General features: G+C 30.9%; 2 protein-coding genes across 6 annotated transcripts in view; one reads left to right on the forward strand and one right to left on the reverse strand.

Annotated features, from left to right (window-relative positions):
* Positions 1-13,577: 13,577 nt before the first annotated feature.
* On the reverse strand, positions 13,578-55,054 carry LOC125076154. Of its 2 annotated transcripts, XM_047688141.1 has the most exons (7): positions 54,815-54,918; positions 54,225-54,263; positions 52,271-52,420; positions 50,707-51,987; positions 49,605-49,770; positions 40,433-40,631; positions 13,578-15,583 (listed from the first exon to the last, which is right to left on the reverse strand). In XM_047688141.1, exons 3-7 carry the CDS (start codon positions 52,352-52,354, stop codon positions 15,466-15,468), a joined length of 1,848 nt encoding a protein of 615 aa, XP_047544097.1. In that variant the 5' UTR covers positions 52,355-52,420; positions 54,225-54,263; positions 54,815-54,918; the 3' UTR covers positions 13,578-15,465. The 2 variants fall into 2 exon arrangements, with proteins under 2 accessions (XP_047544097.1, XP_047544095.1); XM_047688139.1 differs by lacking the exon at positions 54,225-54,263 and having other exon boundaries at positions 54,815-55,054.
* Positions 55,055-56,185: 1,131 nt separating this feature from the next.
* Positions 56,186-72,089, forward strand: part of LOC125075943 (mediator of RNA polymerase II transcription subunit 23) — a 16,100-nt gene continuing 196 nt past the window's right edge. The window contains exons 1-18 of one of the 4 annotated variants that reach the window (XM_047687813.1): positions 56,186-56,241; positions 56,316-56,382; positions 56,454-56,698; positions 57,359-57,491; positions 57,718-57,900; positions 58,096-58,868; positions 59,046-59,446; positions 60,021-60,195; positions 60,561-60,730; positions 62,014-62,132; positions 62,419-62,606; positions 63,934-64,114; positions 64,669-64,814; positions 66,398-66,621; positions 67,689-67,928; positions 68,246-68,726; positions 69,248-69,454; positions 69,673-72,089. The exon at positions 69,673-72,089 is cut by the window's right edge and continues 196 nt beyond it. In XM_047687813.1, coding sequence (XP_047543769.1) covers positions 56,237-56,241; positions 56,316-56,382; positions 56,454-56,698; positions 57,359-57,491; positions 57,718-57,900; positions 58,096-58,868; positions 59,046-59,446; positions 60,021-60,195; positions 60,561-60,730; positions 62,014-62,132; positions 62,419-62,606; positions 63,934-64,114; positions 64,669-64,814; positions 66,398-66,621; positions 67,689-67,928; positions 68,246-68,726; positions 69,248-69,454; positions 69,673-69,811 — 4,077 coding nt within the window. In that variant the 5' untranslated portion in view covers positions 56,186-56,236 and the 3' untranslated portion in view covers positions 69,812-72,089. Of the gene's footprint in view, positions 56,242-56,297; positions 56,383-56,453; positions 56,699-57,358; positions 57,492-57,717; positions 57,901-58,095; positions 58,869-59,045; positions 59,447-60,020; positions 60,196-60,560; positions 60,731-62,013; positions 62,133-62,418; positions 62,607-63,933; positions 64,115-64,668; positions 64,815-66,397; positions 66,622-67,688; positions 67,929-68,245; positions 68,727-69,247; positions 69,455-69,672 lie in introns of those variants that run through there. The other 3 variants (XM_047687817.1, XM_047687814.1, XM_047687816.1) reach the window with 3 other exon arrangements.

Below are 72,089 nucleotides of genomic sequence, written 5' to 3' on the forward strand. Positions count from 1 at the left end.
AAGAATTAATAGAACAATAATAATATTAATGATGACCTCGTGGATAATAATTTGGATTATAGGTGTAATACAGCATAAAATAAAACAACAAAAGGGTTTAAATTGCATCATAGGTCACATTCAAAATTACTAACGTTTGGGTTACTTCGAATTCGAGTTGAATAATACTTGAAAATCTATATCTTTAAATCTATTTCAATTTTCCAAAATTATAACTAATTACTGTCCCATAAATTTGAAACTTGCACTAGAATAATTTTATAGTAAAGTACAATTTTAGAACAAATTATATAGTATTAAATTTACGTTATAAAATAAACGTACTTCAGATGTTTGAGAGCGTAATTCGTGTACAACTACGCCTAATTTTATATTTATTGATATGAATTGAAGTGCTATATTAATGAAACATTACATACGGTTGATAGAGCGATAAAGTTTTGGTTATAGAATCTTAATTGTGTTATAAAAGTCTGTAGCTCAATTATTATTTATATCGCAAAGGTATCTGGTCTTTCCACGAATGTTGTTAACGGTAGGTATACTATCCAACTAATTGTTAAAAATCAACAACATTACTATATCTCAATAATAAATTAATGTTGATATGACATTAATTATTATATATGTCTATGCATTTCATACATAATTATACATCTCTGATGTGGCAAAATTTAACAAAAAAATGAATTTCATAATTCGGAATCAATTTAAATTGAGAATAGATAGGGATGATTTAGGTAGACCGGACCTTCGACTAAGACTATTTCATGGAACATTCTGTATACCCGAAAGTTATAATATATTTTTATCTATAGATATTGATTGTTATGCATTTACTTATAAGTCGTTAGGTGAAGCATTTATATAAACGAGCTGATACAATTGCAACAAAGATTTAACATAGACATAAGTAAACTATGTACTCTTATAAATAAATGGTAAGTATTTTGGCTGCTATATTACAAAACAAAGTTAAAATTACTATAAATGTTTTGGGCCAAATGGTAATCAGAATCACACTCGTATAAGAAATTTCATAGAAAGGAAGCATGAATTTAGTTGAACACTTCATTATTATCTTTAATTCCAATTTTAAAAACTTCAGCTTATTTTCTCGTAATGATAGTAGTAAAAATATTTGATCATATTTATGTAATAGAATGTTATCAATATTGTTTAACATTTATCTTCATTTAGCTTTTATTATATACACATATAATAAAATTTTAGTGTCTGCTTGTAATATATAAATAGCCCCTTACTTAATACATTTTTTACAATTTTTGTCTGTCTGTTTATTCCGGCTAATCTCTGGAACGGCTTGACCGATTTTGACGGGACTTTTATACTATAAGATAACTGATGTAATAAGGAGTAACTAAGGCAACAGCAATAACTTTTTTATTAAATCCAAACGCGCACGAAGTCGCGGGCACAGCTAGTTGGCAACACGTCTAAGTTTAATATCTCCTCTCTCTAGGATAGGTTACGAATAAGAAATTTCGCTATTTAGTCTAATTGGATTTTCTGAACTATCGACGTGACATGTTAGACCACTAAGGATTATCATGGTAAATGTAGAACTTGGTCAAATTAATAAAATTCAAAATAAGATATGTACGAAAATAAAATATTGTAGACAGTGCGATTATACATTATTCATTATCATTACACGCCTTAACGCAGCGCGCGATATAAGTAGTAATTAATTATCGCCACAATATTTTAATTACTTAAAATATCTAATTGCCTACTTATTTAAATATATAGCTATATTAATATATACCTACATATAAAATAGGTATCATGTCTGATGTGTTATCTTCGTACCTAAGCAGATATTGGGTGTAAAATTTATACATAAGAACCCTTTTGTAAAGAAGACACCAACTGCAAAGTGATTTTCGGTTATTTTAAGAATAGACATAAAAAAATTTATAGAGATTGCTTTAGTGGGAAATCTGTATTTGAGCATGCGAATTTTCGTATCTAGTAAATTGATTCAGTAAATAAAATTCGAGTTTAAGCGATTGGAAGCTGGAAGTTGGTTTATTAAATCCTAAAGTGAGTATAATGTCTTTTACACTGACGACGATGGCAAGAAACTGATTACCAACATCGTTTAAAACAAGATGAATTGTATTAACTATGTAGTTGATTATAACATAAACATTAATATTTTGTAACTTAACAAGCACTAACCTAAGCCTTCCTTCTATTAAAAAAAATAACAGTTTATTACGTAGCATTTAAAAATAATTAATATTTTTCAATTATCTAGCGCACTGTCGGATTATTAGTTAGTAATTACATTATCAAAAAAAATATTTAATTTGAAAACAAATATAAATTATTTTTATACAATAATATTTTTTTGTGTATAATAATACATTCATCTTTATAAATACATTCATCTATCATTAAAAAAAAAAGTATAAATAGCGAACATACAATTGTAAAAAGGTACTCACGTAAGTTATTCCTGACCACGTAAGCCACGAGTGGCTTGATCCAAAGCTGGCATGGGCGGTGAAACGAGTTGAAACCCTCAAAAGGCGGGGCGACAATTCTCCCCTACTTTAAGACCTTCTATTGGGCGACCGCGACTGGGCGTTACGTGCTACCACAGACCGCATCATTAGCTATTCTCGATAACAATGGTTTGCCTCTTTGTCTATGTCACAGAACGTACATGTTAGTTAAGTTAAGTTTGACCAATCTGTTGACTATTTCAACAACGGCAGACAGCGATCGTCGGTATAATATTCTAGGTGAAGTTAAATATACGAACATTATGTAACGTTCTACAATAAATGAAATTTATAGTGTAAAAAAGAAATTATAAAGTTACTAGTAAATACTTTTTTTTATGTGTTTTTTTTTGCTCACACATTCCATAAAAAATGTAACGAAATCGAAATTAAATACGTTAAGAAATATTTTAAATGCCCCGTCAGTATCTGACATTTATAGGGGCATATATAGATAAAAATACTCATAACCATTACGTCAAAATCACCAAGCAATTTAATAAAGAAGCCGCAAGACTGACAGTGAGGCAACTTATCAGGTATCTAGTCTCGTTCTATGTGTAGCGTAAAAAATGTTTCAACGAAATTTATTTTTCAGCAACCAGGTTACTTGTACAACTTGTACAACCAGGTTACTTGTACAACTTGTACAAGTAACCTGGTAGGTGTTTAGACAGTGATTCTCCGTACAATTGATGATTTTCATCAGTCAGTCAGTCAGTCCACGATGATTGCTATTTAGTCAGAAATATCCCGATTGAGTGCGCTTTTGATATCCTATTTATAGTTGATAGTTTAATCCTATTTCGAGTTACGGTTTTAAATAGCAGTGTTTATAATGAATCTATTACCTCAAAACTTATTGAAGTTCGTCCATGAAATAAACACAATGAAAGAACATATCGTTGTTATAAATTTAAATATCGTCTTTATTATATTGTTATAATAATCCAAGGGTTTACAATTAAATATGTATTTAAAATTAAGCATGTTTATATCCAAGAAGTGTGTGTTATGCGTAATTCATTTTCTAATGATCTTTTTCAAAATTGTAATAAGATATTTTCATTTCATATATTTCTTTTCAAATTTGAATCAACTATTATAACTTACAGATTGTGGGTACTTTTTGATGTTATCATATTTAGGTGTCATCGGTTTCTTCGGTGGAAATGCAAATATACATCATCTTAAATTGTAAGTACCGTTAGATTGTAATCTATCTCGCGAGATTGCAATCTGCCGAAATATTGTGAAGGGTGATATAACTCAAAATAAAACATAAAAAATTTCGATAGTTTATGATATTTCGGTTAGGTTAGGTTAGTGTTTATAATTTAACTGAAATACGGCACTTCGATAGATTATAATCTATCGATAAATAATTAGTTAAATTGTAAGCAGTATGTTACGGTTCACAATCCTTGGACAGTTCACAATCTCGAGAGATAGATTATAATCTAACGTTATTTACAAATTTACGGGGACATAATACTTATATTATAACTCTTTTAGACATTTCTTGATTTTAAATTGTTTTTGGTTTCCAAGTCGAAAAGTTTTATGCTTAGTTGTTGGTCTTTGCAAAGCACTGTCTACTTGTATAAACTAGGTACGTCTTATTCATTATATAATTCCTCAATTTGTTTTTTAAATCGGAAGGACCTTTTGGAAATAATTAGATATTGACATTTTCAGGCAATAACAAAAAATCACCCGAGACATCAATGGATATCGTATTTTCTAAATTATTCGTATCTTATTAATGACTTTCAACGTAACTTAAGGATGCGAGTTCAAGTCCCGACACCCTCTGCTAAGCATTCACTTATCTACTTATATTGTAATTATAGCTCATTTTGTGCTTCGCAGTGAAGGAAAATACCGTGAGGAAACCTGCACGAAATTTTTGTCATGGTAGTCCAAAAACAAACAAAACAAGGCTGCGTTAGCTCCAAGCCTCCAGCGCACCTAAAGCCATAATTCTGAGTTTCACCCGCGTGTCCCTTACTCGCCCCTCTCGTTTCGTAATATCATTTCTATGTTATTTTAAGGTTAAGGTTTAAGAGTTTATTCTCAAAAAGACAGATTCACTTACATTTTTTATTTACAACGACCGAAATTAAATTATATTTAATAATTAATACAAAGCAATGTATTTTTTTCGTGGTCTTGTCGTCTGAATAGCTTCACAGCAATTGAGTTAGGAAACTATAAACTAGAAATATATATATATATATATATATATATATATATATATATATATATATGTGTATAAAGTACGGCGAAAAAAATGTATAATTATTACAATAAAACCTTAAAAGTAGATTATTTGTAAACATAACTCAATAACTTACAGAATTACAAATATAATATATCAAGATTTGTGAAAGTGATTTGTACTATCGATTATTTTTTTAATCTTTCATGTTTTTAATCATACGCAAAGGTGTAGATTTATATAAAGCATTATTTCTCTTATGTAGTTACATTATATTATCTAGGGTTGTGTATGATTTACATAGAATATTTTAATTTAACAAGCTTTTATCTAGTTTCACTGTTAAATTTGACCCAGTTCCACTGTACCTACGGATCTGAAATTTGCATTAAGGTTTAATTGCGATGACAACTCATTTTAATGGTAAGCATTGGCTTCAGACCAAGGCACTTGACGGTCACAAGAATGACCATGTAATTTTTTATATAAGTAACTTATATTATGATAAAACCATTCAAATGTTGGAAATTATATAATGCTGGGCTTGCAAAGTATGCGGGATACTATCGTCCGTATATTTTATATATAAGCTTGTCACGAGATTTTCTTGTCTAGTATTTTTTTTTTAAATAATAATTTCCACTTAGAATTAATGTTGCTAGAAGATGTAACACGTAATCTCGCGACAAGCTTTTGAAGGACCTGGGTCGAGATACAAAAAAGTTTATCATTTTGAACTGAATTTTGTTAGAAAGTTTTTTTTTTAATAATCACTAATATTTTTTTATGTTAGTTATTTGTATCGTAGCAATAGTCGTAAGCCAGGACTTCAATTTATTTTCTATAAAGCGTATCGAGGCAAATAATAAAACAACATTTTTCGGAACGTCTTTATTTCTGATTCCAATTTTTATAAAACAGAATGACTAACTTACTTATTAAGTATTACGAAAGTGCATTACATGCGTTACGATGTAACTGTTATATATAATTTAGTAACAAATTGGTAGTTTAACGTTAGTAAATAAATAAATATTAAACTACTGACTTAACATTTTACAAACTAATTTGTGTTCTCAAATAACACTGTACAAAATCAACAGGGGAAAGACAAATCGATAACCCACAATACACAATAATAAGCGAACTTAGGTTTAATTGAATGTTATAAAACGATAATCAAACAAAGTTTTATTTGTGTCTCGTCACGTTACTTTGACGTGACTTTATGCGGTGGTAGGCGTTCAATCCTTAGCGTATGTACTTTACACTAGTATTATTATATGTAAATGAGAAAATATAATCATTCATATTTTTTTAAAGCGTCTTCAGTATATTGATATCATTTATATTAGTAAATAAATGACGTACTTAGGCCCGGTTACTATATAAATTAAAAAAAAAACGGATAGTAGAACTGTCTAGTTGACTAGTATTTGACATCGTAATACATTTACCCTACTGGCAGTTATTCGTAGTATTTTGGGCCAAAGGTTTTTAAATACGCTCGTAGAAAGTTTTACTAACCGTAAGAATAACAAATCGTTTCTTAAATGTAGTAACCGGGAATCGATTAATTTAGCGGAATGAAAATTCTTAATATTGGTGTTATGATATAAAAGACTAGCTCCTCTAATCTCTTTCGTGTGTTTAATTATTTTAGGAAATTATCGTGTTAACTTACTTATAGTTTCCATACAAAATCAATGTTGAAAATTCTCGATGTTTCAGCGATTTGCAATATATAAGTTCACAGCTGATAACGAACATCCAGTTAGTTCATCTATCGCATCCAATAGTTGCAATACGAGTATGTATAACAGTATTTTTATTCATTACGTCTTCAATTGATGTTAGACTTGGATAATGAGTGAGGGCAAGTAAGGTGCTCATTTGCTTGAAGTTTATATCAATATTTACAATTACTTGCTTACTAATATCCATGAGAGTGGTTAGGACGTCCTTACTACTGGATGCGATAGTCTGAAGCATCATAGACTGCATCATGATCTTCCAATAGACTTAAATGTATTACGACCGCGTTACAACATTCATATAAACAAATAACGCTAGTCACTAATTAGTATAATAGTTACAAATTGTTAATATTCTTGTACTTTTATTTATTCCTTATTATTAATTGAAAATTCATCTAAACCATAATAATTTGCACAACACACATAACATCAGTACAATGAATGAGTTATAGAAGATAATTACGCGAGTATTATACTAAAGCACGGCGTTACGAGGATCACATCCGCCTTGCGGATATTTTCGTTATAATCAATTATTGAACGACTTCTACGAATCACGACCACATGTTTATGGGGATTTACGAATAAGTATTCCAAGACAACTTTATCTGCTTTATTAATTTACTCCAGACCATACTTTTATCATTACTTATGATGAAAAAGTTGTCAAAAAAACCTAATCAAAATCAGCTTCGAATATCCCTTGAGACAAATGTAATGTCCAATTGGCAATAGTGTGATTGTACCTATTTTTCTAAAGAAAGGGTTTCCTTTACAGGATAGACTATTTAAAACAATGAACTAAACAGTCGTGCGTTTTCTAAATCTACATACGAAACATCGATACGATATATCTGATAGCTTTACATTTTATTAAATAGATATACAACATGTCGATTCGAAAGCTTTTACGAGCCTACTCGAATAAATATTATTTTAATTTCGATATTAATTTTAACTGCTTAGATTAATTTTTAGACTAACTGTTTAGAATACGTTCGTATTATACAAGAGTTAGGCTATATTGTCTACGATTTGCTGTCCTTTAGGAGACCCTAAATGAGGTATCTATATTAAGCATTAGAGTCAGAGGCCACATAGAGATGTAATTCGTTTTAAACTATTAAAGGCATTCTTCATAAGATGCTTCTACTGAGACTTAAGTATTGATTTAGAATATTTGTGATCACGATTCTATACTACCATCATCGTTACGTAAAGTGTAATAACATTTTAAGTATCTGTCATCGGTTCAACAGACGCGCCTCGAGAAGTAAACGGTCAACTGTAAAATATACGTTTAAGGCATGCTTTTTATAGAAACATTATTGATTTAATTTAAGTTTTAAATAAAAATTTAACATTTAAACCAAAATAAATATATAAACTCATAGTTTTTATTAACGTATTGTAATACAAAATCGGTATAAAATATAAAGCAATAATCCTTTACATTTGACTCGGCACCCTTCGAGAAGGTTGGTATTAAAACTGTTAACTCGATTTAAGCGTGAATTTCTTATAAAAACCTACAAAATGTAATGTGTTGTAGTTACTTATATGGCAAATCCGTGCAATGTCTAGTAGCCAACTAATATTTATATTTGCTATGTAAAAATACGCATCTCGAATAATATATCACCATCGACTACGTTTATTTAACAATTTTAAAAAAGCGCTCCCTAATTTTAAACATTAAATTCTAAGTATTAAGTAAAGTTATTATTGGTGTTGTAGCTATTTATAATCCTATCGAGTTATATATTACTTTAGAATAGAAAATATAAATTTAAACGATTTATTACATTACTACGTAACTACTTTAAATATATATTTTTTTCATTTTAATATTACTGATTGAATACTAATTACGACTTATTAAAATACAAACACATTTTCTTGGTGTTATCGGTTTTTATAGTTAAGAATTAAATTTAATATCGTTCGGAATATTAAAAAATAATTTTGTTCTATAAACATACGTTTGAAGATTCGTTGTAAACGTTTGTTAAATCGATAAGACATTTTCTTTCACACTAAATAATACTTTATTAACAATTCATTGATGTACAACTGTGAAGTCCGACGGGAGGCGACGTGACGCATTACTTTGTATCGTCGACCGACTTCGACGTAGTCAATGAGAGTAATGATTTGACCCTGTTTGTACGTATTGTTGCTTGAAACCATACGCCTCAACTGATTTTAAAACATATACATCGTAAGCGGTACGTTTATACGGACAATTTGGGTTAGTAAATTCTTCTTAATTTTAATCATTTTTGTTATAATTTTGTCCACATTGTATTTCGTTGTGCAATTATTTTCGCAAAACAATAGTTTGTATTCGGAGCCATAAAATGGGCTGCAAAATCCGGCTGAGTATTTTAAGGCTCGCCTGCATCCGGCGAAGCTGAATCATTTGACCTAACATCTATTATGAATTCTAAAACAAAAATCGTAAGTTGATTTTCAACCTAAGACAGATTGAAACGACGTCACTAAAAATAGATTATTGTAAAATCAGTCGAGGCGTTTATTTTTGTATTTATGAAGTACACAAAGTCAGTTTTTTTTTTTTTAATTTTTAATTCCGAAATAGTCAATTTGATAGGATGGTTTTGTTGATACCACGAACGATTCACTATTTAGACTAATGGCTAAAATATCTACGTCTAATATTAGAGTGCTAAATAATTGTACATTCGAAAAGGCTTTATTTGACTTATAAGCGTAGACTATTTACAGAATATATAAATAAAATTTAACGCTCGTGGAAAGTTAATTGAAACTGAGACTTACAGACAAAATTACATTATTATTGTAAAATGCATTAGTCTCGGGGATTATTGTACATTACGTACATATCAAGGCGTACTTAGAGATTTATTAACAATTTGTTTTTAAAGTCATTGATACAATCATAATATTCATCGAAAGATTTCGATATTTAAATACAAATATTTAATTATTTAAATTATGAACGGTATTCAAGACAATGAACCAATACAATTTGACAAAACTCGTTCGGATGGAAGATCTTTTTATATTCTTCCCCTTCCAAATCGAGAAACTCTCGTATGCCAAATTAAAAACATTCCGGATATTCTACGTGACATAAAAAAGATTAAATGTTTTATAAAGGATCTTAAGTATTATTGCTATGTGATATTTCCTCTAAAAGAGCGTTTAGGAAGAATATTTTCAAAAAAATTATACTTAAGAAATATTTCGATTCATTGAATATTCTAGCCACTACTAAACAGTTTTATAAAACTTTAGAATATATGTCATTGTAACACAATGTGTCTAAATCGTCTACAATATTGATTCGTATCGAATAAATCTAATTAAGCGTGTCAGTCTAAAACGATGCTTGTTTTAGAACGTTCCTAGTCTACATCTAATTCGGGTAAACGATATTATTTCAATAGGTACAATCACGTAGTTTTAATTTGATATTCATTTATCTCATACGTCAACATATTCATAGATATGGTCAAGTACTCCTACATGCCACTCAGGTGTAAAGCTGTATGTCTAATGATATTATAAATGTCTTCCAATCTGCAATAGTATAGGATACAGATAAATTAAAATAACTATAATACTATAAACAATAAAATAATTTTAATATTTTGATGTGTTCTTTTTTTAAAAATAACGTAAAATGTCTAACCTCATTCTTTGTTCTGTACAACAAATCATGTCAACTTATCTTAGTTATATCATAGACTATTGCAGACTCAAGCGGTTCGAATCTTATGAATATCTTAAAATTAATTCACAGTCACCATTTATGCACATATATTTAAGTGCAACGGACCTACGAAAATACGCGGGGTCCTGCCGTTTGATAAAAGCAAATGACAAATTTTCATTGTACAAAATACATTTTCGCAAAATTACGAATTACATTTTTATCCTTATGGAAACTATTGATTTTAAGAATCATCAATTGACAAATAATTACATTTGACAAACAATTGATAATAATTATGCATATTGGTTAAGTTGGAACATAAAATAAGTTTAAAATTAATAACATTGGTTTGTATATCACAACATTTTCGATTGTGTTTTAAGAATAATGTTTATCATGTTTTCTTGTAAAATGATCATTTGTCACAGATTTTTCTCGAACATTCGTGAACCTAACTACACACATACACAAACGGAAGTCAATTGAACGTCTACATTATACACTGCATTACGCTAATTTGGCAAGAATCCTATTTGTACTCATGTGCGTGAGATGTGAAACGAAATCAATTCCTTTTTTTATATTTCGATCGCAAACCTAACATTAAGATAATATTACGACTATTCTTTATGAGGATTATTTTAAATTAAAATTGGCGCGTTTCCATCGGGATCTGTCATACGGCGGCGCTTATTATACAAATCAAGTATCGAGAAACTTTCATTAAAAAAAAAAGTAACAATAAGTTGTAATTAGATAAATATTCCAAGGGTGATTTTTATATTTTCGAAACTAAATATTATGTATAATAAATTCCATTGTAAAATGTCCAAAAGTTATTTACGTATTTCTTATAAAAATAACAATCTTCCTTGTCAAGTACTTCGAACATATATCGGGATAGAATAAAATTGGTAGTTCGTATTCAGACCGCCAGATGACTCTGTATGTCAGATTCCAGTAACGATGTATATTTGTGCAAACTCTATGGTATAGGATACGCGCTTACGACACCGACACGTTCGAATACTAAATTATTTTGTACAGGCAATATTTAGAATCGATGCGCACATCATTAAATGTTCGCGACTAAAGGTAAGAGCACATTGTCATTATATTAATATTACGTATTCATTACCGTTACAGACGACTACAATGCTTCATACAGATATACTCACAATCGATTATTCTTTAAAATAAAAACCACAATGTCAAATAATATTACATTAGAACATAAGCTTTATATCAACTTCGATAAAAATGTATCGTACAATTGTAGTGCATTTGATATATTTTGAACGTTGAATTTATTTATAAGAATCAATTACAATTTTAAATTTAGAACGAAAATAGGTTACATATTGTATTCTTTTAATCAAGTAAAGCAATAATATTCAAATGCACGGAAGCGAAGCAATTTGACCAGCATTTAATTTCAAATAAAGACTTAATGTTTGCGTAAGTGTGTCCTATTTCGCGGGCAAGCAACATATGATAAAACTTAATAAGCACTTCATTCAATAACGGTTATTTCATAATAAACATTACAATACACCGATTATATTATCAATTATATTTTTTTTATATATTAATAAGTTATTTCACTTACAATAAATGTGATATGTATTTTATTATTAATACGATACTCGAAAACAGCCGACCACGAGTTATTAACAAATACTCCTAAACATTCTAGATTTCAACAATTAAAAATAGCGATACGCCAATGAGATCTCGAAGATAAGATTTTAAATAAAAAAAAAATATATATATAAAAATCGTTTTACGAAAACTTCTCGTTTTCATATAACATACTTTTCGAATCGAATTCATAAAATTAAGTTCAAACTATTTTTATTGGTTAAAACTAATAGCTGGCGCGCATTGGTGATTAAAATATGAATTGAAAAAAAAAACGTAAATAATGAAAAAAACTGCAATATACAAAACTTCTAACGCCGTTTACAGATTACAATTAACTTTAATAAAATATCTTCGAAAAGGAAAACCTATATATGTTGAGTAATAATACATAATCGCATCTCATATAACTAAACTCAGTAGTAACCTGAAAATGTTTAAATGCCTGAACATTCCAATTAATTAATTTACGTTCATATTCGTAAACTATTTTAGTGGTCTAAAATTCATATCATGTTTGTGCTATGATCGGATTGTATATAAACGCTGGGGAAATGATCGATTTGTAATAAAATGGCTCACAATAATTTTACAAATGTCAATAATTAAAATAGTTCCTATACAGAATCATTTATGACGGTGCAAATGTCAGATGCGCCGTTATCTAAACATTACGTAATGTTCGTTATACATTTTCTCTTCACATTTAAAATTATATTTTGGCATCGAGCTATCGAGTCAAGCGATACCATCAAACCAATATAACTACTTTATAAATAATTATACAATACCTTTACAATACAATAAATTATTTTAATTTATATAATGTTATCTTTGGTGTGATCGAAATAAATGGAGCATGCGGTTTTACATTTAAATAAAGACTTACTTATAATAAACCACACGCCTAATTTCATTAAACATTTTGCACCTTCAGACTGAACTGACATTATTGGAAACAATAATAATAACAATCTTCTAGATAAATTCCTGATGACTTCACCAGCGCGTCCGTACCCATATCTTGCCTTTCAAGATTAGCCAACTACAGAGGACATATTTTATAAAATACACATATATTAAAGTCCCAAATGCCAATGTAACGGCAAATCCGATACCAACGGATTGAGTTCAAGCGCGAGCCCAGCGTGCTCTTCGTGCTTTCCGAGGCACGAGTTTATAAACTCCGCCCATTTCTAGACTCCCGGCTGATACTGACGAATTCTCGACAGAAAATCCAAGTACTTTTTCAAAGGCCCGACCTGGTTTGTAAACGTTTGTAATGCGTAAAAGAAGTTTCATTTCAAACACGTTCCTGTCATACTTAAAGGTGCAAATTGTTCTATACAAAATCTAAATCAAAATACAGTTCATTTCAATTATATTTTTATATAATATAAAAAAAAATACCGTAAATGTTGCAAATGCACAAGTTGTTGATTAGTTTATATACTCATATATATTTATATATATATATTACAAATCTAATTGAAATAAACGGTATAAACATTTTAAATATATCATACAAATTATACGTCCATCAATAAACTTTTAACATTACAAAAGTATATAGAACTATATACAAGCACATGAACAAGTCACGATTCAATACAAAATATAATAATTGTCTAATATATCAAAAAAATATATTGCGTTTCATTGATAAAAATTATAAATTAATTAATACAATATAATATAATTTAAATTAATTAATACGACAATACAATACACTAGTTGTAGTATATTGAGGATATACATATGTTACATTACACGTAAAAGAAATGTTTAGTTACAAATAGACGTATGATAATTGTATCATGTCATTTATTAGAAACTTGCGTTCTTACCAAAATATTCAATAGTTATTACTAACGAGTACCCAAATTTTAATAATAATAATAATGTTTTATTGCAAAACAAGTCATCAGTCCATCATCAATCCGCCAACAGCCCAGTCATAAAAGGCCCTTTGTGTCCCACACTTCGTCTTAGCCCTTGTTTTCACCTTGAGAAGGTTTCCAACTTATTTCTACTCGCTGGCTCATAGCGGGTTGATAGATAACCACGTGGTTATTTCATCCAACACACACAGATTTTTCCATCACCGAGTACGAAATAAAGAACAGATTATAGTAAGCCATTGATGCTCGAAAAATTTGAACCCGATAACTTGGCTCAGAAATCACGTTTCCATTCTCAAGTGACTAGATAAAAGCAACGACAGGGGTCTACAACTAGTGTTACACGTCCAAATTTGAATCAATGATTTGGACGCAGAGCTTCGTCAAATTAAATTATATGAGTAAAATCCACGATAAATAATAGCAAATTATAAAATTTAATACAATTTAATGGGCAAAGGTTTGTCTAAAGAATTATTATATATCTTTAGAAATAATTTTATTCAAGCAAACATTCCTAATGTTACTTATATTCATTAACTATCATTACGAAAATATGTGTTTCTATTAAAAATATCATACGTCTTTGTATCTTAAACAGTTACTAACTATAAATATAATACAATTACATTAAAATAAAAACAATAATTAAGGCCCAATCTAAACGACCGATATTTCGTCAGATAAATTATTTTAATCTATTAGAAAACACTATTAAACGTATTTATTAATATCAATCATTTTAAATTAGGCCTACATAATTCAATGAAATAATATTGCAAGTATCAAGATAGTTCGATTTGATTACAATATAATACTGCTTAGTTCCACAGCCTGGTTGTAATGTAAGAAAACCAAAGAAGGTAGACTATGTAGGTACAGACGGAATACGCAACATCCACATAAACATATCATTCTACTAGTAATATTACTATATAGTCCGTTACCCTTTATTAGCCATTTTTGATATTTCTCCTAAGCTCATTCATATGAATAAACTGAGGGTTAATATATAAAAAACGCCTTCAAAAAAAATCCACTAGTATGGTATTCCGCCTGTTTGTAATTAATTAAATAATTTTAACATTATATTGAGGTCACTATCTTATACCACTCAGTAATATACAACTTAAATAAATTATCATAATAAAGGCCAGTTCCTATATTAATATAAATTAAATCAACCGAATACCGCCAACCACAGAACGTAGTGTTCCATGATGATTTAATGATGACAAATAATATAAATTATAAGCAATTATAGGCAAAAAATATTCGCTGATTAATGTAGGAACCGGGCATAAGCCATCGATAGAGAATATATATTGGACGTATCGTGAATGCAGATCTACAACGAAGACCATGGACATAGCATTTGATAGAGTTGCTAGGAGCGGGGACAGATTTTGATCAGTCGCTCGACCAAACATAATCATAGTTCGATGAGTTCGATTGACCTCAAAACCCAATTTGCGCAGGATGATTTAAACAGATTATACAAAATTGTTTTATTGTTAGTCCTTAGAAATGTCAAGATAGATATCCTTGCGCTTACAATGTAACAAGTAATGTGTACTTTATAATAGATGTATCTTGTTTTAAATGAACGAATTTAGGGGTGAGTCGGACCCACCTGTCATCCCCACTTTGAAATGCCTATGACAAAGGCTCCTTTAATTTACATACGGGTCACCGGTCAAGGTTTTACTTAAATCTCAGCTAGAAGCTCCGAGTAGTAGTGGGTGGCGCTCAGGTAATCTAAGAGACGTCTGGGGAGCGGCAGGCTGCTAATCAGATCACGCCGCACGTACTTTAGAATAACAAACCTGAAACAATTTAAGTGTCACATTTTAATATGTTCAAACATACCTAGGTAAGCTAGAGAATTATTTTTAAATAAAAAATTGTGTCACAAAATTTTATAGCAAAAATTAATTGTGTCTATGGTTAAGAAAACTTTTTAGTTCAAACAAAACATATCCTGGAAATTGACGATGTATTTTTATAATTATTTCTTAACAAAATAAAAATGTCAAGTCGCTTGATTATAATAAAAATGAAGTAATAATGTTTTATAAAACTTTAACAAGATTTTTCTACCGACATGTAATAAATTGTTCGTTTTTAATTCTTGTTTTTGCTCAAACTTAGTTAAAAATTTCCAGGGCCGTAGTCTTGTTTATTTTGTGTTGAAGAGTGATTTTTGACCGATGAAATAATTCTCTGGAGTTGAGGTCGTCATTTATTGTAAGCAGGATATAAAACCTTCAGAGGGTAAAATGATCCTTACATTCTTCGATAAAGGTAATAACAAAATCTTTTGATTATTTGGTATATTATTGAACCTGTATATTTTGTACTGCAGGTTTTTATACCGTATAGACTAGAAATTTAAATTTATAATCTTCAGGTCGCAGGGCTGCAGTTTGCTATCTGACTGGACCCAGAATCCAGCTGGTGCTTTGCCGAGGATGCCGTGTTTGTTCCCTTAATTATAAGATCTATTCAAGTATAACTGGAAATTTACTGATGTACCCTCTTTTTGTTTTATAAAACCCGAAGTGCAAATTTATATAGAGACATTATAGAGTCATAACACGCGCTTAAATATTCAATTTTAATAATATAAATTATAATTAATTAACATACAATAATATTTCAAACTTTCTTTTATCCCAAGTGACCCACGCTGAGTTTAGCTGGCATTATTTGTATAACATATACTTTTTTCCTTTCGTAAAAAATTGCAACAAGTTATCGAACAAAATGACACATATATTTTAAATAATTATTAATTGAAATAAACAAGGCTAAAAATATTTTGGATTGGCATATAAAATACGAAAATACTTTTTCTCAGCCCTATATATAATAAAATATAATATTAATATCGTGTAATTAAAATACATTAAGTTATTTATCCCATAAGCACTAGTATGCATCTCCTGAGGAGGTAAAGTATCTAGGTATAGTTTGTTCCCAAATAGGAGGCAACATAAATCGATATAGTCATGGTCTCCTGCTGATCGTCGTCATTTCTATGGCTTAACGGTTGTATGATTACTTAATGTGAGAGACGTAATTTGAATATGGACATGGCCTTATACAGAGTTTGTGTGATAATTCAAGAGTAAGAAAAACAGTAACTATATGGCATAAAATGACGACTATACATATATATATATATATATATATATATATATATATATATATATATATTACTTAATATCGTGGGTAGACTTACACTTGACCAAAATTACACTTGATCATAAGTTAGTATTCACTATCATCTTAGACTGAATACTGATTCATGGCTCATCTAGAAGACTGTATGCCGAATAAAGTTAATAGCGAAAAAGTCGACATTGTTGCGCTCAAAGCATCCGGCAATTCCAACAGCAGTTATCGTATCAAAGTACATCCCAAGCTGAGTCACGCTGGTTGCCAAACCTAATTTTATATATTTTTATTTTTTTACTTGCAGTGTTATAAACAAAGAACATAATTCAACACCGTCACGAGACCATTACCCCTAAGGTTGAATGGAAGAGATCGCTCAACAGCGATAAGACTACCCTAAGTTGTGACATCTGTTATTTTGTATTACTGCAACAGTTTTGTCTAGATATGTAGCAAAATGTTATTAATTTTACTTCAAAAACAAAACAAATGACGCGAGAGCAAACGAGTGATGGCGCTTACGACATATGTAAAACGGTATTACGAAATATTTTTTTATTCACCCAAGATAATTAAATAAATCGTCGCAAAAATGTTAAACCTAATATTTCAAACAACAAACAAAAAACTATCGATATTAATAAACCAGCTACTGTTATAATCAGCAACACTGTAGCGAGTTAATATTAAAAAAAAACAATGGATGTATGATTGCATGAAAAAAAAAACATAAAATAGAAATAGCGAGTGAGTGTCCATATGATGGTGAATAATTCCTTGTACCGGATATTCAAACGTGATGTTCAATTTAAAATCTCATTAAAAACCGTTCTGCAATTCTCTCGACTTATTACCGTCCATATAAAAAGCTTTTATCGACTTTTAACTAAGTCTATTAAATTACAAGTTGTATGAAACTAAAATTGAATTAAATGTCTTTCATTTAATAATGCATAGTAAGTGGTCTGTAAATATTTTACTGATGTATAATAATTATACACGCGCTTAATAACATTTCAATAAGGTCTTTGTTTACCAGAATAAGGATACTAAATGCATATTTAATTTTATTGTGAATGTTAAAAATGAATTCATCTAACAAAACAAAGAGATTAATATAAAAACAATATTTTTATTTCATTTATAATTTTCTAAAAGGATATCTCAATAAAAAAAAAAAAAAAAACAATATTTTAAAATGTTATTTCAATACCAATAGCTCTCAAAGAGCGCACTATAAATCAAATCAAATTTCTTCGTTAAAAATACAATTCAATGTTCAGGAATAGATACACACAGCCTTTAAATAATGGGAAGCTGCAACCTGTACGGAGGCCGTACGTTTCTATCGAAAGTGCGTTATGTATGGAAACTAAACTTAATTGAGTCCTGCAGGTTAACGAGATAGAGCGCTCGAGTGAGCTAAAAATTGAGGATCTAGTTTTAAAGTTAATTGAATTGTGTCGGCGTTTGCGACTACGTTTTAAAGTAAAAAAGTACAAATAAATTGTTACCAGGATAACACGCTAATAAAAACTAAATTAAACCATCAGTGGCTTGATAGGATACTAGGCGGTTAATATTGTGGGTTGGTAAGGAGTCTGCCCACTACAACGAATCAACAGCTTATCATACCGAAACGGATTAGTATACATAGACTGACTATGTAATAGTCATACCATAAAAAATAAAAAATCTTTGTTTTGAGTAGTAAGTACCATGACTGCATAGTACTTACTACTCAAAACAAAGATTTTTATGGTCTAACACTGCATAGTTGACAGATTCCTTCATTTGGCGAAGCACTGCTTCTGAATGTAAAGTAAAAGTTCGTTAAGTTCTCGTCAAAGGGCCTCCGACCTCCACTCAAAATAAGATTTAGGAGCATGTAGGAGCAAGAATAAAAACAAGAAAAAAATATTTGATACACGAATACTTTACCAACTATAGTAAATAAAGAAACAAAACAATTACTTAACAAAAAAAGTATACACTTTTTGTCTCTTTTTAAACTGAACAATAACAACAAAAAAAAGACAAAATAGATTTGAAAAACAATGATACAGTGATTGTTTTTCAAATCGGCTAAAAGCAATATAAATGTTATGAGTTGATTAAGGAAATAACTGACGCAGACCTGCGATGGTTATCTCCTTCAAAATAAATAGTAATTTCAGCAGGAATTTAAGTAAGTAGTAGCTATTAAAAAAACTTTAGATAAAATTTCTGAATTTTATTTTTTATTACTATTGTTAAATTAAAATTTCAATGCAAGTGTGCAATGTAAACTGTATTATTGTTACTTTTTTAGTTCCTTCTTCTCTTCTTCTACTAAGACATACTATGTCAATACATACATAGCGTACTGGAATTATACTACTACTAAATATATAAACTATGAACATATTTAAACACATATGTATGTCGACTTATAACTGTGAGTTTTGTGTGGTGAAGATAAAAATGCATCAAGTCTGAAATGCATACGGTCTAAAAATATTGTCTATGATTCTGGGCCAGTAAGAAGAGTATCAATACTTCCTGTGTAGATGAGATAGTAGAAATTGAGCACAACATCGAATCAAAAATGTTTGACAACCGAGAGCATAGAGCAAGACAAAAAAATATTATAAAATATAATATAAGGAATATATTATTTTAAGCATTACCTAAACGCGGACTATAATTTCAAATATTTATGTGATGCATTTAAGCATTTATCGGGTGTAAAGATAAAATATAGTATCTTTATTGGCCTGAGAACGGCGACCGAAGTTAAGGCAAAATCCTAATTTAAAAAATTTATGATTAAAGACAAAGTGCTTGCCAGATATTATTTTTTTTTAAATCACTTTTTAATTATTAATTATGTTTTTTGTTACATTTTGATATAGAAAGTCCGAAAAAAATTTATTAAAAAGCAGACTAAAAAACAGTGGTTTTTGTTACCTATGTAATAGATGTGACAAGCGAAATATTTTCATTTTTGTCATTCTTTATTCCGCGCTAGTTGGATGTAGACAGCGACGTAATAATAAAGGAAAAAAAATAGTACATCGTCAATTTAATTCATTTTTGTTCGTTATAAAATTCAGGAAAAGTTCAGAGTTTAAATATTCACAGTGTGGTTGAGTAAAAATGTTAGTTCGTTTAGAAAAACATATTGGGTTTGCGAATTTTCTAATTTAACTCACTGTAGCGCCACGAAAGCAAATCAAGCTATGGGCGATGTTTCTACAATACTGCACTGAGGGCAAGCCCTGATCACATAAAGTTAATTTCATTAAAAACCAGTACTGACAGCCATAAAGCAAACATATCGGTCCACGAGACATTTCTTATTAAGGCCAAGCTTACGATTACGAAGAAGTGGAGATGGAGGTGGAGAACTTTAACTGTAAGCTAACTGTCTTCCACCTTTAAATGAATAAATTTATAACGAAAAAAAAATGTAAACAAAACATGAAAATGATTACACAAACGTAAAGGAATCTTTATAATAATTTGTTCATTAACTTTTGTATGTGCGTTTTATGAAATTGAAAATGAAAATATCACAAATTGATTGAATCATATTCTGACAGTCGTTTTATCAGTATTTATTGTGAAATGCATAAAATAGCAGAAAATAAATAAAATAGTATTTATGGTTAAAGTCCTGTCAATATTTAACAAATATTTTCATTTTCAGGTCGAAAATTGCAAGTAAAATGAATTTTTATTTAATAGAAGGTAATGATTTCAGTGATTAATCACTGATATAGTTGTACACATTAATTTTATCATTTAATTTTAATGATAAAATTAAAAGAGTGTTGTATATAAGTAAATCAATTATTTTTTAAATAGAACAGACTATGAGGTCAGACTATGCACTTCGTCGTAATGCTATTTTTAAGTATAAGTAATATAACAAATATATAAAAATAAAATGTCTCACAGCTGGATAATAACTTTTGATGACCTGTTTTAACAAGCGCATTCCGCCAAATTCCTTTATTTTTTAAATAGGTAGGCGCTTGGTCACTGGTGATCTTGGTGAATTTGGACACCTGATGTCAACCGGTCAACACCGAGGTTGCACAAAGCTCTACTAAAATCGTTATATTTTTTATTACCCACTTATTTAGACATGTGATGCAAATTCGCATATTTCGGGTAACAGTTAAGTAAGTAATCGATTATTAATATTTTCTACTGTTACAGAAGCGAAATCGTCTTGGCCGAGATATATTACATTAATACGACACGCAATACAAGCAATACATAAATTTATATAAGATACGTCTCTAGATATGTGTCATAAAGAACATATATTTCAAATAAAAAGTATGCTTATATAAATACATATATATTGCTTCCCTCGAGATCAAATAAATAGCATGAAGGTTCACTACAGCATGCAAATGGACACATCTAGATTTGTAGACACCTCGGGGAACAAGTTTAAATCCGGGTACACCGGCTTTTGATATAATTTCCAAAATCTCATTTACTGTTTCCCTAACTCTGAACTAAATATTAAACGGATTTGTATCTGTAAGCGTTTGTAAATATTCTACTGTTAGGTAAAAGCCTTATCTCGCCCTAAGGTGGCTAAGGGACTAGTGCCGATTATATTGTATGCATTCAAAACATTTTATATGACTAAAAATATTGCTTAGTTTATTCCAAGTGTGAAATTAAAATAATGTATTAATTATGTCAAATTAATTTAGAGATGGCATACCTACACCAAAATCGTCAACATTATGGTTTGATGCATGTATATGGTCAGCACAAATATCATACTATAAAATTCAAGTTATGAATTCAAGCAATGACTATAAAGCTGGCTATTTTAGAGTTGTAACTTCTATTCGATTTATTATTTTTATTACCTTTGATTATTTATATGTTTAGACTGTCAAAGCTGAGAACGCATCGGAAAAAAAAGTAACCAACATTATTTTGGCTACTAAGTACTCGCATACTATTTCGTTCACGTTTCAGTATTTCTAACGTTTCTAGAGTTATATTATTTTACTCATATCCTAAATATAAATAAAAAATATTGGACAACATCACATACATTACTCTAATTCCAATGTAAGTAGCTAAATCACTTGTGTTATGGAAAATCAGACGACGAGTAACGACGGTACCACAAACACCCAGACCCAAGACAACATAGAAAACTAATGAACTTTTCTAAACTGACTCGGTCGGGAATCGAACAAGGAACCTCGGAGTGGAGTACCCATGCAAAACCGGTGTGCACACTACTCGACCACGGAAGTCGGCAAATATCCTGAATAAACAATAATTTTAATATTACAATGTCAACGTTTTGTGAAAATTAAATGTATATTTAAAAATAGTCTGTTCATATGTTAGCTTATAAACCCTTAGAAGAAGTGATATTGTTAAAATATATATATTGAGGTAAATTAATTGCCACCGCGCGTCTTTGTCGCAATTATAAAATAACTTATTTTATTTTAATTTAATTTCAGTAGGATAACACAGTAGATACAAAATCACATCAAAAAGATACATTTCAAAATTATATCGGCAAATGTTCTACTACAGGTAGTCTCACCATGCACTACCACGTTGAACAATAGGTGTTAAAAATATAAATGAAACATAATCAATGATTCGAGGTGAGAATTATAATATATTTTGTATTATATATTATGGTAATATGGTATAATTAATTTTTTACGAGTAAATTTTATGCGATAATCTTGGCTTATGAGAACGCAACCTTATTTGTTATCGTTATTAGTTGACAATTCTCATTTCATTCTTTTTCATAATCGGTGATTGTGATGTAAGCTTGTAACCTTTTGTGCTAATAATATACGTTCGTTGCATTTATCTAAGTAATCGTTTATTTATTTCCAAACCTAAATATCAACAGATAACATTCAATTAATTTGAATAGATGCTTGGAATAAAACAACATCAGAAAATTGTTTAATTACTCTAATTAATTTTAGATGATCAGCATATAAACTCAAGTCACAATCCTTAAATATTATATTTATAGATCATTAATAAATATATTGAAAATCAATAACCCTAAATTAAATCCTTGTGGGAAGCGAAAAAGCGAATGCTATAGAGTTGCGGTATGGATTACCAATCTAGAGATTCTTTATCTGATTTCCCATTAAATAAGTTTTGCACGACTCTAGCAAGCGATCTCAAATACCACATGATTTCAACTTGTTTAAAAGAATGCAGTGATAAAACTTGTCGAAGGCCTTTCAGAAATCTGTATATATGGTATCCTTTTAAAGGCCACTATCATACATTCAGAAAAATTACAAACACGAAGCTACAAATTGCATTAAGAGGGTTTACTTATAAAACCATGCTGATTGGCATTTATGTAATTTTTGTCATTGTTAAATCGTAAAATGTATACACGTATCCCTAATTTATAAAAATTAGGGGTTCGAAAATAAATAAAATTAGTAATTAAGTCTTATTTACCATATTTATAGAATTAATATATGCAAAAGTAACATTGTCCGTCTGTTACTTTCGCGGCTAAGACACTGAATCGAATTTAATGAAATTTGGTACGGAGAAAGCTTAAGCCTCAAGAGAGAGGATGCTTCTTAAGGCTTAAGCTTCCTCTGATACTATATTATACTAATAGGCTACTTTTTTTATTTACCCCTTCAAGGGGATAAAATTGGGACAAAAGTTCGTGTGTAACCTTCTATAAAATTATCGATTGATAATATTTATTAATAGTAAAGGATATTTAAGTTAATAGCTTGCCTTCATTTGTTTTAAATATTACTTTTAATATTTCAAGTATCAGGTATTTATTTTGTCATTTTAATTAGTCTTATCTTTGCGTGACCATATCGTCAAGTAGCTCTAATGGATTGGTTCAAACACTACGATGGGCTTGGATGCAGTGGAATAAGCTGCAAAGCCCTCTCAAAAGCGAAAAAAACTCTGTCCAGGCCTGGGGCATTTTCATATCAATAATAGTATAATCTTATAAGCTCACTGTAGCTGGTAATAAATATGAAAAATCCATTTCACTTAATTAGTTCTTGCGAATGGAGAGCTGGATGATTTTATTATTTTTATCAAATGTAGCAAATAGTACCGTAGACTATTTTGACAGTATGAGTGATCGATGTCGAAACCGAAGCAGAGCGAATTATAATTTTAAGCTTAAATTATGGAACATTACATCGTTGGTATTCTGTGATTTATTAATAAAGTTTATATGTAAATATTATGACTGCATGCCATCATGTAATTAGCATGACATTCGTTGCTTGCATCAATAATATTTATGTATTAAATGACAGATGAACTAGTGTTACCAGATTTTTATTTATAAAGATGTGATACGACTATAAGACAACAGCACAATATTTTCTGCCAGTCATCGAAATATTTAACTGTTAAAACATGATGCTTAAAAAATGTTTCCATAAATGCTGTACATTTCCCACATTGAAACTAAAACAATTCCGTTTGTGGTTCCGTGCATAGTATCACATTATTAAACTGTATACCTAGATATAATATTAGTTATATGCGGCTTCGTTTCCTCCGTCACCGTGGTATATGATCAATCTATCTATCATATGAATAATATCCGTCCATAACAGCAACGCTGCTGTATCCTCATTCATGTCACGTCAATCTTTACGATAAACGTACCATGAAATCATATTTCCCATCGACTTAACGAAATACACAAGGTGGAAATTGATGCAAGGTAAGTGAGTTCTATATCCGTTGTAAATGGGTCTATTAAATACCTGCTTTAATTGCGTTCAACCTGCAGATAAAAGTTGATTTAGAATAGTTTATGAATGTTCGTGAACAATGTTCTATTTTAAAGTAACTATAGTTTATTGTCATTTATAGTTTACCATTAAACAAAAATAAAACATAATATATTTTATTCTCCAAAAGTTATATCAAAAACATAAATGTTTAAAACTAAAAAAAATACTCCTTCGATTATTTGATAAATACGTTTAAAAAAGTACATGTACATATAATGAGTTCCCAATCGCGATGGTACTAATTGAACATCCCTACGCCAATTACTTTCCTTCATTAAGCTGAATGTGTATTTCCCATCAATTATAAATTAATGCATTTATGGAATTACTTAACAAAAACCTATTATGGAATTCATATAATATATTTTATTTTATATGCCTTTATACTGCCGCACACAGATTGCGCCGTGCAAATAACAGATACTCGAACTGTCTGAACCTGTCCGGTCTGCGAGAGGACGCGCACAGGAACAATTGCATAATGCCAGCGATCTGCGTGCGCGGGGCACCGTCACTCAGGATGTACACTTAAACGTAACCGCTACGCCGTGCGTAGCGTGATGTCTACATACAAAGCCATATCGCAAATATATTTATAAAATCGTATTGGTAAAGGGATTATTTTAGAAGAGAAAATATTAAATTGAAATAAAACACACAGGCTTTATATTACAGGTAATGTATATTATGGCATTTAAGTTTGATTATAAATAAATAAATGTTGGACAACATCACATACATTATGATTTCGGTCATGTGTCCGCCGTCACTGACGCGTACTCTTTTCACACACTCTTCGCAGTAAAAGAGGCTGTACTTTGGCTAACTATACAATTTTATGAATTTATCTACGTAGATAAATTCATATGTATGATATGTTCACGTGTCTACGTAGACACGTGAACATAAATATACGTAACGTTAAGTAAAGCCCCATGTCATCGTAATAATACAATGGCGTCAAATTACATCCTTATTTATGCCATATGATGTCTGCTGACTTTCTGTTAAAAATCTATTTATTATAACATTTTTATTTTTTTTTGTTTTAAAGAGTACTAGCGATGTCTTATCATAGAGAATTTCTAATATTCCTATTTAAGCAAGTGAGCAAAATCGATCTGCGACTTTTTACAACGCTAGGCAGTCCTTAAACCATTGCGCTTTTAAAAATATAAAATAACATAGAAATATTTTAGAGCGGCATCATATCCCTAAAAAATAAAGAGTTATGGGCAACGCTGTGAATAGGGATTCGGATTTAGTTTCGCCTTTAATATATAGAGAGCCCCAATTTTTCATCTGTGTTATTTGCCCATTTTTTTCCTCTATAAAATTATATAATTTATTAAATTTACACACAAATGTACAAGTTCTAACGTACTTCCGTATCTATTACGTTGACTTAACTAAAAAGCATATTTGATATAATTTTATAAAAGACTCGTACAGTTTTCCATGTTTGACGATGATGATGTATCTGTGATTCACAGATAGTATACACGCGACTGCGGTGACTAACACTTCGCAGCCTGATATAATAATATAATATCCGTTAGCTATACAAAAACCCTTCCTCCTGTTCCACGGTAGATGGGAAAAATATGTAACTAAATTTCACCCGTCCTAAGTAAGTTAACTCACGATGTTTTTCTCCTGTTTCCAATTAAGGCCTCGTAACTGATAGCCAACTTTTTACTAAAAATTATAATTTTCAAGAATCGTTTCTATTTTTACTTATATTTTTTTATCGGTAATGATTTAAAAGAAAATAGTTAATTTATTATATGCGTAGTTCCAATAAACGAGTTGTTCAAATAAAATAGCTCTAATCAAAGGAAACAAGAGACGAAACTTCTAGCTTTCTTCTTCACTGGGAGACAAATCTCGTGATAAAGGCTGCCCAATTTACATCGAAATGGCAAAATTACGCATAACAATAATCGTATTGAGATATCCTTCTTCCAAAGTGTGGGAAGAATGCTAAAAGATACATAAAAACTCCAACAAGTACTTAAAAATACCAAAGCGCTCGATAATAAGTGATTCTGACATATAAACAATCAAATATTGAAATCAAAATGCATAGTTTATATATCAATCAAGACGCATATTGATGCCGGAGTGTGCGTCCTGAGTGATGGCGCATCAAGCCCGCGGAGTCCTCCCCGCACGTAACCGATACCGAAATGTTTGAACCAGTCCGAACTGCGAGCGGGCGTGCACACGACCAAAGGCATCATGTTGACGGATCAGAGAGCGCGGTGCAACGTCACTCAAGATGCACACTCACTCAAATAATCTTATCGAAGGTGCTTGCCAACCTAAGAACTTCCAACTTTATAGATAAATATACGAATATAGCTGGCTACGAGACTAAGGTCATTCAATATTGATAACATCCTACCTATTGAATTTCAATTAATCGGGTCGTTGGTCAAGTATGAAAGAGACACTAGTAGCAAGCATAGAAAGGTGCTTTATATGCCTCACACTTAACATCCGATGGGACTGCAATGAGAAGGGACCGGAGGACTTGAACGGAAATTAGTTTCAACGGAAGTGTAACAATGCCTAAATCCTGTTCTCTGTTGAGATTTTTTTGACAAAAAAACATCAAATACATTTATCGCATCAACCCGAAATTTAAACGTTCTTGTTTTGCATTCGTAAAGCAGTATGCCCATTTTAATATGGAACCCCGTCCTAGGTTGAGTCAAATCTTAAGTTGTTTTTAACGTTGTATAATATAATTAATATTTTTAAGCAATTATTATTTTGATACCAGCGCCCAGTTAATGAAGTTGTCTTAGAAACTTAACATAATCTGAAAAAATAGTCCGCTTGACCTTGTCAAATGGAAAACCTAGCTAGCGCTGTTTAGGCCGTGTTTTTTAACTCGATATAAAGTATCAAAATTTCATGCTTTTATTCCATGCGTTTAATGTGATTGATAGCATATTGACAGTTTTTACACCTATGCTCGGTTGATAAAATGCCTGTTCTAATAACTTTAAAAAATGAATATGGGAGATACAATAAAACTAGTTAACCGCGTTATAATCTAAAATATAAAAATATTCAAAATGATTAGGAACGTTAAAAAATCAAATGTCTCGTACAATAAAGTGAAGTGAGCGAAAACTGAAAACACTTCTAATAATAATCCTAAGACTGCCTAGACGAGACGGTAATGAAGGCAATCTAAGTGAACAATGGGCAGTGTGTTCTATGCATAACGTAATAAATATGGAAACTCATCCTTTTTATAAATGGCGAAGCACAGAATATAGAAGACAAGCGCCTTTAAAATAATTGTCTGAAGGTGAATAAATAATAGTATATAGTTATAGGAAAAGCTACTCAATTTCTATCATATATAAGGTTTTGAACTTACGAATTTCAATAAGACGAAAATAGGAGAATCAATCGGCTTTAAATAAAACCGAGTATGTAATTAATGTGTAAGTAGGTAATCTATATACCTATTTGTAAAATATTTTTCTGTATGGCTATAAATTAAAGTGTAGGTGTCTTTGATTTAATGGTACTTAGTTTAGTTACTTTTTACTTTAGTTACTTGTAGTCGAGAGACTTAAATGACCATTTTTATTATTAAAAATATTTTTTTGCATTTAATTTTATTTATACCTGAACATATGTCAATTAAAAATTAAAATTGCTGTAAATGAAAGTAAATGAAATTTCTCAGCCCACCTTTATAAATTATTGTAATTATTTCCATTGGATTTCATATTTTTTTCATTAAATGTTTTATTAAAAAAAACGATGTTTTATTAGTTGATAAGTTATTCCTATGGACAAGCGATAAGTTAATTCTATTGACAAGCGATTCAATATATATAAAAAAAAAACATATATTGGAGTAAGTGCAATAAAAAATTGAATATAAAACTGTATTTCATTCCTGTCACGCGTGATTTTATAAATAAAATTTAAATTAATGCATGGCAGATATGAGTATGTTTTTCCGATTCAATTATACTAACTCATTGAAAAAATAAGCCATTTTCTATTTTAAAATCTAAAACTGCATTTGTTTAATAAAATTTGACATAACTCTTTACAATATTAAGAGAAAATAAAATGATTTCAAATGGCTGTTATTTTTACTTTACTTTTAATAAAAAAATATATAAATAAAAGATTTGGAATATGTGTATTTGACACTAAAAATATTTATTAATAAAATTGTTATAATCAACTCTAATTAGCAGAAACAATCTTTCTAAAATAAAAATTTCCTGCACTAACAGGATAATATTTTCTTTGTCGTAAAATAGAAGTTCCACGAAGAAAGCAAAATCTTCTACTTATAAAAGTAGGCAAAGGCAAACTGCTTCCTCCACTCGTTATGTGTAGGTACTCAATTTACAAGTAATACATTTTATACAAATACCTGGAAACAACTGCAAAATAAATCTCATATTTCCATGTATCTCATATTATCATATTCTCATGTAACTTCATATTTTTAAAATCATATTTATAATATTTATTTCTATATTTTCAAATAATTTGATAATGCTCATTCTTTTAAAATAAGAGTTTACATAACCATGAATTACGTGATCAATTCAATTGAGTATGGATGCAATAATAGTATTTAGTTATAGATATAAGAAAAGTAAATAAACATTTTAACAGAGATTTTTAGCTTTTTTATTATTTATAAACAGGTCCTCCATTCTAAGTAAAACATAATAATACAAATCTATACCAACGCTCTTTTAAAAAATAAATCAAGTTTATAAAAGTTGTCCGGTACATACACATTTAAGAACTCAATTGCAATCGGCTTACCTCTGTGGGAATTATCCGTGATTCGAATACGAGTACGTTTATTACTTAATTGAGAAGGCGATTTTTCCATGAGATGCATTTGTTGATTTGTAGGTATCAAAACACACATACAGGCGATAGCGTTTCTTCCGGTCGAATGTTTTAATTGATCGAATCATTTTGAAGATATTTTTTTTTAAGTTCCTAACACGTACCCAGTAAACAATACAACACCACTTTAGAACAGCACTAAATATTAGGACACATACCAACTAAATCTAATAAAAACATTAGAACGTTCGTAATTAAACAATGATGTATATTTGATATCACATATTTGCTTGAGGGGAGAGTAAAACTCAATCGGCTCATTAAAACAAACAATGAATAACACAATGGCCGATTTGGCCGGACAGCATGTTTTTATTGAGTAGAGGTTGTCATACTTAATTTTTCATTAAAATTTATATCATATATCAAATCAATTATGCTAGCTTTAAACAAACTTTGAGTTAACATATTTTGTTTCGTATTTCCTCTACGTAGTATAAAACGAAGTCGCTTACCGCTGTCTGTATCTATATAAGCTTAGATCTTTAAAATTACGCAACGGATTTTGATGCGTTTTTTTTAATAGAAAGACGAATTCGAGAGGAAGGTTTTTGTATAAAATACTTGGACAATATAGTATAAAAACACTGATAATTTTAGAAGTTTGCATTGTCTAATGACTGAAAAACTGTGAACGTTATAAGGCATTCTGTAGTGTTATATATTTAGTATAGCATTGCACCCGTGTCGACCCGTGCGAATCCGGGACCGGTCGCTAGTATTATATAATTATAACATATTTTACAATGAGTTTACATGTTCCAATTTATGAATATTGTGTACATTATATTGATTATTATTATATGTATGTCTTTCTAATTTTCCAAAACAAAAAAAAGTCCGTCGATATACACAATACCCGAAAGCCAGACCTGTTGAAAAAAAAAACAAAACTATGGTAATATAAAACCAATGCCAAGAATGGGCATTCTCCTTTCGAATTCGTAGGGAAAGTGCATTGTATTAAAATTGATAAATAATAATTTCCAATAAAATTCTATTACTTGACGCAATGAAAATAACATCAAACAGCGACATCGTTTTACGTGACAAAGTGCGAAAACAGTGGGATCATCTAGACAAGGACTGAAATGCAATGATTTAAACAACTATATTCAAAGTAAACATATCTGTGAATGAATTACAAATAGCAGGATTGACGTGCAGTTAATGGTCATATCGTCGATTTCGTATCGATTGGAAGATGACTTGAGTGACTTACCGATATTCGGATTGCTTAAGTCAAAACCGTTCATTTACACGTTAATTATCATGATATCTGAAGAGGGATGCTCGCAAAGGCTTTTATAAACGATTCTCATATGAAATCCACTTTTAATTTAAGCCTTTTTCCGTGCGTTTTTTTAAATCGTTTGCATTCGATTTTGAACTTGTTTATTCAACTTGTTCTGCTTCTAATAGCTCGTTACGACATAACCACTCAACAAATTGCTCTAAATTTAACCTTAAACGCTTTAAGGTCAAATTTAGAGCTGCGTGCATTGAGGATGTAGGTATCGTTTACATAGATTACGTTAGACAAAGGCATTTACGACGTGCATAAGTTTAATACAATATGTATTACAAATATGTACGTGTATTATGTACAAACGTACCTACTAGTATACGCCTGCGATTTTAAATCGAGGCAGCCTTTAAACGACAACGTGAAATATGATATTCCCACAAAAGCGGTACTATTTATTTAAATAAAAATCAGAACGTTAAAAGCCATATAAATCGTAATGAAACTAAACAAACGTGCGGAACGGCTATATTTTTACATTAAATTAACGTAGAACAAAGATATTTAATTTCGCAAATTGCAATATCAATTACACATTACATTTACATAAAGCGATTCTATCAATTTAAAAAACTCATCAAGCTGACAGTAATTAATATTTGGATGAGGTTTTAAATGGAAATATCTGTAACGAGTGGGGGCCGATGTTGATAAATCTCCCGGGGGTAAACGAAACGTTTCGTCCACAGGCTTACCGAGGCTTTAGTAACATAAGAGTTCAAATAGCGCGCTCTTTGAACCGCACGGACTGTTTATTCAATCTTAACGGTTTGAGGATTTCATTTTACCAACATGGAAACAGCTTTATTTTAAAAGCTTTTAAATACTTTTAAAATTCTTACTCACGTTCTGACGATATAAAATAGAATGCTTTGAAACTATTTTGTTTTGCGGGTTTGTCTCGCTGTGGAACAAGAGAACAGAGACATACATACAAAAAAATAATAACCCAACGTAATATGAAACACATTTATGATAAAAATAAAATTCACAAAATGTCATTAAGCTAAAGATGATGATTACGCCTTTTTTTGTAAAGCCATTGATTTAATAAATCTGAATAATAACTACGTTTTTAAATGAATTAAAAACTTTATAAATGTCTGTATGTAGTTACGCATAAATATTTATTACTTCAATTAGAATAAATAATCTTAGCGCTTATGATCTCCATCACATATAAATCCCACACATAAATATAAAAAGTTTCAAGGGTTATTTTTAAACGGTGCGGGTTAAAAAGTCAAAGAGAAAATAAACTCACAAAATGATAAGTTGAAACATTTCATCCCCTAACAAGCCCTCTCATAAAAATAATATATTTTATACGTAACATATTTAGTTTTATTCGACGTCGAATAAAAACTTTTTCAACTGGCGTAAAATTCGAAAACACAACGCTCGCGGTGAAAAATAATATAAAAGTGTAACAAGTGATTGAATACGATGAAAACATTCTATTCCCTTTCCAGCTACGATATTTCAATTGATTTTAGTTAATTTTCGTATGAAGTGTATTACAAACGATAATGAACGTAATAATGTATTTTTTTATCTCTATATCCTTTGGTTCAACTTAAGAGATACTGTTTGTTACATAAACTGTGACGTTAAGTGACACCAACGCATAGCAATGATACTGCGGTTAGCGTCGCGTCGCGTCGCGTCGCGTCGCGTAGCTAGAACTTTTCTAAGGAAGTTATTTAAACCGAATAAAGAATTTAGTGGAATAATTTGAAACATTGCATGCGTACTGATCATGTATAGATATATTTTTAAGATATTACATAACTTAATCAAATGCCGCCAAAGAGCACCACACTGAATGTCTTTGCCCAGCAATGGAAGGGCTAGAGGAATTATGGAAAATCAGAAATATATTACTTGCAAAGATCAAAATGTTTAAAACAATTGAAACAATTGAACCTCTACGATTATATCGACTATATCTTGCCTGAACAGAACATAATATCAGTTCAGGTATACAATATAAACTATTCAGTCAGTGAAGCTTTCCATTAAGTGAACGTCTCTAGTAGCATAACAATAATAATTGTTAGACTAGAGACGAACTATCGCATTGTAGTCGATAACGAAGACAAAGGCACATATTCTAAGTTATTGCGCTCAGTGTAGATACAATAGTAACCTATTACTCGAGATAATTACTAAGAGAATTTAATTCTTCAAAGAGAATTATTGAATATTAATTGTTCATTGAAATCATATTCAAATTTTCATCAATTGAATATTATTTGATAGGTATCTATTTTTATATTATTAATTTGGAGAATTAATAAACACGTAACTCACCGGAACTTCGAAACTCTCCTATTAAAAATGAATATTTTTGCGTTAACTATTCCGTTTATTGAAGAGCGTTTTAAAACTAGACGCTACGATTTTAAGTATCGAAACTGTATCCATAAAAATCATGTGTACATAACCGAGGAAAACCTGGGAAACCGCGTCGCAAAGCTAGTCAATAATGAATTAATAATAACATTTACAAGTAATTACACCAATAACACGACAGTAATCATCCGGAATTATGATGTACATTCCGTACATCTACGCAGTTTGTAATTTCCTATTTGTTACTGACAGTTAATATAACATTTCTCGTATATAATAATAGTTTCAATCAACGTTATACACGAAGGATAATAACGTTTCGGTTTATTAGCCAAATGAAATTAAATATTCTAATAAAATATATAAACGAAAATTTGAAAACAAAAATCAAACCACAAGAAAAATACACAGTTTTTAAATTTGGAATAATATTTTTCGTCGTTTCATGAAACACAGTTTTATATGTACGCCTATCGGTTACATAGTGACGCAAATTGTTAGAAAGGTCTTAAAAGTCCAAGTTGTGATTGACGTCAACCAATGAATTCAGTTTGTATTCATAAAATATTTCCATCCACGTATTTAAATTCGTTGGAAGGAATAAAAGGCTTTTTCTGTACAATTATTTCTCGACAGTATTTCAGGTACGATATTACGTTTTATTATATTACATTTGAATATATTTTAATATTTCAACGGGCGTCAATTTAAGGATATCTTCAAAGGAAATCACTTACAATATGCAGCGAAGGCTCTCGAGCGTAACTCAAGGGTAGGAAGAATTTCATAAATCTAGCTGGTTTTCGTGAGACGTGTTAAGCACAGTCAGTCTGAACTATTTTGAATTAAGTTTGAGTACTTCAGCATTTTTTGTGATAAAGCGCGATTTAAACGCGCTTTTATTTGATAAAACATTTTATACTTTTTACTTACGTATGTATACACAATAAAAGTATTAGGTAATTTTTTCTTAATAGAAAATAAATGTTTAATATATTATTTAAGACAAATGTAACTTTTCATTTAAGTTGATTACATTTTGTTTACATGATTTTAACGTAACTGCATTGTAAATACAATGTACGTGGAGAGATTTTTTTTTAATTTATTCAACTTCGAACACTACAACAATAAACATGAAAGTAAGTCTATCTGACTGTTACTATTTCACAGCCAAACCACTGAACTTAATTTAATCAAATTTGTTATGAATCAAGCTTCAACCGTACGGAAGGACATAGACAACTTTTTAGGCAGAACACTTAACGACCAACTCCTAAAATGCGAGTTAAGCCGCGGGCGGCAGCTTGCTCTAAACAAATAAAAGTAATATCCTCTAAATATCTCACGGCTAGGGTAACGCTTCCTCAAATTTTGTGGAGAAAGTTTTGGTACCTATTTCACTACGGTCAGATGCGGTTTTGTAGATGTGGCACAAGACGAATTACGTACACAAAGCACACGAATTTATTATTTAAAAGTTATCGCCAATACAAAACATATGAAATAGATGTCCTCTTGTCGTCTACAAATACCCGGTAACTCATTTGTAACAGGTAACGAATGGCAAATTGAGTAAACTTAGTTAACGACATTCATAACGATGCGCTTGTTGTATGTCGAATCTCATTTTCATGGCCTAACATTATTAGCACATTGATTAATTCAACGGAATGTTTGTGTTGATATATCCGTACAATTTGCACTACCTTCGACAAGCTTTGACATTTTTAACATCATCTTGAACTTTAACAGTTTATCGGTGAATTACGATCATTTTGTAGCGGTTTAGAATAAGTCTATTATATAATTGAGACATAGTCAAACGACTGAGTTGTATTAAAATCTGTGTTAATAAAAATTGACAATTTAGTTTCGTAGAAACTATAAAAAAAATTATATGTTGGTTGACGACACGTTTTTATGGTGAACCCGAACAGTTTGAAAATGATCTGCAGCATAGCCACGAAATTCTGTATATAAAGCTTTTTAAGAAATAAAAAGTAATATTAAATAAACATATACATAAATAAAATATTTTGTACCTAAAGTGTCAGAATGAGATTTTGAAACTGAGAAGACTTTAATTAATCGATAAACAATAAACCAAATGGAAGCAATTTAACACAAATCATAATACTCTCTGTATTACGCTTAAATGTCAGCGAGACTAAGAAACGTCTTCGTAATACGTATTTTATATATATAGACAAAATATTCAAAGGTATTCTCTTTCAAGACAACGGTCGCCAGTACACAAGAGTAAAGTTGCGATGGTTGCTTTACACAAATAAGGGTTCGAACCGTTTGTTTCTACCCATATCGTCCAAATTTAGCGATTTCGTGACTTTTATTTGTTGTCAAATTCCAAAACATAGCTAAGGAGAAGAAATTTCAGACGACAACGAAGTCACTGAAACCTATTCGACGGATTTCCATAAAAAAAGAAAGAAAAATAGGAAGGATTAGAATCATCCCCGACGTACTGTAATAGTATTGAGTTCAGAGTAATTATATTATAAAGGAAAAATGTTTTGTTATTTTATTTAGTTTAAAACCCTCTCACACCGTGAAATGTTTGACTCTTTCGTAGTGTTCAAACTTTTGTGAAAAGTTTTTGTATTCTATTTTATAAATACCAGACATTTTCTTGTAAACTTTTTGACGTATTTAACGTATAATTTATATTTAATAAGTTCTACATTGAGCTGAAGTTTCGCATACATTTTCAGTGCCAGTGACAATATAATCTTACTAAATTGTACTCAGTGTCAGTACACGGAATAACTAAACTAGTAAGTGCCTTCCTTTTTTTTATCTTAGCATTAGATGTTTTCTATCGTACGAATTCCTTCTTTCGAGTCTGATTCGCACTTAGTTGTTTCTTCTTCTACTTTATAAACATAATACAGAAAACTGTCTTCTCAAAACTTATTTATAAATATTTTAAAGATTTAGAACACAACATTTACTTTATAGTAGATAATATCGATAACAAAATAGGATTAACGTCAGTGTTTAGGAGTATGGTCAGTACACCGTCTCATACCATGACCGTGGTATCGTATCAGATAAGAAAACTAGCATGACACGTACCACAGATCACTCACTAGGATGTTACAAGAGCGTATTACATCCGTACAAAACAGTTTTAGTGGCCTTAGCTTCCGCGTATTATCTGCGTATCCGTACGGTTTCCGCTCTCTAAATTGTATAAAAATACCTTTGTATTGAAAAGTATGCTCCCACTAGATCGTAAAATTTCGTGAGCGAAAGAGGTACCTCTGCAACCCTCAATAATTGGGGTATAATACTTCAAAAATGCAATAAAAAAATTAAAATTTTATCTCATGTTATATAATAAATAATACATTGCACACATGTTAACATATGACTATTCTACGAACTATAAATAAAATTAATGAGAATAATATTTCCAGAGTTTTATTTCATACTTGGTTTTGTCTCATGTAAATTCTTCAACTACTAGGGCTTTATTCAGAGAGACTCTTAGTTCCTTTTTATCGCTAATTTACAAAGTACAGTCAGTTTGTCTTGAAGCTACAACCGGCTCAGAATGTTGATCCTACTGGGAAAAGAAGACAAGAAACTCGGTGTTGAATTGCAAAATCAAACTCCGTATCTCGAACAAATCCTACGAACCATCTAAATCTTTTTATTTTCATTTATTTATCTTCACTAAGTTTCTGCTCATTAATTAATAATAGTCCATTTAATTTAAAATTAATTGAATCGATACTGAATCCATTAACATATCCTTTTGGTTTTATCAGAGCTCTTCTACACAACATACAGTTAAGCTGTGTGTATATTACTAAACTTTTTATCTCTAAAAATAAATACATTTCCATACATACATTCAAATATCACGACTTGACATATTATTATTTATACGCTGTGCTGTCGATATTATTATTATTAATCCATTGGATAGAATGTCTTAATATTTTACCATTTAGCTTAGAACACGGATTATAATGACATAGTATAAAACAAAGTCGCTTATCGCTGTCTGTCCCGATGTATTTTTAGATCTTTAAAATTTTGATTTAATAGATAGATTGATTCAAGAGAATGGTCTATATGTATAATACGTGCACAATATAGTAGACAAACACTGAAAATTTTAGAGATTTCTAAAGTGATGTCGTAAATAAACCCATTCTTTGCGCTTAAATTGCAAACTAGCTGAACCCTACGAGATAGATCAAAATCATGTAAAATAGTATTGTACACTTTAAAAGGTCTTCAAAAAAGTAGCGATGGTATATGTATGTATATTTTATCATATATATATTTACATTGTGTATTTAATATAGATCAATATAGGTATTGTATTGTCTAATGTCTGGAAAACTGAACGTAAGACATTCTGTAGTATATTTAGTATCAGCGTTGCACCGTGCAAAGCATGGGCGGGTCGCAAGTTAATTATAAAAAAAATATAACTATGGATATTAATGATATTTATTTCTCATATAGTAATGTTACGTTAAAAGTTAAATATATTTTATAATAAATTAAACAGAAACCGCGCATTTAATTTTTCGATATAATAGTTAATCTCCAAAATTAATTTCAATTCATTAATTATTTCATGTTCCATGTTTCCTTTTTAATACGATTTTTTTTGTATATTGTTTTAATTTAAATAAAAAAACGTTAAGTACTTCATATATTTCTATTATTTTTCAGAATATCAAATGATTATCTTAATGTCGATAATCTAATCAGAGACAAATATACAATTTGTTAAATAAATGATTATTTACCATACACGTTTAAATTTTATTTTTTTTGTATCACGTACATTACTCTGATCCCAATGTAAGTAGCTAAAGCACATGTGTTATGGAAAATTAAACAACGAGTAACGACGGTACCACAACACCCAGACCCAGACACAGAAAACTAACGAACTTTTTCTACATCGACTTGACCGGGAATCGAACCGGGGACCTCGGAGTGGCGTAACGGTGCACACTACTCGACCACGGAGGTCATCGCAAATTAGAAAGACATAATATAATTATTCTACAAATCAACATAAGATCGTCAGTTTTTGCCGCAAAACAAACGAGTATCGAATCGTCTCATATTGGCCGGCATATTAGAAAACTTTTACAATACCTCATTCACTCACAAAAATCGCCCTTATAACCGGGTTATAAATATTGCGGGTTATAAAAGTCTTGTCTATTGATATTGATGAGGCTCACAAAACTTCATCAAACTTTAAAACTACAGTAGACGTTATGTGACAAAGATGGATAACTATTACAAATTAGCCGAAATCCGAATATCAGCTTTTGATTTAACAAGATATCATGTATATGTTACTGTAAAAGCTCGAACTAAGGTAAATCTTAAGATTTTCCAGTAAAACCTAAGATTGTAGTTCGAGCTTTTACAGTAACATATATATATCAGGTTAAGGAGGACAAATCATTAAAACAGTTAGATTTTGGATTCAGGAATATTATCGATAAATATGAAGCAGGAATTCAAATGTCGCAAATAAGGTTAATTGTTCAATCGCAGCAGCGCGGTATAATTAAATAAGAAACTAAGAAGAGAGTGATCTTTTCCCTGGCATTTTTATTAACTGGTAACATAAACGGTGACTTTTTAATGTCACATAAATTTATATCGAATATATACACTAGAAATAAGTATAAAGAGTAAAATCTTTTGTGATTATTACTCAGCCTTATCAGAAATACAACCGATTTATAAAACTGCTATACTTTTGTATAGCCGGCAGGCAAATGGGCCACCTGATGGTTAGTAGTCGCCACCTCCTGTCAATGTGCCACCACTCACCTTTCAAACGGGAACACCACAATATTCAGTATTTATGTTTGGCGGTAGAAATATCTGATAACTGGGTAGTATCTGTAGACGGGCTTTCACACAGCCCTACCACCAAGTAAGCAAAGTACCCTTTAACGTACCTTATATCTCAGACAGCTTGTTTAAGTATTTATTATCTAATGTTAAGTATCAGTATGGGTTCGTAAAATTACACCACATCATTGAATTTGCGTGTCGTACTCACTCTGAGTCTTCTCATTATAAAGGGAGCTATGCAGTTTAAATAAAACATAGCAAACGCGGCCTCCTTCATATAGCGCGTGAATCCCACCAAACGTAAATAGTAAATCAATCATTACTAACTGGCTCTAAGGCATATCGAAATAAACAGCCGCCTTAAATAACCGCTAAACCTTTCTGAATGTCGTTGTAAGTAGTATAAAAAAATATATCCCGACCCTATTGTATCAGCTCCGAAAAATAAACTTGACACATACAAACACATAAAGAAATGAAAGATCGAAATACCGATATCCAAGATGTCATATTCTTCATGATTGTCACAGTTAACGGATTAACACAACTTGAAAGTTAGCTTTACAATAAAATTTACCTTTACTAAGACATTATCAAAATCGCAAACAAATTTTACCTAGACATGATTTTGGACGGAAAATATTCGATTAAACAGGTTCCCGTCCAAATGGTTAAACAATAAGTTGTTATTAGTCATATGTGACAGGAAAAGGGCTGACGGTTAGATGTTTATTGATTATTATTAGTTTTATATAAAATTGTCCATAACTTTGTTGATTCTGCGAGTCCCCTTAATAATGTTCATTAAATGTCCTCGCCTTAACGCGAGAAACCAATCCTTGTTTTTTGTACCCCTTTGTATAAGTGTTTTAAAGAATATGTTCTTGTTACGTGCATGTAAAAATATAAAAATAACATACATTGTAAATAATTAGATATATTTAACTCAAATGTTAGTTAATTTAAATTTAGTTTTGCGTCATATTATTAAACTTTAACTGCTGTTTTACTTGCTTTTTATACTTTCTGATTTTGTTTTTAAGTTGTCATTTGTTTGTATTAATTTTTAGTGGAAACTCGATTGATTTATGTTTTTCTTATATTTTTATTTAAGTGTAATTTTAATTGTTTATGTAATATGTAAATTTGATCACCATCATTAATAGACTCATATCTGTGATCGAAACTCCGCGCGTTGCCACTTTGTTGAAAGAAATAATAGTAAAAATAAATACCTGCACATATGCTGTAAGCTCTGCACGCGCTTAAATCGAGATACTGGATACAGCAGCTGTACTCTGACGGGTCCAAGCACTGGGCGCAGGTTCAGAAAGAACAAATAGCGGCCACTGCGCGACGTCTCAACAGCGTTCTCGATGAATTCCACAATTGTCTGCGCTTTAAACATCGTACAGCCCCCGAAGCAGAAGTTACCTGAAATTAGTACTACATGAATATGTTGCCTCCTTTTCAATTATATCTCTAAGGATTTTTAAAAACATTTCATCCCTGGATCTAGAAATAAAACCGGAACCTTTATTATAAAAACTTTCTAAAACAGAAGTAATGTAGACGTGAGTAAAAAAATATATATTTTATTTTTAAGGGTGACGCTGAATCTCCTCAGTTAACTTCATGGAAAAGATTTAAGTGTCAATCTTTTCAGCGTAAAAAAACAATATATTCATGTAAGTTTTTGAGATTAGAAAGCGTATCGCGCTGAAAATATACAAAAAGATAATCTACAATTTGTCGTCCACTAGTACTCGATGCTAGTCGTATATAAACCACTTGTCCAGTAAATAACTAATAAATAAAACTAGTGGAAATTACAACTTCGGTACTTCCCAGAATTAAATTATTTTTAAAATATTATAACGGTAACTAGGTAGCTCAAAATATACAATAATTATAAAGACAATTATTGTTACTAATATAATAGCCCACTCTCCTGGTTATAATTATATCGGACAGTACGGCAAAGTACGCCACTACTACATACTTTGAATCTTATTTATACTATAAATAAATTCTATAGACTTCTATCAACGAACGGCGGCAGCGTATAAGTTTTAAAATTGCAATTTGTGTTTACAATTCATCTCAGGCAAAGTTCATTCTGAACTAAAGAAAAACATCGTTAATAAGAACCACAGGAAATCTGCCAGTTTTTGATGAAATTCTAATGTTTGCATATCGTTAACCTGCAATAAAGTCTAATAAAGACGAGGAAGTCTTTGCATAGTAATGGAAAGTTACTCTTCAAAACTTTAGAAACGCGTCAATGCAAATTCTAGATAAAGTATAAAAATAAAACTGTCTGCTGTCGAGCTAAACTAAAAAGAGAATTAATTATTATTTATATATATCCAATTTTATTTAAGAATCAAAAATATCTATAAGGTCAGGGGTAAACCACGTATCTAAAATTGTCAAAACTGAAAGGTCAGCCGATTCTTTGTCTGATATTATTGGAAACAAAGACAAAATATTTAATATAAATTTTGCCGCATAGGCAACTGGGTCTTCGCAGGGTATAAATACATACTTTGAATCTGGTTTACATCATTTATTATGTATGCTACTGTCCGTCGCCGGTTTAAGGATTAACCGGTTCATCCTGAACGAAAATAGCTTGGTCAAAACGTATTAGACTTGATGTCAGTGTTTCCTAGAATAGTACACCGTATTATGAATCCAGTCGTTTTAGAGAAAACTTGCATCTTGGACTAATTATGGCTTATCTATAATAAGATCGAGCTTGCATACTCTGCACCATAGAGAGTAACATTGACTTCGATTTCGATTAACTTATTCGACGATACAATATTTATATGCATGTTACGTTTATTTTACGGTATAAAATAATATAGTAAATATGTAACAGTGTGCCGAGTTTTATTAAAATCAACATGTACGCATCATTCTTACAAAGACATTATGCATAATTATCTTCATTATCTTCACTATGAAAAAGAAATAGCTCAAACAGATTTCAGGTAGTTTTGTTTTTTTTTAGGAAGTTGTAGTAACAATATATAACTTAAAATCCACCTAAAGATAAGAGGTTCCTTTCGCTCATAGACATAACTACGAAAAAAAATAAAATTATGTATCGTTTGACAATGGTTATGAAACAAACGCCAATCCAATTTTGACGAATGAAAATGTGTTCAATTGGCATTATTTCCGGAGTAAATCTGCTCTATGTATAGAACGAGCATGGTCTTCCTATTGAAACTAAGTTGTGAGTAGCCGCGGTTGAGGTTTTAGCTCTCGCTTTCATAATGTAATAAATGGTTGAAGTAAGCAAGTCTATCCGAAGCTAATTTGATTTAGTCTAACACGCTCTGAATCAATTAGTTTCCTCTGACATAATCCTAAAATAGAGGTTTGTAAGGTAAATTTTAGTTTAGTTTGCCAAATCATTCAACTGATCCAGAATTTATTTTAAAAGTTATCTTATGATTTATAGCGCGGCCACTTATCAGTGAGCGTTGATAATTTGAAAATCTCAGAAACGAAAAAAACGAATGAGGAGCGAAAGAAAGAAACAATTTATTAATTTCAAATTGTCAAGATTCGTGTGATCCAGACATGACTTTACGCAAAAGTGAAATAAAGCTTTAACTTTATTTTACTACTGCGTATAAAACTGATTGCTATCGTATCTTATAACTCAGGTTTTGTTGTGTTACATATTTATGTATATATAATGATTTCAGGTGTGTAAACAAAAATAAAAATTAAAGTATACTTTAAGTTATCATTTTAAATGTTTCACTACGTAAAAGCTATCCTAAATTTGGAATGTGGATTCCATCAAAAATCAAGAAAATCAGTAATTACTCTTTCTCAAGAAATAAATTGACATGATAACAAAAAACTATAACAACCGAAAATCAACAAATTTGAACTCCATGCTCTTCTGTTATGTAACTTGTAACCAACACATTTAATTTTTGTATATCATCAATATTTATGTAAGTTTTTTTTGGCCAAAGAGCTTATATTTTTCACTGTAAAACTATGCAATGGTTTCGTGTGAAGAGTTCTCTATTATTATTTAAAAATATGCCTATATTACTTAGGGGCTTTGTGAATATTACCAAATAGACGTGTGAATTTGTTGCATTCGTTGTTTTTTTGTTAGAGGCTTAGATTGAATATGAATAAAAATATTTTTCACCTTGTATTTATAGTATGAATTCCTGAAATAACGTTACATTGAAATTCTGTTTTGTGTCGAATAAAATAAATATTCCCAATACACTCCGTTATATTCCAATGTCCAGCTTAACGTAGTTTTACGTGACTTTAGATAGGTCATGGTTTTCATTTTTAAATCTTTAGCAAATATGCAAACACATGCTGTATTCCAGCTGTTGATTGTCTAACAGCCATAAACATGTATATATATATGACCCTCATATTTACCCTCAAGGTTGAAATTGTACTTTATTAAACGTCAATTGAAACTTTATAAAGAAATATCATAATATATTTAATGACTATGACTGACACTGACATACAATTTATTTATTCAGATTTGTTGATACGATTTTTAAATATGAATGCTATTAAATGTACCAAAAATTCGCGTACGAAATAGAATCATTTAGTAGTTCACAAAACGCAAAAGGCTGGTATATAGTGTGCTACGCGAAACATACCTCCCGCTCTTGTGACATCAAGCCGAAGGTAAAATTATATATAATTATATATAAACAAATAAATATTGTAATTGCGTCGCTTAGTATGCGCGTAATAAATTGAATAAACGACGAACGTGTTACAAATTAAAATTAATTTCTCGCAAACGCAATTTTAAAATGAAAAGTGTTAAGCAAATGGAACCACAATTTCATTCGAAATGACTAGTCTAATGATATCCTAGATGTTTGAGTGCGCGAAAAAATTCACCCTCACGTTTCAATAAGGGAACTTAAAAAGATTTTCTTTTTCCTTTTAATAAATATCACGGACGGTTCTATTCGAAGCATCAACTTGCAAATTTCATGCACGTAGCTCTTGTGCAGAACAGCAAGTGACAAATAGATATATGGATATACTGACATAATTAAAGGAAAAGTGTAAATTACGGCCTGCAGACAAAAGGTTAATAATGTTAATAAATATTAATAAAAAATTCCATGTGGTTTTTTTGTTCAACAAAAGAATTATTATTTATATAATAAAAGATTAATCATATGATTTAAACTCGATATTCGAAATTCGGAAAAACGTGAATATTGCCAGTATAAAAATACACAGAATGGTATTCATAATATAAAGAAATATTAGGAATATAAATTATATTTACTATTATTATTATATATATAATATTTTATAGTCATAGCATATCTTTTTCTGCTTTTGTCCTCTGCTCGTGAAACATTTTTTTTTTTATATATTCAAGATATATCTTTATATAAATATATAATGGCGCTGTAAGATATTTTAACAATTTCCGACGACGTCGATGCGCAACCAACCTTCAGAACTAAGGTGTTATGTCCCTTGTGCCTGTAGCTAAACTATTATGACTCGGATTTCAAATATACTTCTTGCGATGTTTTATAACGCATAACATAACATCAATTACGATTTTTGATGAACTTCGAAAGCAATAGTTTAAATAAAATTGAAGTAGCCTCTGTTTTCGTTTAGTATGTATTGTATAACAAAACATCGGCACGGATGTATTATTGAGTTTTCAAACTGTAGTTTACGTTTACAGCTTTATAATTATGTAACAAGAATATATTTTGCAACAACTAGTACGTTTATTATAGAGCATGTTAAACTTTATCCGCTATACATGATACATGGTGTTCGTCGAAGACAATCTAAAATATTCTATTTTAAAGTTTCATTGCTACTATAGTCAAACACAAAGTCAAAAATCTTCATTCAATTTAGAATTATACTTGCTCATTAATACATCATAGACTAGCTGTGCCCGCGAATTCGTGCGCGTTGTTTGAATTTAAGTTATTTGGATATTGTAGCGTGATTTTATTTTTATTCTATATATAATTCTAATATAAAATGTCCTAAGTTACTCCTTATTACAGATAGCGATCTGCCATTGAAAGTTCCGTCGAAATCGGTTCAGCCGTTCCAGAGATTAGCCGTAACAAACAGACACAGACAGACAAAAATTTTAAAAAAATGTTATTAATTGGTATATGTACCGTGTATACATACATATGCATTAAGTAAAAATGGGTTATTTTAATATTATAAACAGACACTCCAATTTTATTATATGTATAGATTAATCAAGCTCTCAAATGTTGTTTATTTGACTTTTCTCCTCTTATGGTTGGAATAGAGTATACGGAGCTGTTATAGGGGCAGACGCACACTGGTTAAATCACCAATAAAATAATATTATTCTGGAAATAAGCTCTATTTCTTTCCGAAATAAAATATCGATATTTTCTATTATATGTGTGATATTTTCTAGTGTCATTTTATTTTATTTTTAATACAAGCAATACAATCTAAACCACACAAGAGTATAGAATAAATGCATTTAATCTGATTTGAATACATTTGTTATGATAATGGCAACGTGTTTTAACTACCAGTACCTACATCCTTAATGTTTTTATTTCTATGGCATAGGTAGGCGGACGGTCAAAAGGGCCACCATAATGATGGTATGTGGTTACCATTCCTTATACGCCAATGTGCCCCAAGGTTGGTTGTGATTGAGATGTTATGTTCCTAGTTCCTGTAGTTACACTGGCTCACTCACCCTTCAAATCAGAACACAATAAAACTAATTATTGCTGACGGTAAAATATACGATGAGCGGGTGATAATTACAGACGGACTTGTATCAAGCCCTACCGCCAGTATTAAAATATTGGATAATAATAGGAAATAAATATCATAATAAATTTTGTAAAAATATATATCACTATTAGGAAAAGTGTGGCACACGAAAAATCATCACAAGCAAGAAAATTAATTTTATAAAATCAGCATTAAAGCTAAATAATTATATTATGTATAATATATATATATATGTATGAGTTGACAGTTTCACGTTGAAGCTTTATTAAAAAGGACTAGTATAAATAGTCATTTATCTCTGAAATATTTGTCTTTAGTTCTACTATTAATATGCGTGTCCCATATTTATAATAAAACTAAAATTAAGATCAAAGTAATTAACATGTATCGGCCGGAATTCACTATTTAGTGTATCAAAGCTTCATTGAAATCAAAGTCATTGATATATATATTTTGATCAACATTGCGTTATACATACACACATATTTATATATATAGATAACTGGCAACGACTGTCTTGGTTTACTCTATATGTTTTCGATCAGATTAAGGTCGGGTTGATAAGGCCAAGCGCAGTACAGTGAAATACTATTATCATTTAAGAAGTAGTCGATTTTGTACTTTCAGACGTAGTCTTTAAAAATTGCTGGCTTTTAAAAATATTATTAGTAAAAAATATAAAATCGTAAAATATGTATAGCAAATTTTCCGACTACTCAAGTACCGCGGTAACATGTACTAAACTACCAAAATACAACAATGGTCGTTGTATCGAGACTTATGCTCGCCCCTTTCAAACCGCGCGTTCCGTCGCAAAAATAGTGGGGCGCGTCTTCTTGAATGGAAGTACCTTTAATAATTTCGATTTAAAGCTTATTACGTAGAATCTGAATTCAGTTTGCGGTATCAATCTCAGTTAAGGCTTTTGATGGCGTAGAGGACCTTAATCCTACCTAAGCATGAACGAGGAGCCCGATGCAGTACGGGGAACGTTCTCTAACACACTCAATCTATATATATTGTAATCATTTCTGATGAAAACGTTTGAAGTGATTCGAAGAAAACGTATTACGACTAAACCACTTCAACGAACTGAATAAAAAAAAACACGTTAAAGAAAATTCATTGAAATCGAATATTGTTCGATCGGCTTCAGTCATTAAATTCGAATTATGTTCAATGGGAACATCAAATCAGAATCGTTTAGGCATACTTGGCGCGTGTTACACGAAATTGTAATGTGAATAGACCGAGGCACGGTTAAACGTAGTCCCTAACATTGATGGTATTTGAACATACAAAGTAGGAATTGCACTAATGAACGCTGCCTAATTACGCTCCATTTACAGTTCGGTAAGCCGATACGAAAACAAACCGTCAACATCATTCTATTTTGGAGATTTGTGGTCAATTTTGTATTCACCGGACGTAATTTAATTATTATGAGTTAAGTGACGCCGATAGCCGAGATAAGGATGCACTTTAACATTGAGAAAAGTGTATAATTAGTAAGTATAAAAAACACCAACTTTACGTACCGTGTAATTCAAAAATTTGATATAAATAAAAAAAAAACATCTAGAACCTTGCTTCGAAGTAAGAAATTATTAAAAATTCTAAAGAAAATCTATTGCAATTAAAAGTTTTTCACTGCTTTCAAATTTTCTTTAATTAGCAAATCTTAAGGGATTGAGAGTATTTATATTTTTCTTATTTTCCCATTGCAAGAAATGCTTTTATCAATAAAATCATATTAGCTTATTATTCAAACCTCTAATTAATTTTAGAATTAAAAGATTCGCTTTTCCCATTTACACATTCGCCTTTGACATAGATATTTTTATTCTACATAATGAAGTAGTCCTATGACGCCATTGGCCATGACATAACCTAATTGATGTTTACCCCGGAAGGCTTCGGACAACGCGATAAGCCGACGGCGTAAGTGATTATTGCTAACACCTGATAATAATCGATAGCCTATTGGAAGGAAGATTATTATTCGGAGTCACGTCAAGTTACGGATTACGGTGCTAAGTTAGCAAACGCTTGACATAATTACTATTAAAAATAAAGTGTCAGCTCTGTAAATGTCCCACTACTGGGCGAGGGAGCCCTCTGTTCTTGAGGACAAGGGTTGGAGCTTATTTCAACAAGCTGATCAAAAATCCCAGTTCTTGGAAACACATGTGGCAGAACTTCATCCGACTCATACAGATTTCCCTCATGATGTTTCCTTCAATCCCAGAACTGGGTAAATTAAAAACGCAAAATAATCACGTGATAGCTCAGTGAAGCTTGCTCCGGATTTGAACCCGCAACTTGCGATTAAGTTTCACATGTTTTAGCCACTTGGCCATCTCGACAGAGTATTCATTTAAAAGATGTAGGTAAACACGGCATGATCTTAATGATTATAACTATTTACGTAATCGGAACGCCGTTTTAATTAAAATTCGTGTTTTCTGCTAAGCCTTTTATTAAAAAAACGCGTACACAGTATTGCCTCTAGTTAGGTACTATCCGCCAGATATTCTACCGACGCCGGTAATGAGGCGCCAGTGTGCCTAATTACATGCACGAGAGAGGTGAGGTCTGAGCTATTAAACTATTGTCGTAAATAATCCATATTTACAAATATCGGAAATATATTTTTGTATAATGACTATCAAAACTAATTAATCACTAAAAATCTATACTTTTGCAATTGGAATCGTATCAAATATCCACAGTATTATCAATTTACTGGCAGAGCAATAACTTTAGCTTACTCTTTACTTAATCAACTCAACGGGGAAGTGTGGGCAAAGGGAAAATTTAACCACATCCCGACCACAGTTGGGCCATTGTCCCGTAAAAAACAAGACGAAAATGCAAAAGCGCAAGCGTTGCCGACGGAACTTGGCAGGCGTATATCTTTGCGCCGGATTGGGCTGTGCGAAATTGGATGTAAAGTTAATTAAACCTTTTACTTTCCACGAATCCATACTATGAAAAGGCTTAGTTTGCAAAGTTATAGATGAATTCAATTAGGGTTTGTTTGTACCGAGCTGTGGCGACATCCTTTTCACAACGGACGAATATAAACGTCACATTACAAGTCTTCCGCTGTTATTGTTTGAAACACGTGGCGGTTTTAAGGGTCTTCACTTCGAATCTACTTTACTTTAGTTACCTTGTACTCAAAGGATACAATTATATATTAAAGCTTTGTTTTACGTTGATGCTACGAATCATTTAATTAAATACCTTCTCAAGAGTTTTCTTTGAAAAGGATAAGAATTTAAATATCCTTTTTTTAGTGCTGGCTATATAAGTCGAAGCAATATTGAGGCAATTAAAATCATATATTATGAATAGAGTATAATCGGCCTTCCCAGGAAACCATAAAGTTCTTTGTTTGTAATAGAGTTACCACTGGTGCCTTCCGCCGTGCGACATGAATCTTGTTACAAATTGCAACTAGAACTTGCCATATAATGTGATTCAGACATCAGTTCAATTACTAAAACTTGAATTGTATAATTTTATATTAAAAATAGATTAAAGTTCAAAATATAAAAATAAATGTGAATAAAAATTATTTCAATCAACACTTACCCTGGTCGTGTTCTATCCTGACGTGCCTCAGGCCGTTGAGTTTAAAGGTTAGTGTGAAGATGTAGTGGTCGTCACTGCTGTCCCGAACTATGAAAGACCCATCAGGTTCGTTGGAGAGTATCTTTTCCGCAGCTTCTACCGAAATCGGTCCCCAGTACCATCCATACTAAAAAATAAGTCCCGTCAGTATATTTATTATTAAAAAAGGGACTGCGATGTTATGCATAGAGAATAAAGCCATTAGGGAATACGCGACTTTGCAGATTGACTGAACTTTTGTTATAATTTGCAATTCATTAGCCCGTTTGTTTGAAAAACTGGAGTTGCCGGAATCGTATTCATTAAAACCGAATCGATTTTATATTATACTACACGTACGTGGACAAAACTAAAAGTCTGTTTAGATAATTGATTGAAAATATAACATTAGCCAAATGTTTAGTGTTTAGGGACCAAAACATTCAACAATTTACAATTTTAGTAATTGTCATTTTCATTAGTAATGGAACCAAAGCTCCATTTAGAGATTGCAAGGCAACTAATATAATTTATTAATTAAGTTAATTTAATAACACTATTTGGCGTAAGATCTATCGTCCATTTTTTATCGATTTTTTATTTAAGTTCAAGAGTCGAAAACGGTGACCGTTAAGCTACTTGTTACTTGAAAAATTCTAGGAATAACAAACAAATACATACAGATACGAACTGAACGAAGTTCGCCTATAAGCTTTGTTAGCGATGCCCTTCAATCCGATTATATTGGATGAAAGTGGATCACATTGATATTCTTCTGTACACTGTGGATCTTTTGTGGGGTTTGTTTTTGCTTTATGGGCTTAAATCGTTAAGCCGTCGTAAAGGCAATTTTAATTTAAAATTGAAAAGACTTATGCAATGGATTTATAATAAAGAACGTACATGTTTTAAGACTTAATATTAGACTGGCAGAATGAAAATATCGAATTTTATTGATTTACCTAATATGTTATAAGGTGAGAATTATATAAAAAACCGGAACCAATAAAGGAAATTCGTTGAACTGGAAAATGTACTAGAATATGTAATGTAAAACGTAAATTTATAATGAGATAATACTTACATCCTTAACTCTCTGGATCGAAGTTGCAAAGTCCATAATCGTGTCCTCTTCGTTGGCTGAGCGACGGGAGTTCGATGGGTGCGGAGACTGCGGCAGCGGCGGAAGGGCTCTACGAACAGCCGCCGGGGGAGATTCCCTTCCGATTCTCTCCACACTATCACTGTCACTCGACTTCCGCCACCGAAATAGATTGCAGAAACTTTGCTTTAAATTCATAGATAGCATCCGAACCGGAGACATCTTCACCTTCGAACCCTGATTCCCCTTTTTCCCCTTATCTTTATTCTCTTCTATAATACTACAATCCTTTGGAATATTTTCTTTGTGCTTTTTATTCTTGGAATTCATACTCAATGTATTTTTATTCGCTTTCTTATGATTGTTGTTCGTTTCCACCGTTCTAGATATGTCGTTACTCTCTTTTAGGAATACGGCGGTACCAGTATCTTTATTGCCGTGTCGCATATGAATGCCAACGTTCGTTATTATTGTGTTGCTTTTCTTATTAATTGTGTTTCGACATTCGGAATCGCTGGAACTTGAGTATAAGGTATGAAGATACTTCCTCATCTCACGTAAAGTCAAGTGGAGTGAGTCGGTATCCGAGTCGGTGACGTTCTTCTTGCAAGAAGAACTCGGCAAGCTATGCCTTTTAGTTTTGGTATCTCTATGCCTCGTTTCCTTAGACTTGTAGCCTCTGTCGGGCACGACGCTATTGAAACTAGTACTCTGAGAACTGCTCTTCCCACGCCTCCTATTATTCCTCTGCGGCTTTTTTCCTTTGCCTCTTACATTACTGTGACTAGGCCGAACCATATCAATGGGAACCGCATAGATATCACTGTCGAAAGGGACATTGTACATGTCTGTGATGTCGGAAGTTTTTGCAGACAGCGTGTCGTGCGATATAGCCTGCGTAATGAAGCTGGAATCGTCCGCTTGAAACTGGGTTACGAGAGAATTATGACTACTGGAAAGGCGTGAGGAGAGAGAATTCCTAGAAGAAGGTCTATTGATTCGACAGGGACTGAGATGTAAAAGTCTCGGACTCGCGAATCGGTGATTGAGACATTGCCTCCGTTCGTAAAGCGACTCTGGTTTTAATTTCCTCGGATACAGCGGCGAAACGTGGCTAGTGGTCATTGCAACTTCTAAGCTCGATGATTTTGATTTATTAATATTATTGGTAAAAACAACAGATGGAGGCACGCACACAGCCAAACATTTAATTGGTGAGCCCACAAATGCGGGTACACAATCTACACTTGTATCTGGATTATCCTGAAACAATATATTTTCATTTATCTCGTTTATTTTTTAAACGATAAAAAATATTGAACAATCCTGTATTATTGAATTATTGAACACCAAACATTTATGCGATCGCGACTTTCCGCTATCAAATAAATAATCCGAAACCAATATAGAGTAAATAAAATCCTATAAAAACGTTTTCAGAGTCGTCATCCTTTAATACTTTAAAAAAATATATCACGCACTCGATCAACTTCAAAAATTAAAAGTTTAAAAGTATTTTAAATATTTAGGAAAGTACGTTACCTACCTGAAATTCAGGTGGAGGTTCGATGGCAGTGACGATGACTTTCCCTGGTCCTTTCTTCACTGTATTAAAAAAATCACCGCACATGCGTTCCGAAGGCTCCGTTGACTCGCAGAGCGACAACGACCGCTCATCGAAATCGCTCTCTTGCAACTGCATATCAAAGAGCATCGATGTATATGCGCTGAGTTAAATAACCAACTATATCGTCGGGAACGGCTATAATCAAAAGCTGGCGTTTCGAGAAACTCGAATGTCCTTATACAAAGGCAAATTTTACACCACTGACGAATTATTGTTTTATTATTATCGTACATATTTACCAGCACGAATGATATGGGTAATTATTTGTGAATAGCAGTGCGTTTTTCGACATATTTCACTTTATTAATTTAATTATAATGAATTCATGTTATACCACACACAACTCAATGCATGTATATTAAATATACTGCGAATTAAGAGGCGCTAAAGCAATTACAAAAACTTTTATATAAAATCGGTTATCGTTTGAAATTCGATGTTAATAAAGAATGAGATCAATTTGTATTTGAATATTGAGAATTAGATCGATGCTTACTAATTAGTAACTTCGGTTTATAGATATTGGCGATGCTGTGGGCATTCAGTAAGCCAATTAACACCAATATTACAAATGCTCTGCCAACCGTGCGACCTGGGATGTTGCGTATCTCGCACTGGAAATTAATCTGGATCACTTGCCCTTCACACCAGAATGTAACAATAGAAGTATTTATTTTTGGATGGTTTCGGTTGGCAGACTATTTACGACATTTTTTTTGTCAGATATTGAACTTCTGCAGTTTCTTTTAAAATTAAAGACACAAATAATAGAACCTAATAATTATCTAAATTAGTATAACTATTATAATATATATTTATCAAAACTAAACAAAAAGCAATTGACAACAAATAATAAACAAAACAAAAAAAGCATAAAAAATTAAGATTGTAATTAATTACTGGAAATGTATATATTAATAAGTGCACATTGTGAGATTCAATTTTCGTTTAGTTAAAAAACATTAAGCAATTCCTTAAAAGCCATCTATTAAATTTTTTTTTAATTTGTATTTAAGGAAAATGTTTCACATGAAAGTAAACCCTTTCGCTATTGACAATATGAAGTTAGTAATGGTAATAGTGGTTTCATAAGTATGCAAACTAAAACTTCAATAATTAAATTTACTAATTAATATTTTAACACATTAGATAAATTATAATTGCTATTTATCTCATACAACACAAAAAAATGGCTTTGCACATAAAAAAATTCGCTGTAGCAAGCATCTATCACCGACTATACTAGTAAAGTTAAGTACTGCATATGCATTGGAATTTATATGCCATTGGACAATTATTAATTTAAATATATACAGCTAGGTTATAAAGTAAAAATAACATAATTAAATGAATATTAGATTTCTATTTGTTTATTTATTATTATTAAAGTTAGTAAGTAGTATTAGTATTTAGTAATGTATATTTTTATTTGTATATGGACAAACTATCAAAGAAGAAATATATCATAAATCATAAATTTTCTTAGATTTAAATTCAAGACAGAATATTCATAATTAAAATTTTATACTTTGAATGATCTCAATGAGGAACATAAATGATTGTATCCTTTTTTAAATACTTTCATAAACTTATCGACTATATCCTTAATGATGCTGTTAACATAGCAATTCAAGCTGTTAACATAGTAAGTTTTGAAATTTGATATAAAATCTCATTTGAATGATTATAAATATAGCATTAAAATGTATGGTACTTTTTGATCTACTTATTAATTTAAGTTTTATTATTAAATGTGAAACTCAGTAGCAAATTATATGTTAAATGAAGTGGTTGTTTGTTGAATGATACTTAGTGCATTATTAATAGCTTTAATGAAACAGTCACATTGCAGCAGAAATTATGAAAATTTTACCTGTATTTATAGCTGTACAAATTCTCAGATGCAAATTTGCTGAAATTTAAATCATTTTTATTTTATATAATACTTAGCAAAAGATAATTTTGATAGTAAATAATGGTCTGTTAATAATATAAGAACTTTTTTTATTTACTGTAGTCTTATCATATAACGATATATTGCAAATAAAAATAAATCGAATCATTCTAGTTCTATTTTTAAATACAAAATAAATTTAAAAATAAAAATAAGTAAATATAATGTAATTATTTTCGTAAATTTAATTTTGTGTAAATTATAATAATAGGAACAGTGAATATATTACGAGACAAAATATCGATTGGCACTTATTGTTATTGTTTCGAACTTATGCGTCCTGTCCATGTGAGTCTATTTATAACCTAAACACCAATGTAAACAATACTGTAAAACAGCAACAATAAAGTTATGAAAGTTGTAAAAACGAAAACGTAAACACTTCTGCTACCTTGATAATAATGATCTTTGTACGAAAATTACGCAAAAACTTTTTAAATCACTAAGAAGTAAGTAAAGTAAGAAATTTATTGTAATATTTATTATGACGCATCAGTGATAAAACTTACCTCGGATGCAATATGATGCCATCCACTCGCGGAATCACTAGAAAACGAGCCACTTGTAATCAGCAGACCACTGTCTTCACTCAGCGGAGGCGCCTCGGAATGAGTAGAAAACGAAGGCGGCGACTCCATCTCCTCAAAGTCACTAAACTTGTATAAAAGTTTGTCGAGAACATAAAATGAACGTAAATCTTATAAATTCCATAAAATTAAGAAAACTATAATTTTTTTTTTATTACAACATTCAACACTAAAGGTACATCTAAAAATGACTAACGTTCTCTATCTCTTTCATTCCTCGTCGCCGTCGCCATGGAGCTTAATTTTTTTCTTATGCAAGGATTCCTGCCTTTTCAGTTTCTTTCTCTTTAGTAAATATATCTTAAATAATTTAAGTATATCTTGTTTTAGTTATATTAAGTAAATTTGACTAAGATTGTATTCAAAAACTTAATTTAAATTTCCTATTAAAATTATCTCTATTGAAAAAAAAAATGTATTTCAGGCTTATGAGTAGGTATCATTAATTAAATTCTTTTGCTATGTTAACTTAAAAATCTCCACTAGTGTTTTGTTCAGAATAATTTAATTTATAGAATTTCTTCAAACTAACGAGTATGATAGACACAGCGCGTAGAACCAACAATAAGCCAAATTAATGTTCTCCATGTGGACATGGAGAACATTAATTTGTATATGAAAAACAATTCTATGGATTTACGAATGTTTAAAACAGAGATGTTTAGATGAGATGAACTTACCCATTTTTTTATTTTGGGGACGAGAAAACGTTTACTTTGGAGTGTAGCCTTTAATTTCGAAATAAAAAGTAGTTTTGAATCACAAGTACTTTCAATCAAGCACTCAAAACGCAAAACAATTCTTAAAAATATTGATTAGGCACATAAATAGAGGTGTTCTGAATCATATTGTTATGTATGATGAACTTCAGAACCTACGAGTCCATCTCCCATCAATCCCACTTGACGAACGCAAGAAGCTTTATGTGTTTCGCAAGAAATTTTGCATACATATGCTTAGGGGTATAAAAAAGCACAGAGGGTATATAATAAATGTAACGTTTACCCTTTTAAAATGATATATCGTATTTATAGTCAAACTGACATCAGTTTTAAAAAAATCGCTTATGGTAAAAGAAAGCTTGCTATCCGTTTTGAAAAATTAACCTTAAAAGAAAATTACAATCGTTCTTAGTTATACGTTTTTAAGAACCATTAAAAATATTTTTTATTAATAATTCGAGAAAAAGTACAGTAAATAAATTAGGCTGTATTAGCTAAACCTCTGCATTACTAAAATAAGACAAATAAAACAACACACTTCTCCTGACACATTTATGTCAATTGTCAACTACGGGTTTGTTGTTTGGTGTGTGATTTATTCCATCATTTTAGGTGAAAAATAATGTTGTACGTAAATGAAGATACTGTGTATCATTTATAAAATATAATATTGTTATTTATAAATAATGAATATTTTGTAGAACAACAACCAATTTTATTTTTACAATGGCCGATTCACAAGTGGCCAATATTGTGAATGAAATTTTGGTATGTACTTTTTATTTAAGCTATTAACTCTACGATTTATAGAGATATACATATGAACGTGTTATTTTTAGAGAGTGGAAACTGTAGAGGAGGCTTTCAGCTGTTTCCTGGTACATAAACAGGATCAAGAAAATGAGAGGTTATCTGTATATCAAAAGAAATTGTGTGCGGTCATGAGTACCCCCAGTGCAGATTTACAGGAGTCTGCTATTCGTCAATATTTGACTCTGACTGCAGTTCTCACAAATAGATACAAAATGAAACAGCTTTTGGGGCTTTTAGAAAATTTAGTAAATACAAATGTACTTCAGGCAAGGTAGGTTTCTGAAAATAAGTTACATTGCAAAGTTTTTGTTTATAATGTTACGTTATTTTTCTGCATTAGCTCATAGAACTTTATGTGTAGATAATATAAATTCTATAATAATTATTTGACAGAGATTATCCAATTACAATGCCACTCTTCAAATTATATTATTTTAGGATCAATTATAAAAATAAAACAAAGATAATTATGAAATAAGATTGTCATCCAATATTTATGTTTATTCTTTGAACATTTGATATTTCTTTCTGCTAATATGAGTTTAATGAAGACTTTTTAGTGTGCTTGTACCCATGTTGGATTTATTAGTATACCATCCATTTCATTTTTGTGATCAAGAATACAATCTTTGTATTAACTAGTTCATGATTTAGTTTCTTATTTTTTAATGTAATGCACAAATACTAATAGCCTTTACTTTACTTATAAACATTGTTTTGTTGAATTTCTTTCTATCATCACTGTTTTAGCAATGCAATGAAAATTTATCATTTTTTAAACAATTCAATCAATTTGTAGGGAAATCTTTATTACACTCTTAAGGACTCCATTATATTCATGATAACAATGCTCGCATGTTCTTATATATATTTTCTACTAAAAATGTTGTTTAGTATTTTAAAAATAATTAAAATTGATTATTAATTTTAGAATGTTGTGTGATTGCATATTAACAAGTGAAAAACTTGTATATAAAAATAGTGATTATTGGATTGAATGTTTCAATTTGATCAGAAGAATTATTGGTGGTGTCGACTACAAGGGGGTCCGAGAAATAATGAAGGTTCGTATAAATCTCACATTTTTTTTTAAAATAAAATTTGAATTTGAACTTATTTTAAGTCCAGGAAGATTAAAATTACATACATATATATTATGTAATAATAATAATAAATGTCTTTTATTTAAATTGTTTTCCTTATTTATATAAAGGGAAAAGTTATTGATGATTATTAATATTACAAATAATTTTTAACTACTAAAAAAAAAGGTATTATTACTCAATTTAGGGATGCCGAGAAAAAGCTCAAACACTGCCTGTCAGATTAAACTCAAGCACTATGCCACAAATGAAAGCATTGTATAATGTGATTGAGTACATCTTTGATCGCAATGCTTCATTGCTGCCTGCGTACTTTATTGTCACAGAGATTCAAAAAGACTACCCTGACAATAACCATTGGCCGCACTGGGTATGGTTTTACAAACAAATTATTAAAAGGAATATTTTTTAATTAATATATATTTTCTTAATATTTTTTGTTGTATTTTCTTTAAACAAAGTCATTTTTTGAATTTAATTTAAATGTTAATTTTCAACATGAGATGGTAGGATACTTGTTTCTTGGTTTTTTTTTTTATTTATGTTATGTGTTCTATTATTACAGCAACTTGCAAAACTTCTCACAATGTTTGTTGAAAGTTTTAAGCCATGTGCTCAAATGGTTTCCATCATTGGTCACTCACAAATGCTACCGGTGGTTGAATTTTCTGGATATGCTGATCATCTCATAAATCCTTGGAGATTAGATCCTACAACTTTAAAGTTCTCTCTCAAGGGGAATCTGCCATATGATGATGAACTATTGAAACCTCAAATTGCACTACTCAGACATGTCTTACAACAGCCTTATTCTAGAGATATGATGTGCTCAATGTTAGGTCTACAGAAACAGCACAAACAGCGTTGCATCGCACTAGAGGATCAATTAGTGGAATTAATGATATTGCCGATGGAGAGAAGTGAACAAGAGAATGAAGATGATGAGATGTCTTCAACTCATTGGTGTTGGTTACATTTGTCATCGCAAGTCATATATTTAATACTTATAGGATTTGCATCCTTTCCTAACATTGTAATGGGACTTCATAACAAATTAATTGGTCATGATCTAAAGAAAGGTCGGGATCACCTCATGTGGGTACTTTTACAATTTATATCTGGAAGCATACAGAGAAACCCATTATCGAATTTCTTGCCAATCATCAAATTGCACGAGTTACTTTACCCAGAAAAGGAACCTTTGCCCGTTCCCGACTGTACAAGAGCACACTGCACACACCAAATGGCTGTTGTCTGTATATGGATGCATTTGTTGAAAAAAGCCGAGTCTGAACACAAAACTATGACGATGCCTCAGAATCTTAAAGTTCAATATGAGTAAGTCTAAGTCAAGTCTAAAAATTATTTTCTTCATATCATTGTCATGTCTCAGAGTTATTATATTATTTCAAATTAATTTTAAAAATGAAATTTCTTAATGAAAATAACATCAATTGAATTTATGATGAAATTCAAATTCAAATATACATTATAACGTAATGATCATTCTTACAGATTTCTACAACATCTTATGACATCAAACAACACACCGACTCTAATGGGCTCGGACTACAGAATAGCTTTACTCTGTAATGCCTATTCAACTAATCAAGAATACTATTCCAGACCAATGGGTATAATTATAGAGACATTGTTCGGAAGTCAGAAAGCCATGCCTAATGGCAATCCAGCCACACCTTTACCGACTGTTCCATTGTCAATGTGTATTTTGGACAGCTTAACTTTGCACTGTAAGATGTCATTAATACACTCAATAGTAACTCATGTGGCAAAGTTAGCTCAAAATAAGACAAATATACCAGGGAGCAATATGATGGCACCGGCTCTCGTAGAAACTTATAGCAGGCTGCTTGTTTACACAGAGATAGAATCGTTGGGTATCAAAGGGTTTATAAGTAAGTATGAAACATTCATTTCATTTGTTAAGTTTTTAACGAGTTCCTTATATCCTGACCGAACTCGGTTTGATTCATTGTTCAGTGGTAAATGACAGCTTTATTTTCTATTGATCATTGTTTTATAACTGCATGTAACTTACTGTAGTCTGTATTCGGTGCAAAATAGAAAAGTTGAAGATATACATATCTTGGGTATATTATGGTTTTTAAAGAAGTTCGTATTTCCTTAGTTATACAAGTTAATAATAGTTATTAATAAGTAAGGTGCAGATACTTTACAGTTGAAATTAATGCGTGAAATAAATCTGCTTATGTTCAATATAACAAAGAGTCTATTGTAAATTATATATGAATATATATGTCAGTGTATGTCGTAACTTGTTTTTATTTAATTTTAATGTGTAATTGTAGTTTTATAGAAAACACGAGAAATAAGAAAACTATTTTTGTGATAATTATTCAGAATTGTTTAAAATATACATATATAAAAATCGAAAAGTTAAGTTTGAAGTAAAACACTCCCAATTTGACTAAGCTTAAGAACAAATAACTAGTATTTTCTCATTTGCAGATCAACTGTTACCAAACGTATTTAAGTCCCACGCGTGGGGTATTCTTCATAATTTGCTCGATATGTTCTCGTATCGAATACACCACATCCAGCCTCACTACAGGGTCACGCTTCTATCAAATATACACTCGCTAGCTGCTTATCCACAGGCCAATCAAAATCAGCTACAGTTATGGTTTGTAGAGATATTGTATATTACTTGTCAATGTTTTGCCTGCGATAAATTATGCAAGCGTGTTTCAAAAAGATACTATTTACCCTTTAATTTTATAGCATAAATATAAATTCTAGTGATAAGGAAATCGTTACTCAAACCCATATGTATATGTCAACGGCGCTCTAGCGAATTGTTTTGAAACAGCACTATAATTGAAAATTCTATGCATAAATGGTATAAAATCTCATTTTCCAAAGTTTATAACACTTGCTTTTTGTAACTTTCACTTGATATATATCTTTTTATTTTCATGTACGAGATTTAATTTATTTAGGAGATTAATATTAATAGTAAGCAAAAATGTGGCAACTTTTAAATTTCAGTTTTGAAAGCACAGCGTTAAGGCTCATAACTAGCTTGGGCAGTTCTGGAGTCCAGCTCCAAATGTCGAGGGTCGTCTCTGAGCCGAAGTCACTCGTGTCCAGTGAGAGTGAAGAGCTCAACCGAGTACTTGTTCTCACTCTAGCGAGAGGAATATATATGACTGGAGCGGGTAAGATGAAGATTTAAGATTTTTTATCTATAGTAACAGTTGACTTTAGTGCATTTGTACTTATTGGAATGCATATTTCATTTAAATTGATGTATTGTTAAATGAATGAAAAATTGATGAATAAAACTATTTACTTAGATAAAATAAGCAGTTCATTATTAATTTTTAGTGAAAAAGTATACGCAAATAACCAAAAATAACCGATATGAGATGATATGTGATTATGTTTCGCGCGCTCCATCTGCCTTTTGTTTTATAATATACAGTCGGAGTAAGAAAAGGTTAAATTAAACCTTAAGGTCTATTTTCGTGTGCTCAGTATGCGCGATAATCTGCTTTACCGGTTGAGTATAACATATTGCGTCGCAATGTACACTATTTTGAACCTAGTTATCATACTATGTTAATTTAATTTTATGTACAGTTTTCTGTTTAATGCTTTAGTTTCAAAATGTACTAAGAGTTTACATTTTGATAAAGGAATGAATTTGAAAACTGACGAAGGTTTTCTTACTCTGACTGTACATAACTCTATCTAACTCATATGAGTTAGTAAACAGTTTAAGAAGTGAGTCGTTCGAAGTTAGTCCATTCACCTATTATATTATGAAAAATTCAAATCTTCGCCATTGACTGTCACGTGACAGAGCGAAGCTAGCGAAGGAAGTTAATCAACGCGTTATGTAAATGTTTCTCGATACGATATGTTATGTGACGAATCTATTACATGGGCTTCAAGATTCAGTTCAGTAAATTGTTTACTTCAAATCTTATTTCAGAAATGTTGATTACGATTACAGTTTGACTCTATTTTGATTTAATGTTTTAGCTGAATTTCTATACAATGGTATTTTATATATAGGATGTATATATAGGATGAATGCATCCTGTCGAATTGGAATTTATATTATAGTTACTGCTTCGAGCAAAGTGCAATAGGTGTCGTACCGCCTTCTGCCACTTTGCTCTCAATTCTAATTGTCTCTCATAAAATGATCTATTAAACAAAACAAAAAAAACAACAAAAGATACAATTATTAACGTTATTATTTACAAGACGTCTTTAAACGTTTTTTTTTTAATACTTTTGCTGCAATTGAATAATAATTACATATATTATTTTCTTATATGTAATTTTCAAATTTCAGGAGCATCATCAGAGTTTCTATATCATAGAGATATAATTTTATCATTTATACACACATTGAGTATTTATAGGCAGAAATTGACATTTAGTGTTAGATGACTCTTAGTTTCTTGAAAAATACAATTTATGTTTATAGGCAACGACGGCGCGGCTGTCAAAGAATTACTGACTACGATCATGACGAACACGCCGCACTTGTGGTCGCAGCACACTCTGCAATGCTTCCCGCCGGTACTCGTCGAGTTCTTCTCGCAGGTTTGAAAAATTGTTACTCTTAAATATATTTCAAGATTAATAAGATATTTTAGTTCAGATGAAATTGGGTTAGATTATATTTTTACAAATCTGTGGTAAGTTTTGATCGTGTAGAAAGTGTAAAGTGTAATTTTCATCTAGTTTTTTTTTTCAAATTAACTTTTTTTTAATGTATTGTATTGTTAATGTCTATCTTTTATTTAATCACATAAATTTTGTTTGACTATTTTCTTGAAATACTCAATAGCTCAATCAGTGGCTACGTATTAATACAATTATCTCACAGAATCCGGCGCCCAAAGAGAACAAGCAGCTCCTAAAGAAGTCGGTAGAAGAAGAATACCGCAAGTGGACGTCTATGGCTAACGACAATGACATAATATCGCACTTCTCAGTACCCGGAACTCCGCTGTTCCTGTGTCTCTTGTGGAAGATGATTTTTGAAACAAATCGGATCAATCCTATCGCTTTCAAGTTAGTCTAATCTTATATATTAAAAGCGTAAGCCGATTTTGGTCCTAGTGATTATGGGACGATAGCTGCACGTAAATAATGGATTATGGTCTCATTTTGAAGAGCTCCTTGATTGCAAATTATTACAATTTAACAAAGAATTAATTTTAGAGAGAGGAAAAATGTACAAACCGGTTAGAGAACGGTATTACGGCTGAAAAAAAACATGAAAAACGAAAAAAAATAAAATAAATTGTTATTAACAAACCAAATTCTAACTGAACTATAATGTATACTATTTGACATTAAAAATTTTATTTAATTTAAGTTTCATCACTTTTGCGCCAAATGTAGATAAGTGATTTTCAATTTACAATGAAATAAAATCAAAACAAAAACTGTCATAGATTACGAAATTCCTATAAAATCTTTTGTATAAACGCGAAATTTCGCGGGAGCTAAACTAAGCTGGTACATATTGTAATTTGGTTAAGCTTTGTCATCATATATTCTACCACCAGTCAGCAATACTTAGTATCGTTGTGTTCCGGCTTATAGGGCGAGCTAGTCAGTGTAACTACACAGGTACAAGGCACATAACATCGTAGTTCTCAAGGTTTTGGGTGCGTTTGCGATTGTTAATATTTCTGGTAACCACTTATTATAAAGTAGTCCACTAACCGATTACCAATTTAAAAAAAAATACCAAGTACATATCGACAAGTTACATTCAAATTATTAATTTGAAACTGCCACCAAAACAGCTCTAGTGCTAACACAATAATGTAGCACACTCGAGCTGGTTGGTATGACGATGATAAAGGAAAATGACCGTCGGGCTCAATAATAGCTAACAGAAAGTCCATCGACTCGTATTGCTTACCTATCGTCGTTGGAAAGGTCTATTTAATGGTCGCAAAACTTTTTGATAGTATTATTAACACTATCTAAAAATTCGAATATTTAAAATACCTAATGCGTCTCAACAATACGGTTTTTTTGGAGCTACTTTAATTACATTACTAGCTGGTTGATAGTTATATATATATAATACTATCTGTCGCCCGCTGCTTCGCTTGTGTTTTAGGGGTTGGATATCAGGTGTTAGTCATAAAAAGCATAAGTAGCCTTGGAGTTCAAGCTTGCTTAATACCTAATATCATCCAATTAGGTACAGACAGACACAGTTACTGTCGCATTTATTAATACAAAATACAGAATTATTATTATTAATACAGAATTTCTCCCAGTGTTAACGTCCACTGACTAGCACGAGATGCGGTAAATTATTATATGCACGTATATATCGTCTTGGCTCCCTTTTAAACAATATTTCTTCTTTAATCAGAATCCTGGAACGTATCGGAGCTCGTGCGTTATCGGCACACCTCCGTAAGTTTTGCGATTACCTAGTATTCGAAGTTACCAATCCCGCCGGAGGACCTCATATAAACAAGTGTGTGGACGCGATCAACGACATCATATGGAAATACAACATAGTGACGATCGACAGACTTGTTTTGTGTCTCGTGAGTATGTTATCAGCGCTCGAGGCAAAGGTCTTTGCGAAAATGCCTAATTATTTTTTTCTTGTCTTATATTATTGAAACGAGTAACAGTAAAATTACATTTTTAAAATATATCTCTTATAATATTAATAATATCTTGGTATTTTTTATAATTTCATATTAAGATGTTCATCATTTTTTTTTTATTTGGAAAAAAGTTGCTACTAATAAATATGTTATGTTGTCTTAGATTTTCGCGATTATTACACATTGAAATAAAACTAGTTTTTAACGGATTTCGTCCGTGTCTGCCCGTGACCACGAACACTGCAAAGTGCTCGAAACGTCGGGATGTTAAAATAAAATAATTAATATACGCGATTAAATCCGTTAAAAACTAGTTTTATTTCAATAAATATGTTTTTTAATAAATTAAAAAATTACTCTGCGTTAGAACTTATGTCTCTATTACGGTTTGTCATCGCACAGTTATTATATTAAGACATTGTTTCTTACAAAACATATTAAGTCATTAGTAAATAAACTAATTTAATATTTTCATAACGCTGTTGCAGGTCCTCCGTCCAAATCCAGACGGCAACGAGAGTCAAGTGTGCCTTTACATCATTCAGCTGTTGCTGTTGAAGGGTTCCGAACTAAGAAACAGGGCGCAGGACTTCGTCAAAGAGAACTCGCCGGAGCATTGGAAGCAAAATAATTGGTAAACTAAATTAAATCGAAACAAAATATATTCAAACGTGCTCTTAAAATTCACTGTTAATTTTTTTTTACATCAAAACTAGTACTCTATGAGATTAACGCTTTGTATCTTATAAATTGATTTTGTACCTCAAAAAATTATGATATATGAACCTGTCTAATGGAATACAAACCAATTATTCGGGACGTAGTGTCCACGTTTTTACGCAAACATTCTATTGACTCACTCTCATAATCCGAAGAGACGGCAAATCCGACCCGACCGGTAAAAATTCTGGTGCAGTACGTTCTACGTGATTTTATTGACCGGGCTGTTATTAAGAATTTTTCGACCGAAAAATCCTATAACTTTACATTTAAAATACCAGACTTCGACGAGCCATCCGAAAAAATAATAAGTACACCAAAATATAAATACAATCAATGATAATAGAAGAGAAAGTAATTATTATTAAAACCATTTATAACCAGTAAAAAATTATTAGACATTTACGAGTAAGGTGCAATTATAGAATACTAAAATATGCAAGTGCTCACTAAAACTAATGATGCGTGTAATTCAAACCAATGAATCGAAAACACGCAAATTGTTAATTTTCTCAGAAACTAAGGCAACGCAGTGCAGTCGATTATGTTACAAAATATATAGTATAAAATGTTGTTTACGACATAATGTTTGGTAATCTAAACCTATGTATATACAGGGTAAACAAAGCAGACCTTTTTCTCCACAAAAAAATCGTTATCGAAATTTGTTCGAAACATGCAAATGTTGTTCAAATTATGAGTAACCGGCGAAAAGTAATCTTTTATATCAATACCATAAGACGCTTTTTGTCCCAGTGACTATGGGACGATAGCTGCATATAAAAAATCGGTTATGGTCTCATTTTGAAGAACCCCAAACGTAGATAAGAAGAAAATTAAAGAGAATTCTTTATTGCAATTTACTAAATTGTTACAATTTAGTAAAGAATTAATTTTAGAGAGCGGAAAAAAGTTACTGGCCGGTTAAAAAAAAAGGAAAAACGTAAACAAAATTAAAGTAAATTGTTATAGACAAACCCCAATTGTAACTGAGCCAATGTATCTATTAAAATTATAAATTTCATTTAAAAAAAGATTTCATCATTTTGGTGCAAAATAAGGATAAGGGACTTGGAGCTTACAATGAAGTTAGATAAAAAAAAACCTGTCATAAGTTTCGAAATTCCTAAGAAATCTTTTGAAGCTGAATCTTTTGCGAAGTTTCGCGGGCAACCCACTACTTAAAATTAATACTCGATCTGATAATTTATTTAATCTAATTAAATCAAAATGTTGTTTATTCAAAGACATACCTCCTGAAAGCATTTTTTGTCGTCGTATTATATACCCGCTATGTATCTATTGATTATTATTCAAAGTTTAATTCTTAAATAATGAATTCATAGAAAATTAATTGCGTTTTCTGTATTCATATATCAATGACAGTATTTTATTAGACTAAGGTGAATAATTTTTTTTATATAATCTTGTCAAGTGGCGACCTATATTTTTATAATAACGTGAAATATGAATTCTAATATAATTTATATATTTAAGGTACGAACGTCATTCCACCTTTCACCGCAAGTACCCAGAGAAGTTCGCTCCAGAAGAAACAAGTGGAGCTTACGGTGGACCGATACCAGTTTACCTCAGTAACGTCTGCCTAAGATTCATCCCCGTGATGGACATAGTGGTGCACAGATACTTGGAGATACCGCAGGTCAGCAAGAACCTTGAACAGCTACTGGAACACCTGGGATATTTGTACAAGTTTCATGGTGAGTACAAAGTATTCCAGTTATCAATTACATGATTTATTGTGGATTGGGTGACATGTTTTCGGAATTGATCGATCTAATGTTGTCTTAGATTTTCGCGATTATTACACATTGAAATAAAACTAGTTTTTATTTTTTGCGATATTACACATTTTCGCGATTATTACACATTGAAATAAAACTTTGCAGTGTTCGAGTCTGCCCGCGACCACGAACACTGCAAAGTGCTCGAAATGTCGGGATGTTAAAATAATTAATATACGCGATTAAATCCGTTAAAATCTAGTTTTATTTCAATTGATCGATCTGTCTTCGTTTCCCAACGTCTTGAAGCAGAGATGTCGAAATCACGTTGCCTTGAAGATGGTGCACTATGGTTTTGATACTGGCTAATAGAGAAGACTCGTTGCTCCTCTGTTATACATCTGTTAGCACAAAGATTTTAAGACTACCGACGTAATTTCTGTTAGAAATACTTCGAATCTTGACATAGAACTTGTTAGTGAAACTAGAAAGGTTTACACTAAATACGGATTGAGCTTCAGGCGGAGAAAATAAATATGATTTAGAATTTTAAAAATTTGTCTTGATCTTATATTTGAAATGTTGCCGCAAATGTCCAAATGTATGTTGATATTTCCACTTTCTTTAATTCTATTAGCAGCTGTTATTTTCGGTGTTCTCTCAAAAACATTATTTTTTTGATCAAAAGTGACAGCTCTCGCTATTGGCAATTGAAGATTATAAATATTTCATAGGTTATGTTTGTATTTTCTCTTTTTGAAATGCGTGCGTTTGAGTGATTTGACTTACAAATCATTTTTTATTTTTGTTAGTTAACGTAATATTTTAGAATTATTTTAAATTTTAGCGATTACTGTCTTTAACTCGATTAACGAGAAGTTGGACATATTCGTATTTTTTTTGCATTTTGCTTCGTTTTTAAATGGGCTAGGCAGTCAATGTGTTAGTACATGCATATACTGTAAATTTGATTTTACTGGTTAATAATTAACAGATTTTACAATATATCGCTATTAACTGAATTATGTATCACACAATTCCAGATCGTCCTGTGACCTTCCTCTACAATACATTACATTATTACGAGTCCAAGTTACGTGACAAACCTCTTCTCAAACGGAAGCTAGTCAATGCTGTACTGGGTTCGTTGAAAGATGTTAGGTCCGCCGGATGGGCCACCACGGAAACATTCCAGACCTACCTCGCTAAGAACGAGGTTGAAGCTACGACCTGGGCTCCAGATTTGAACTACTATCTAAGCTTGATTAACCGTATGGTTGATAGTATCCTTTTTAAAATATTCTACAGCGTCAGCTATTCATAAGTTCGTATTAAATAAAATAACTCCAATGTAGTTTACATTTTACAATTGCCTCGTCTCAAAATATTGGTTATGAAATTTAATAAGAAAAGAAGGATGTTATTTTTGTAGTCAATTACAGCCATATTTATACAAGACAATTTATTTTCAACCCAGTCCTAAATAAGAATAATGATTTTATGTTATTTTTTATGCCTTTGAATGTTCAGAATGTTAGATGGCTACTTAATTAGAATTTAATCCTAATTTATCTATTAATGATACTGAATTCAAAACAAGATCATCACATCAACGATTTCTTTAATGAAATCCCAGCGATGATGGGTAACTCGCACTTCCCAAACACGGATTGGCGTTTTAACGAATACCCGAACCCGTCCGCGCATTGCCTTTACGTGACCTGCGTGGAGTTGATGTCACTGCCAGTTACACCAAACATCGTTGGGAATAGCCTTCTCGATGTCGTCACGAAGGGCTTTGTCGTTATACCATCAACGAAAATTCAACTCTGGATAAACGCAATAGGGATCATAATGGCAGCGCTACCGGACCCATACTGGACGGTCATACACGACCGTATTTTGGAATTGATAACGAATAACGATATGGTAGAATGGTCGTATCCGCACACTCCGTTCCAACTGTTCAATTTGACGACCACTAACGATGCAATGCTGGAGAATAAGTACAGTTTGACGCTGGCTTTGGCTCACGCTGTTTGGTATCACGCTGGCGCCGGACAGATAATGCAGGTTCCTACGTGAGTCTGTATACGTTTTCATTTTATTACAAAAAACGATAACATTTTTATTTTGCAATATAATTGAAATAAAAACATTTTTTTATGTAAGCTCTTTACTTTTTAATGCAACTTACTTTGCAAGATAAAATTAAATTTATAACTATAGCCTATTCTAATGGGAGTAGAAAAAAAGATAAACAAACCTTAAATTTACGTATTTCATGCGATTTGCTAATAACTCAGCTATATTGTGCACTATTAAGAGTTTATGATTAATATACCTTTATTTATGATACAACACTATTACACTTAATTAATTATTTCCACATTAATTTTACTTGTAAAATTCCGATAACCGTTTCGTCGACGTTAAAAACGCATTCTTTTCGCAAATCCATAGTGAATATCATAGATTAATCAAGCTATCGACTTACGATATTGCGTCAATTTTCTGTCAAATTTAGTTTAGTTATTCCAAGATAGTATCCAATTGTATTGTTTTTATGAGTTTAAACAAAAAAAATCTAACACAATTTCAGGTTCGTCAAAGATAAAATATCGCCCGAGATACGTACAGAGATGCAACTTATTTTCCTGTGCCACCTCGTGGGACCTTACTTGCAAAGATTCAACTCGGACCTGTCCCGAGCGGTGATGGACATCACCATCGCACTGTACGAGTTGCTGGCTCATATCGACAAAACTCAACCACATTTGCAGTATATCGACCCTATCTGCGATTTGCTGTATCCTTTTAAAATTACATGCACTATTTAATTTACTCATTACTCAAACCGAAGAAAGACACATTTTTTCACATTTAGTCTGATATATTTTTATAAATTATAACGTTCTATCGTTCACTTCTGAGTCTGTTTCGAATATTATATTTTTATAAAATATTTAACCATTGTCTTTTGTACTTATTATCTTTGACTATAATAATAACTTTAACTCGTCCCAGTTATCACATTAAATACATGTTCGTTGGCGACACAATGAAGAACGAAGTCGAAAGCGTCATACGTAAATTGCGTCCCGCTTTGCAAATGCGTCTTCGTTTCATCACGCATCTCAATGTTGAACAAATAAATACCGCCTAGCAGAACGACTACTACAGCTACACGCCTTCGAGCTCAAGTTCCAGCTCCGAGTGACAGGCGTCGCTGTAGTGACCAAAGTGAAGTGAAGTGACACACAAAATTGTTTTCAAGTGAATCGATATTGTTCGATGGCGCCTGATAAAGTATTATACAGCTCAGTGATCTTACCATCCATTAGTTTTAATGTAGGCTGGGTTTACATGTGGTAGTTATACCATTTTTTTTATACATTTTCGTATAAATCTTTACTGAATTGATGTTGTTTCTATTACTTTAAAAGTAAATTGCTATATATATGAACAAATGTACTATAAACTTAAACTAATGCCAATTTTCAATTCTAGAGGCTCGTAATACTAAACTTTTTAATTTGTATGTTACATTAACATTTGAGTTATACACCAGTAAAATTAATATATTTGACAATAGTGGTGCCCATACACAATGACATACAAGTTAGTACATGAGCATCGGTATATGAAACAGAAAATCGATCTGGTTAAAACACACCAGGTAAAGCATATGTCACAACTATACAATTTTCAATACCCACATAAACCTGTATATTATTGCATGTATGGCCATTACAAAGAACAATTTAAAATTAAATGTTATTTCGTTTGGATATAATTTTATTGCAGTCTCATGAATAGAAGATTCTAAACATGACCAAAGTAACAGCACAAACATACTAAATAGATGTGTTAGAACGCTAGTTTATTGACCTTAAGTGAATTGTAAGTCTTTTATTTTAATGTTAGACAGCTTAACTGAAGTGACAATGTAATTTAAGCCAGAATCGAAGTAGAATTACTTATATATTTATTATATATGGTCTTACAGTTAGTACAAAATATATAAATGATTATTATAATGACAAACTTTGCTTAATAGTAAGTGAAAGCAATAAAACAACGTACAATATTTGTTATAATCAATAATGAAAAGGAAATTATTAGTCTTTTGACAATTAAATATAAAATGTTATAATTACTGACAACAGTTAATGGAACGCTGGTGTCGAGTCTCATAAGTAATATAAACAAACGAAACGAGAATATATTTTTTGATATATATAAATATAGCTACATAGTGGGTGTCGTCGATAATTCTGGAATATAGAATGTTAGGAAGCGAACAGTAAGGTACTTCGTTTTGTGCAACATGTTAATGTCAGTTATTATATACATAATGTTACATTGTCAATCACTTGTCTCGGTGCCTTAAAAGCAGTTATTTAATAATGATCTCGGGCCGCTCAATTATACATGCGTCATGTTGTGATTTTGGTAAAAAATGATTTAATGAAAAAATAAATCATCAAATAAATAACATGTACATAAGTTTTGTTTTTAATATTAATAATAATGGTATCATAAATCAGAACAAAAAATCATACTACTTTAAAAAAATCTTTATTTGTATTTTTATAGAAGTTAATAGTATTTTATTAATAACATACAATTTATCTTAAATCACAATACAAACATCACAAACTATATACTTAGTAAGTATATTATGTAACTTAAGTGTACTTTCTCACAATTGCTTTAAAAATATATGAACATCATACTTTATGAAATTGTGTAATTATATAATTGATCATCTAAATAAGAAGTCGAGTTTCATAAAAAGTAGCATGGCCTTTAAATGTATGCCAGAATGAATGATACATTTAATTCATTCAAAAATGTTCCTTATTCTTTATTCTAAAGTTAATTAAAATATTTGCTATGGATTTCAAATTAATTTTGTTTTTTTACCATATAATTTATAAATATATGACTGCTTTACAACATTATGTAACATTGCATGAATTTGAATATATAAAAGCAATGAAACAAATTTTGACTGTTATATGTACATATATAAAATTATGTAACAAGTGAGAATTATGTTTTAATATAACTGCCACTCTGAAGCAGGTCACCAAGGAACTTTTTGGGGATTTAGTTTACCTTGTGTAAATAAATTCAAGCTAAAATAAGTTTTTTTTTTCAAATATATCATGGAAATTCTACTAAAACAAAACAATAACCAAGCTTCAGGGCGGCAAATATTAAATGTATCTATTAATAATAATTAATATTCGAAAACTGCCTAACTATCAAAGCGAGCACTAGAAAGTAAGCCGTTATTTAGGTTTTTAAATAAGTAAGGTTTTTGATAATAATTAGGTATTATGTAAGTTTATCACTCGAAATGGAAAAAAATGACCACAATACAATCGCACATTAATCACAATCAAATGCAATATTTTCTTAGGTAATCACAAATT

Source organism: Vanessa atalanta, chromosome Z (assembly GCF_905147765.1).
Source record: "Vanessa atalanta chromosome Z, ilVanAtal1.2, whole genome shotgun sequence".
Lineage (NCBI taxonomy): Eukaryota > Metazoa > Arthropoda > Insecta > Lepidoptera > Nymphalidae > Vanessa > Vanessa atalanta.

Bases quoted from the DNA above. Each gene is read 5' to 3' on its own strand.
- LOC125076154 (XM_047688139.1), bottom strand. From the start codon at position 54,943: ATGGAGTCGCCGCCTTCGTTTTCTACTCATTCCGAGGCGCCTCCGCTG. The intron at 49,771-50,706 runs GTAAGTATTATC...CTTATTTTTTAG, and splicing joins CGATCCAGAGAGTTAAGGAT to TATGGATGGTACTGGGGACC. The intron at 40,632-49,604 runs GTAAGTGTTGAT...TACTAATTTCAG, and splicing joins CAGGATAGAACACGACCAGG to GTAACTTCTGCTTCGGGGGC.